At 41.9% G+C, this 72,089-nt stretch overlaps 2 protein-coding genes across 2 annotated transcripts; both read left to right on the top strand.

The window, feature by feature from the left end:
* Window positions 1-32,798: 32,798 nt before the first annotated feature.
* On the top strand, window positions 32,799-35,141 carry LOC142652660 (transcription factor Sox-17-alpha-like). The gene is made up of 2 exons (XM_075828323.1): window positions 32,799-33,159; window positions 33,971-35,141. The coding sequence occupies exons 1-2, from the start codon at window positions 32,874-32,876 to the stop codon at window positions 34,825-34,827; spliced, it is 1,143 nt and encodes a 380-aa protein (XP_075684438.1). The 5' UTR covers window positions 32,799-32,873; the 3' UTR covers window positions 34,828-35,141.
* Window positions 35,142-59,449: 24,308 nt separating this feature from the next.
* On the top strand, window positions 59,450-61,478 carry SOX17 (SRY-box transcription factor 17). The gene is made up of 2 exons (XM_075828322.1): window positions 59,450-59,729; window positions 60,670-61,478. Exons 1-2 carry the CDS (start codon window positions 59,450-59,452, stop codon window positions 61,476-61,478), a joined length of 1,089 nt encoding a protein of 362 aa, XP_075684437.1.
* Window positions 61,479-72,089: the final 10,611 nt, after the last annotated feature.

The raw sequence follows: 72,089 nt of genomic DNA, 5'->3' as shown, positions 1-72,089 counted from the left end.
ACAGCACACAGTGTTCTTACTAGATCACCTTGTGCAGCCACATACACACACATTAACGTTACTGAAGTGTCCTGAGAGTTAATAGACATCGCTTCCAGCCAGGACGTGATGTCTATTCAGCATCCTCACACTTCGCTAACATTTGTGTGTGACTTACAGCACAACACATCGAGATCATGCGGGCTGTCATTTACAGCGTAATCTCGTGAGATTACGCTTGCCTTGCTGTAAATCTCACGCAAACGTTACCGAAGAGTCATTAAGAAACTCATTAGCATAAAGCTAAAATAGGTCATAACTCCATCAAAAATGATAGTTTTTATAAATAATAAACACTGCTGTTATCTACATTACAGCGCCGATCATATTATGTAGAAGATAGGGCACTTATAATCTGGTGACAGAACCTCTTTAAATAAAAGGGGTAGGCAGAAGGCGGGAAGGGGTGTGGGAAGTGCAAGTGTGAGAGAGACTGCAGTTGACTGTTTAGCTATTCGCGGTTTGGCCTTGATTCTGAAGATAGCTATGGACACATATCTGTCAATTGCACCTCAGGTCATTTAAGAGTTGTAGTGAGGAAAGGTGGAGCATTCCAGTTACTCGGTACTGCCTGCCTACCAAACTAGAGATAAGGTGTTGTATCGTATAATTTGTATACCATATATCGCTCACCGGTTGTTTTTTACAATGCTGCTGTATTCAAGGATGCTGCAGGGAAAAGAGTGGTCCAAAAGGGTTGGGTGCTAATTATAAAGACTTGTGTTGGAATTACTATACAATTTCCCACCCCAATTTAATTGGTGCATGATAGGCAGACCACTGTTGGGACCATCGCTCGTAGTAGTGACTAGCAACCCTCGTGACCAGCTGTCCTAATGTCACAGCCAAATGTTGTGGGGCATAGCTTCCACCTTTGAGGATTCTGTGAAAGGTAATGGGTAGCTCATAACTTGACCCGCTAAGGTGACCATTAGTGATCCCGGTTTGTATATAAATCAGGCGCAACTACCTATGGCAGGTACTACATAAAGTCTAGTACAGGGAGAGGCAGGACTGGTGAGAACAAGCGGGCCATTGCTAAGGTGTTATCGGTGTTACCGGTGGCAGAGCAGTTGCATTGCTGGCATGGTAGCTCTGGGAAGTCTGCTGGGGCTTTGGGAATATTCAGCCCGGGAGTGGGGAACAGGAGGATATGAGTGGTACTGTAGTCAAATCTGGGGGAAGTCTGTAGTAGCCAAGTAGGGGATTGCAGGAGTTCCTTAAACAGGTGGACCTGGAAGGAAGCTACAGTAATTCTTGTTCAGGGAGGCCTGGAACGTGTCCTAATATTTGTAGTCCTAAGAAAGGCCAGACTACTGGGAAGTCATTGGAGTAGCAAGCGGTAGGTGACCGTTGAGGGCAGGGTCCTGGAGGATAGGCTACCTGGATCCGTTAGTGACTAGAAGTATGTGGAAGGAAACCTAGGTGCGGTCTGGAGACCGATGAGTAGAAGTGCCAAATGCCACAGAAGGGTGGGATGAAGCTACTAGGTAGCATAGGCCTGTACGAAAAGGGCTAGGAGGTGCAGAGAGATGCTTAGAAAGCACATATAGAAAGAGACTGGCACCTAACAAAAAGGTTGGGAAGATAGTTGAAGTAACACTGCTGGCGTGTGGTCTCAAAAAGACAGATTGAGACCTGTGCAAGGAGTTAAATGGGTTTTCCCATGAAGGACATTTATGACATATCAACAGGATATGTCATAAATGTCAGATAGATACCGGTCCCACCTCTGGGACCCGCACCTATCTGTAGAACGGGGGCCCCCTAAACCCCGTTCTACCTTTTGGTGCTAATGCTGCCTCCTGGCCACTTACTGACTTTATGGTCGGGAGTTTCGCAAACAGCGTAACTCGATGAGCTACGCAGTTTCCGTAAGTCCCATAAAACTGAATGGTAATTACGGAAACAGCGTAGCTCGCATGCTAAGCTGCTTCTTTAACTGCCATTAAATAGTATAAGAGTTATAAAAAGGCGTAGCTCAGCGAGCTATGCTGTTTCTGTGACTCCCGACCATGTCCCAACCATAAAGTCTGGAAGTGGCCGGGAACCAGCGTTAGCACCAAAAGCAAGAACAGGGTTTAGGGAGCCCCGTTCTAGAGATAGGTGCGGGTCCTAGAGGTGGGACCCGCATCTACCTGACATTTATGACATATCCTGTGGATATGCCACTTTTACACAAGCCAATGATCGAGCGAATGACCACTCGGAAAATGTGTAAACAGTATTCTATTAACGATCGTTCGTCCCCATACATCTGAACGTTGCTCCATTTCAATGGAGCAAACAAGCACCGATCGACATGCTATATTGTTAATCAGTGCTCCTTTATTGGACAGAATTGTTGCCAGTGTAAAAGGGCCCTTAGATTGTGGAAAAGTCTTATCTGTTTGACTGTTTAGTAATGTTTGAGCTACTGTACCACTTGGAGTGTTATAACCATAAAGCTTGCATAAACTGTTTGTTTTTTTAAAGTAAAAAAATTAACTGTACGCTTTTGTATTTAGTAACATTATTGTTTAGCTTTCATTTGGCCAATGATTGTGTTTCTTTTACATATATAGAATGGCCGGATCCCGGCCGCAGGCCATGAGGGGAGGCCACATGACCTGGGGGGATAGGGGGATAGGAGGGGGACGGAGCCTGTAGGGGCATTAGTTGGCGCGCATGCAGTTCTGGCACCATTAGGGCGAGATCACGCTCATTGGAAGCTTATTCTCCTGGCTCTGGGTGCGCACATAAAAATCTCCCCCTTTTTTGTTTCTTCTCGGCTATGGCAGAGGTGAGAGCGGTCTTTGAAAGACTCCGGTCTTTCGCTGGGGAACGGGATACTGACTGACTGCTGGAGCAGCTTGTGGGCTTAGCTAGTGGCCTTGTCGGCTTGCAGATGCAGTTCCCCCCGTAGCCGAGGAGGGAGTGTCGGACCACCCTTTAGTTGGGCTGCGGCGATCGCATAGGGCCGCCTGTCTTAGTCCTGAGGCTATGCCTCGAGTTCGGCGCGGGGTAGGGAGCCCCTCAATGGGCTCTGTGGGTCCTGTGTTCTCCGCTGTGGGCCGCTGGTCTCGGGCCGGCAGGAATCCTGCCTCCCGGCCGGACCCTACAGAGTCGGGGGGCCGTTCCTCAGCCGCCAAGATCCAGGATTTGCGGCGGGTCGGCCTGGCGATGCTCAGGTCAGGAGGCCTGCTGAGTCATGCGAGAAGGGGTCAACCAGGCCACGAGGTTCGCACTCGGTGGTAGCGCACATAGTCGGCGGTGGGCTGTGCCCCACTGGCTCGACAAGTACAGGGCAACAGGTGTAGTTGCCCCAGGTGGCAGGTGAAAATCGAAGATCCGTAGGACGAGGTGTGACGTGTCCCTCCTGTTGTTTCGGCTCCGACTCTGGTTCTTCCGGCTGGCGGGGTCGTGCGTAGCCCAGTTAATCTTTGCCTTTTTCTTGTTCTATTCCTGAGATTTTTAGGTCCCAGGGGGTTGGGGTAGCCCTGGGTTTGAGGGGGTGCAGGAATCAGGTGTTGTGTGGGTTGGGTCACCGGTGGAGGGGGAGGTGCGTGAGTTGTTGGGGAGGGTGCACGAGTTATTAGCCCGTTATGTTATGATGGGAGAGGGGCATTGGGAGGTGCGTCTCCAGTTCCGGTGTGGTTTAGCCCGCCTGGGTTGGTCTTCCCTTCGGTGGGTGGCGAGATACAGGAAGATGGGTCATCATCGTGTGATACGGGAGTGTCAGTGTCGGTGCAGACGGACAAGGATGGGGAAGCGGTTGGAGTGCAAGAAAGAGGAGGAGGAGGAAAAGCGTCGATACAGATTGATTACGCAGACTTTCCAGAACTGGCTTCAAGCATTTGCCATTCTGGCAAGTGTCATTGGTGAGAAGGCGCCAGATAATTGTTTGGCCCTTTTCTGCTATATGGATGCAATTGGGGAAGCGCAAAGGGTGTATGGGGGTTTGACTTGGCTCAGGTATGACGAGCAATTCAGACAGAGGAAGGCAGTTCGGCCCGGCATCCGGTGGGACCAAAAGGATATTGGGCTTTGGCTGTGAGTTATGGTGCTGGTAGGTTTCGGCCAGTCCCTCCCTGAGGGGGCTGGGGTAGCCGGCTAATCCGGTTAATCGAGTCAAGGGGGCTTGCAGGCCGGTGGAAAGCCGGGATTGTGTTGGCAATTTAATGAAGGTCAATGCAAATTTGGGGCGGGCTGCAAGTTTAAGCACGTCTGTTCCACCTGTAGTGGAACTTCCCATGGTGTGGCCAAATGTTTCAGGAAGGGAAAGGGAAAAGTTGGTAATGCAGGTGGCCAAGGGGGAGACTCCGGTGAGACTGGCAGAGATGTTGCTGTACCTAAGTAGATTTCCTGACCGGGATACAGCTGTGTTGTTGAGGAGGATGGTTTTCGTATTCCTTCCCCCCTCATGAAGTCCCCTTTTCCCTTTGTAATTTAAAATCTGCTTACCAGTTCCCGTTAGTGGTGTCAGACAAGCTGCGGAAGGAGGCTTCCCTGGGTAGGATGGCTGGTTCCTTAGTTTCCCTCCCGTTTGCTGATTTGGTAGTTTCCCCTTTGGGTGTGATCCCCAAGAAGGAGCCGAATACGTTTCAGCTCATTCACTACCAATCTCATCCTAAGGGTTTGTTGGTTAATGATGGTATTGACCCTGAACTGTGTTTGGTGGTTTATACTTCGTTCGATGCGGCGGTTGAATGTGTTAGTTACGATGGCCAGGTTCCTCTAATGACCAAGACTGATAGCGAGTCGGCTATTCGTCTCCTCCCTGTACATCTGGACAGCGTTCGTCTGTTAGGCTGTTTCTGGGACGGGGCTCACTTTGCTCACAGGTGTCTCCTGATTTGCTGCTCGATTTCGTGCGCCTATTTTGAGGCTTTCAGTTCATTCCTTGAGTGGGTGGTACGTGACATGGTTGGGGTTGCGTCTCTTATCCACTACTTAGACGATTTTCTCTGTGTCGTCCCTGCGAGTTCCTCGGTATGTTCCTTTCTTCTGGCTACCGTAGAATGGATCTTGCAGCGTTTCGGTGTCCCTCTAGCCCCTGATAAAATGGAAGGTTAGACGTCTACATTGGTGTTTTTGGGAATCACGATTGATTCCGATCAGATGGAATGTCGGCTGCCGATGAATAAATTGTTGGATCTGTGAGATGTAGTATCACGGGTCAGGGGTGTGCGTAATATCAGTCTTAGGAAACTGCAGTCCCCGCTTGGGAAGCTTAACTTTGTTTGCCATATCATGCTTATGGGTAGAGTGTTTTGCCGGGTATAAGCTGGGGTCACGGTAAGCGTTTGGTCTCCCCATCATTTGGGTAGGTTGACAAAAGACCACAGGGACGATCTGGGGGTTTGGGTGGAATTCTTGGGGAAGTACAACGGTCACTCGCTCCTCATGGCCCCGGCAGTGGACCGTTTTGATTTGGAATTGTTTACTGATCAGTCCGGGAGTGTGGGTTTTGTCAGGGACAGAGGTATGCATCGCGCTGGCCACAGGATTCATTTCGGGAAGGCCTCATCAGGAATCTTGCTCTCCTGGAACTGTTCCCTATCCTGGTGGTGGTGACAATTTGGGGGTATTGGTTCCAAGACAGAAGTATTAGTTTTCACTGCGATAACATGGTTATGCCGATTAACAATGTGTCAGTGTCCTCTCCCCCTGTTGTTCGTCTGTTGCGATGGCTTGTGCTTCTTTACCTTTCTCTGAATGCATGGGTGGTTGCTGTCCACGTTCCTGGAGTGAGTATTTCGAAGGTTAATCGCTTTTTGGCGGCCCTGGCCTTTGGCTTTAAATCTAGTGGGGTCATGGACGTCACAAAGGATTTCCTGATCGGTCAGGCTCTGAGTGGTTCCCGCACGTGTAGGTCGGCACTGGACAGTCGGTGTCCAGTGTTGTTTGCATTGCTTGAACGATTGGGAGTGGTATTGGATGTGGTTTGCAGTTCGCCTTATTAGGTTATTTTGTTCCGGTTGGCTTTTTCATGCTTGTTTTTTGGTGCATTGCAGGTTGGGGAATTGGTGGCGCCCAGCAGTGCGAGGCCAGGTGATTTAGTTGCAGAGGACATTGTTTAGCTGGAGGACAGGGTTGAGATTTGGATATGGCGTATGAAAACTGATCAGTTGGCAAGGGGTAGATGGGTCGTGTTGGGTGTTGCTCCTGGTGCATTAATGTGTCCTGTTGAATGTGCTCGCCATTCATATGACAACTTTTGGCTCCCTGCCAATTGTTGTGCCATGCTGATGGTTCGTTTCTCTTCTGTTACCAGTTTACGTGGGTTTTTCGGAAATGTTTGCGGGAACTGGGGCCGGAAGATTCGGTCTTTTCACCATTCTTTCCACATTGGAGCTGCTACGGGGACAGCTGCATCGGGACTTGGCCCAGACACTGTACGGCGGATTGGTAAATGGGAATCTCAACGCCATCTGTCTTATGTCCGCCCTCACTTGAATATTTAGGGTGTTTGGTTTGTTTGCCTTAGTGGGGGTGTATTTGGAGGGGTGGGGATGCTTGTATGTGGGAGTAATGTATCTGACAAGTTGTTTCTTTTTGTTTAACCTCCTCCCCTCCCATCCCCCTCCCCTCTTTTTGCCCTCCTTTTTTATGTTCTGTCTTTTTTCAATTGTGTTCGTCTGTTTCTGTAGGTGGATCTTCCTGGCTGGTGTGGATACTGGGGCATTATTATGTGCACTGGGAAGCGCTTCGTGCTAATGTTCACCCGGGCGGCAGACAGCTTGGTTTCCGCAGGGATGTATTGGTGCTGCGCTGGATGGGGCAGAGGATAATGACATGGGTGATTTCCATCTTTATATTGGCTTTGATAGGGCCCCGAACGTGTTGGTTCTACATGTGGGGGGTAACGACCTGGGGGGGTCGTCCGTTTAGGGAGCTTATTAGAGAAATACGGTTTGACTTTCTCCGTCTGTGGGCTCAGAACCTGAACGTAGTGACGGTGTGTTTGGAGACTGTGCCCCGTAGAATGTGGTGCTTGGCTCACTCGGTGGTTAGTTTGAATAGAGCTAGGGTCAAGGTCAACAGGGCCGTTTCGACTTTTGTGGTGTGAAACGGCAGCGTTTTTGTGCGCCATTACGACTTTGAGGATGGTCAAGGACAATTCTGGTTGGCTGATGGCGTGCATCTGAAGGCAGTGGGCATTGACCTGTAGGCACTCAGAATACAGGAAGGTAATGAGCGTGCGTTGCTGGTGTTGGGTAGCTCGCATACTTGAAGGTGTTCAATGTACGCTCGTTGTGGCAGGTTGGAGGTCCCTGGAGTTCATGTTAAATTGGTGGGGGATGGACTCATCATGGGTATGATCCCTCCCAGATTGTGCAATATGGAGGGTGTGGCTATTTTGGGTTCCTGCTGGGTGGGGTCCCTGGGAGCTGGGGTGTATTATTGGCCATCTGCAATTAGATATGCTGCTCCTGAGCCTGTGGAAAATCGGCTGGGGGGAAAATTGCATTTATGGGCAAACTGACATGGCAGACCCCCTTTCTTAGCTCCAAGGACCTCTTTCCTTGAATGATTGTTAAAAATTACGTCTAATAAAGGTTGATTACTGTATATGTGGATGGTGTTTTTTTCTATTGTTGTTATTGAGTCTGTGTTTATTTAAGAGGTAAGGGTACACAAGGTTGGGATTGGTGGTTGGCCTCCTTAAAGAGGCTTTGTCACCAGATTTTCAAACCCCTATCTCCTATTGCAGCAGATCGGCGCTGCAATGTAGATAACAGTAACGTGTTTTTTTTTTTTCAAAAACGAGCATTTTTGGCCAAGTTATGACCATTTTTATATTTATGCAAATGAGCCTTTCTTAAGTACAACTGGGCGTGTTTAAAGTTATGTACAAGTGGGCGTGTATTGTGTGTGTACATCTGGGCGTTTTTACTTGTTTTACTAGCTGGGCGTTGTGAATGGAAGTGTATGATGCTAACGAATCAGCATCATCCACTTCTATTCACAACGCCCAGCTTCTGGCAGTGCACAGACACACAGCGTGTCCTCGCGAGATCACGCTGTGACGTCACTCACTTCCTCCCACAGGAACTTCATCGCGTCGGATGAGCGAGGACACGCTGTGTGTCTGAACTGCCAGAAGCTCGGTGTTAACGAAGAGAAGTGGATGATGCTGATTCGTCAGCATCATACACTTCTATTCACAACGCCCAGCTAGTAAAACAAGTAAAAACGCCCAGATGTAACGAACACAATACACGCCCACTTGTACATAACTTTAAACACGCCCAGTTGTCCATAAGAAAGGCTCATTTGCATAAATATAAAAATGGTCATAACTTGGCCAAAAATGCTCGTTTTTGAAAAAAAAAAACGTTACTGTTATCTACATTGCAGCGCCGATCTGCTGCAATAGGAGATAGGGGTTTGAAAATCTGGTGACAGAGCGTCTTTAAGGTAAGTGGAATGATCATGAGGACTGAACTCTCTCATCCCTCAGTCATGTATATTATTAGTTGTACCTCCATAATAGAATAGAATAATTAGTACTCACTGGGATAAGATTGTGATATGGCCGTCACCCAGTTACATGGTGCATCTCACACCTACTTATTTTATGCCATCTGAGTGAATGAAGGATACATGGTTTTATACCACTGAGTGCCACTTTTTCTATTCTACTATGGATGTTTGATTTGAAATCCTGGACTATATAGAGAGCACCATTGGGATTACGGATTTCACTCCCACTACTGTTGCGGACATAGACACCACTAGAGCTTTGTAAATATTAATAGTTGGTGTGCGTTTTATTACATGTTTTTTACATTTATTGTATATATTTGGAAATTTGATATGCCGCAATTCTCTATTGTACCTCAGGGAATTTGCTTTTCAAGTGGCTTCCTTATTCCTTCCTTATTGATTCACACATTCTATTATTGGGAAAAGTCTGATCGGCGAATCCCAATGTCCACGTTGATGGATTAGTCAGGAGAGATCATTGTCGTTTAACACCAATCTTATATGTATGCACCCAGTTGCATTTCTTTAGTCAGGCTGAAAAACGACGTTTCTGATCTTGTTTTTTGTTAGGTGGGCACATACCCTAATGCTACAAAATATATATATGACTAATCTGAACTGGTTTAACCCCTACCCACACGAGTAAGTAACTGTACATCGTTGCGGGAGGTTACTTCCCGCACGAGGACGTATAGCTACTGAGTTGTTTCTGGTGCACACTGTCGCCGACAGCTGACACTCCACTCTTGCCGGCCAGTGGTCCTTTGCCGCTGATTTCGGCGAATTAACCCCTTAAATTCGGCGATCGGTTGCAATCGCCGAATTTTAGGGGTTTCTAGCATATCAGCAGACACCGGTCCGAAATTGCAGGGTTTGCCGATAGTTAGCATGGCAAACGCAAGCCAAACAATGGCTTCCGTGTCTGCCATGGACTGAAGCCCATCAGGACCAACCTCCGGCTGGTCCTGATAGGCTTCCTGTCGGAGTGACAGGAAGTCACTGTGTCGTTCCCGATGCACACTGTCAGCGACAAAGTGTGCATCGGGAACTGGAAGATCAGTTGTCCCCGACAGGTGACACTCCAGTGTTGCGGATCAGTGGCTCATCGCCGCTGATTTCGGTAAATTAACCCGATAAATGTGGTGCTCGATTGCGATTGCCACATTTAGGAGGTTTGTAGCACATCAGCAGCCCCCATGCAATTGTGGGGGATGCTGATGCTTGTGATGGCATCCGGAGGCCAGGCAACGGCCTCCGGGTCTGCCATGTATGGAAGCTTATGAGGACCAGCCTCTGGCTGGTCCTCGTAAATTTACTGTCAAAGTGACTGTGACGTCACACTGACAGTTGGAATACATTACACTACCTAGGTAGTGTAATGTATTCTAGCAGCGATCAGAGCTGCAGGTAAAAAAAGAAAGTGTAAAAATGTAAAAAAAAAGTTAATAAACAAAAAAAATAAAGTGTAAAAAGTAAAAAAGTTAATAAAAATGTTTTATAAAAGGGTAAAAATAAAAGTTTTTGTTTTCCTATAATAAGTCATTTATTATAGGAAAAAAATGAAAACATTAAAAAAAAGTACACATATTTGGTGTCACCGTGTTCGTAACGACCCAAACTATGAAACTATAATGTTATTTTTTCCGCACGGTGAATGCCGCAAACAAAATAAACGGAAAACTATGTCAGCATCGCTATTTTTTGGTCAGCACCGCTCCCAAGATATAGAATAAAAAGTGATCAAAAAGTCGCATTTACTCCAAAATAGTAGCAATAAAAACTAAAAGCCATCCCGCAAAAAACAAGACCTCCCACAGCTTTTTTGACGAAAAAAATAAAAAAGTTATGGCTCAGAATAGGGTGTCTTAGAAAATAAATAATTTTATAGAAACTTAATTTTATTGTGCAAATGCGGCAAAACGTAAAAAAAAACTATACACATATGGTATCGCCGTAATTGTACCAACCCGCAGAATAAAGTAAAATGTAATTTATTGCGCACGGTGAAAGCTGTAAGAAATAAAGAATTGAAAGAGCCAAAATTGCTGTTTTTTGGTCACCTTAGCTCTAAAAAAGATCCTGTGGGGTCAAAATGCTCACTATACCCCTAGAAAAATTCCTTGAGGGGTGTAGTTTCCAAAATGGGGTCACTTTTGGGGGGAGGTTTCCATTGTTTTGGTCCCTCCGGGGCGTTGCAAACCCGACATGGCACAGAAAACCAATCCTGCAAAATCTGCACTCCAAAATCCAAAAGGCGCTCCTTCCCTCCTGAGCCCTGCTGTGGGTCCAAAGATCAGTTTATGACCACATATGGGGTATTGTTGTAATCGGGAGAAATTGCTTTACAAATGTTGGCGTGCTTTTTCTCCTTTATTCCTTGTAAAAATGAAAAAAATCTATGTTTCCACAGAAAAAAAAGGTGATTTTCATCTTCACAGACTAATTCCACTAAATTCTGCAAAAAAACTGTGGGGTCAAAATGCTAACTATACCCCTAGAAAAATGTCTTGTGGGGTGTAGTTTCCAAAATGGAGTCACTTTTGGGGGTTTCGACTGTTTAGGTACCACAAGACCTCTTCAAACCTGACATGGTGCCTAAAATATATTCCCAAGAAAAAGAGGCCCTAAAATCCACTAGGTGCTCCTTTGCTTCAGAGGCCGGTGCTTCAGTCCATTAGGACAATAGGGCCACATGTTGGATATTTCTAAAAACTGCAGAATCTGGGCAATAAATATTGAGTTGTGTTTCTCTGGTAAAATCTTCTGTGTTACAGAATTTTTTTTATTACAAATGAATTTCGGCCAAAAAAAATTACATTTGTAAATTTCACCTCTACTTTGCCTTAATTCCTGTGAAATGCCTAAAGGGTTAAAATACTTTCTGAATGTGGTTTTGAATACTTTGAGGGGTGCAGTTTTCAAAATGGGGTGACTTCTGGGGATTTTCTAATATATAAGGCCCTCAAAGCCACTTCAGAACTGAACTGGTCCCTAAAAAAATAGCCTTTTGAAACTTTCTTGAAAATATGAGAAATTGCTGCTAAAATTCTAAGCCTTGTAACGTCCTAGAACAATAAAAGGATGTGAAAAAAAACTATGCAAACATAAAGTAGACATAAGGGGGATGTTAACTAGTAACTATTTTGTGTAGTATTACTATCTGTTTTACAAGCAAATACATTTAAATTTCGAAAAATGCACATTTTTGCACATTTTTTATAAAATTTGAAGTTTTTCACAAATAAATATTGAATTTATCGACCAAATTTTTTCACTAACATAAAGTACAATATGTCATGAGAAAACAATCTCAGAATTGCTTGGATAGGTAAAAGCATTCTGGAGTTATTACCACATAAAGTGACACATGTAAAATTTGAAAAAATCATCTGTGTCCACAAGGCCAAAACAGGCTGTGTCCTAAAGTAATCTTGTAGCTAATTGTTATTATTACAAATGTTGTCAAACAGGGCAAGAGCTCATTCATTGGCTGAACTGCTCATTCCTCAGACAACCATAAATAACCCCATTGGTAGCATGCCAAGGCGTGTAAGTGCATGTATTTCTGTGCTCACACTCGATACTGAATAAAACAAGTTGTTTGGAATATTTTGTTTCCATTTTTTTATCATTTGCATATCATTAACATGTCTATAGATCCTGTGATTTCCACAATTCCAAAGCTATTTATATTGACACCTTTCAGAATAAACAATAGAGAAGGTGTAAAGATGGCATTCTGGATTTGAGTGTGAGCAAAACCATATGTGTCAAAGACAAGGAGAAGTAGATGTGAGTTCTTTTACTGATGTTTTGATGAGAATATAAGTGTGAAAACTAAGTGGAGACCAGACAGGTCTAAATATAACACTTAGGGTCAGTTCACACTGAAAACGCGCCAAAAAACTGCCGAAAATGCTTCCCATTGATTTCAATGGGAGGCGGAGGCGTTTTTTTCCCCGCGAGCGGAAAAACTGTCTCACGGGAGAAATAAGCGACTTGCCCTATCTTCGGGCATTTACGTCTCTGACCTCCCATTTACATGGGAGGCAGAGAAAGTGTATTTTGCTGAGTTTTGGCCCGCAGCGTTAAATGGCCGCGGGTGAAAAACGCGGCAAACGGCGTGCAGGCAGATCAAAATCTGCCTCAAAATTCCAAACTTTGAGGCAGAATTTTCTGCCTGCAAAAAAACTCAGTGTGAACATACCCTTATCATTCAGTTTTCAAATTCAATGTATTTATGGAAAATCAATTACTCTAGACCTCTTTCTCTGCAGCGTCCAGGATTACATACAGCAAGCGACAAACCAAAAGAAAAGTGTGCGCCCCCATAATGTTCAATTGTCAAAAAGAATTTGACTTTATTTCAGTACAAGAAGTATATCCAACAACCAATTAAAAACATCTAAAAAATAATATATACATAAGAGTCAACTGTCACGATCTAGGGGTATGTGGACCCACTAGGCCGCTTCGCTGTAGCGGAGAGGCAGCTGACCAAGTCACAGTCTATGCAAAAGACCGAGTTCGTAGCACCAGGGTACCTGAAAAACTCCAGATGGTGGCAGGGGCTCTGGTACGGATGGTAGTAGGTGCAACAGGTTGTGCCTGATGTGGCGGTTGACAGCAGATGCAGTAGGTTGCGCCAGACGTGGTGGATGACAATGGGTGTAGTAGGTAGCGCCAGACATGGCGGATGACAACAGGTGCAGCAGGACACGACTCCAAACACTAACAGGCTCAGGAACAAGAACACAGCACGGGATACAGGATACAGTTAGCAGGGCACGGGTAACAATGGGAACAGGATAACACTAAGGGACCATTTGCAAGACTGACATGGGAATACTAACAACGCTCAGGCACTGAGCAAAGGGGCAGGGCCCTTCTTATAGTCCAGGGTGATCATGGGCTAATTAATGATGATTCCCATGTGCGTGCGCTGGCCCTTTAAGGCTTTGCACGAGCGTGTGCGCGCGCACCCTACGGGACACAGCGGACCTGAGCGGACCAGAGCGGAAGTGAGTGCTGGTGTCTCCCGGGGAGGACATGCGGGCCAGCACTCACAGAACCATGGCTGCGGTCGCCGGGGGGTGAGTAATGAACGGCCGTGGACGCTACACCAACAATAATGTGATCATATTGCAGCGACAACCACAAATATGGGAATAACAAAAATTCCTAGGTATGAATGGTTAATAAACCACCCTCGCTATTCGACTAAACATGCATCCTTAAAATATATGCGTGGCATGAAACAACCACTTTTAGAGTGCTAAGGAATACAAAAAGAAAATATATACAATGTGGTATTTATATGGATAGTTAACATGTGCTATACAACCATGGATCTGACCCTAAATGGTTTTAGAAAAAAAGGATCAGCCTTAGGCCGGATTCACATGAGCGTGTGCACTTGCAGCTCCGTGTGTCCTCACCATATGATGCGCGGCTGCGTGGTTTTCGCGCAGTCGCCATCATTATGACACTCCGTTTGGATGTTTGTAAACAGAAAAGCACAGGGTGCTTTTCTGTTTACATTCATACTTTTCACTGCTGTTGCGCGAATCACGTGCGTCCCACGGAAGTGCTTCCGTGTGGTGCGCGTGATTGTCACGCACCCATTGACTTCAAATGGTGCGTGATGCGCGAAATACGCACAAAGAATGGACATGTCGTGAGTTTTACGCAGCGGACTCACGCTGCGTAAAAATCACGGAACTGTCTTCATGGCCCCATAGACTAATATAGGTCCGTGCAACGCGCGTGAAAATCACGCGTGTTGCACGGACGTATATCACGTTCGTCTGAATAAGCCCTAACATGATGCAAGGAGTGGTGAAAAAAACTGTTTGTCTGGAAAGGAGTGAAGCTACAGCTGAAGCCCCACACATATCGCTAAACAACGGTTCAGCTTCCTGAGGGGTAACTAATTAACGAATATAACACTACTTATATATATCTTGCACATGTGTTATCAATATTACACATCAATGTTACCAAATGTGGCAGGGAAACTGCTCTCGGCATCCAGAAAGACAGATTGCACATACTAAGATACATAAAGCCACAATAGACATGTCAGGCTGACAATAAAGCAGGCTGACAAAAAAATATAAAAGGGGTTTTCCCAACTTACACATTTATGGCATATCCACAGGATATGTCATAAACGTGTGATAGATGCGGGACCCGCACATTTATCGAGAACGTGGGTAACCGGGGACGTAGCTATAGCGTCCATGGCCACAGGCCGTCTGGTTTACTTACCTCCCGACTCCCGCAGCCATGGAGCGCTTTTCCCCATCTCCTTCCTAGGAGATGCCAGCGCTCACTTCCGCTCCGGTCTGCTGTGTCCCGTAGGGTGCGCGCGCACGGTCGTGCCCGCTCTTAAAGGGCCAGCGCCCACACATGAAAACAATCATTATCATCAACTCACATGATTTCCTGGACTATAAGAAGGCCTCTGCCCTTCTGACCCTTGCCTGAGCAATGTTAGTCATATCCTAGTTTGTCTTAGCAAATGGTCTCCTAGTGTTTTCCAGTTCCAGTGTTCCCTGTTCCTGTATCCTGTATCCCGTGCTATCTTGGTCAAGTACCATGCTGAGCTGTAGTCATGCTGTGCTGTATCTATGCCTGTCCTGCTGCTCCACGCTTGACGTCTACCCGCTGCTTAGTCCCAGCCAAGCCTGCCTTGCTACTGTCCGAGCTGCCACAGGTACCTTATACGAACTGTGGACTGTGACCTGCGCCCTGTTGACCAGCTGCCATACTGCCAAGGCGGTACGGCCCAGTGGGTCCACAAACCCCACGTGATAGTAGCAAAAGGCTCATGGGCACCGGTGCAAGAATTCAGCTTGGGCCCCCCTACCTCTCCCCACCATCAGACCTTTGCACACGCCAATGCCCAGCTGCCTTGCCCGACAGACCACATGAATGCCACCAAAGTATAATGCCCCCCATAGCTGCCCCCCACAGTATAATGCCCCCCATAGCTGCCCCCACACAGTATAATGCTTCCATAGCTGCCCCCTACAGTATAATGCCCCCCATAGCTGCCCCCACACAGTATAATGCCCCCATAGCTGCCCCCACCGTATAATGCCCCCATAGCTGCCCCCCACAATATAATGCCCCCATAGCTGCCCCCCACAATATAATGCCCCCCATAGCTGCCCCCACACAGTATAATGCCCCCATAGCTGCCCCCAAAGTATAATGCCCCGATAGATGCCCCCCACAGTATAATGCCCCTATAGCTGTCCCCACAGTATATTGCCACCCATAGCTGCCACATACAATATAATGCCCCCATACAGTATAATGCCCCCATAGCTGCTCCATACAGTATAATGCCCAATACAGTATAATGCCCCCACAGCTGCCCCATACAGTATAGTGCCCGCCATAGCTGCCACATACAGTATAATGCCCCATACATTATAATGCCCCTCATAGCTGCCCCATACAGTATAATGCCCCGTATACAGTATAATGCCCTCCATAGCTGCCACATTCAGTATAATGCCCCATGCAGTATAATGCCCCCATACAGTATAATGCCCCCATAACTGTTCCATACAGTATAATGCCCCCATACAGTATAATGCCCCCTTAGCTGTCCCATACAGTATAATGACCCCATACAGTATAATGCCCCCTCAGCAGCTACCATATGAGCCCACAGTATAAAGTCTCCATAGGTATGTACCTAATAGAAAAATAATAACGTAATTACTTACCTATCCCCGTTCCCACGGTTGGTGGAGGAGATCCTTTTCCTCCTCTGTACTGTGCTGTGAGAGAGACGGTGCAGACAGGCACAATGACGTCACTACATTGCGCCTGCCTGCGTCGAGCTGCTCGTGGCACAGGGAATGCTGGACCAATCAGCGTCACACACTTCTCTCCATTCATTTATTCAGCACATCGTGACCTTGCTAGATCATGATGTGCAGTCACTTACTCACACATTAACGTTACTGAAGTGTCTTGAGAGTTAAAAGACATCGCTTCCAGCCAGGACGCGATGTCTATTCACAATCCCGACACTTCGGTAACGTTTGTGTGGGATTTACAGCACAGCAAGCGTAATCTCGCGAGATCACACTGTAAATGACATGGAGAGAAGTGTATGATTGGTCAGCGTCATACACTTCTCTCCACAACGCCCACTTGGTCAAAAAGTACAAATACGCCCGGTTGTCTATTAAGAAAGTCATTAGCATAAATCTCAAATAGGTCATAACTCCGTCAAAATTGATTGTTTTTAGAAATAAATCCACTACAGCAGCTGATGTACATTACAGTGCATATCACATTATATAAGAGATAGGAAACTTATAATGTGGTGACAATAGCCTCTTTAATGACATTAGTTTAGAGGCAATTTGAGGGAAAGGTTGCCGTGCCATGGCGCTTTTTTAGGGTGATCACATGATTCTTATTAGAGACAAAAACAAGGACCAGAGAAAGGGAGACTCAAGAAGCTAGAGTTTCCCACTTCCGGCTACAACCAATGCACATTGCTTGCCTAGATGCTTACTTAGCTGATATTTTAACAGAAATTAATAAAAGTTACGTTTTAACGTCATCTTTCCCATCAGTAAAAATATTTTGATCCGATGGAGCTTGAGTTCATTTTTCATTACCAACAGAAATAATTGTTTCTTTCCTCTATCAGTGATAGCATGAAAAGATAATAGTCATAAAGTCATTGCCATAATATGAATTTCTTGTCAGTTTCATTTTGTGAGGCGCCATCTTGAAAATGATCTACGTAGCGATCAAGAGAACGTTAACTGACTATTTAATTAATAAGTAAATACAGACTTTAATCTGATATCTATGGTCAGCTCAAGACTGGGGCTTCATCTTTTTTATTTATTCTATTCCTGGAGCCAGACAATGTGTCAGACGGTATGTGATGCACAAGAAGATAAGAATAGATGTGAAAAGAAGGTGTGATAGTGAAGTGGCACAGAAGTCCATCCTTAGACATAAGATATTTGTTGTTGGATCCTGACAATTTTGACAGGTTACAAGGACAACTTCCTGTCTATGAGTATAATCCAAATGTACCCTGATGTCTCCATGAATAATAACCAGTTTGATCTTTTGTTTCTACCAAGATAATCGGCATCATAGATCTCTGGCAGCCAATTATCCCTATCCCTCCATAGAAATAACATGCCCATTAGGCAGAACAGAATGGGGACAGAGTTGGGTAAAGTCCCTTTTTCACTGGGCGATTATAGTGCAGACAAGCGTTCATATAACACTCGTTGCCGATAATTGCCCTGTGTAAACAGGGCAGCAATCAGAAGAAGAACGAGCAAACGCTCGATCATCTACTGGTCGTATCGTTTTAAAAAACGAAAAGATTATCGTTGTCGGCAGCGCGTCTCCCAGACGCGCTTCCGACATGTTAATAATGGATGGGTACGAGCGATCGGAGTAACGACCGCTCGTCCCCATCCATAGCTCCATTTGACAGGAACAAACGAGTGATGATCAACGATGTCTCGTTGATCGGCGCTCGCTGCACCGGCCCATCGTCGGCCGGTGTAAAAGGCCCTTTAAATCGCTTTCAGCCAAAAAAAATCTAACAGATTTCTTATGTCTGTAGCCAGCACTATGCAATCCAAACATGCCTACATCTGTCTTCAAGTTTTGTCCTTTTCTATAGGTCCCTTTACATGTAGCTATTAGTGGTACAACTAAATTATAGTAACTTCTAATAACAAAAATTACTTTGTGTACTTAGGGTGAATGTCAAAAATATAAATGAGAAAGTAATTTTTTCTTGTTTGTGACATAGATCATACATAAAAATAATTGTTCGCGTTGGAGTGATACTGTGCAATTATAGCCCCTATAGGGTTGTCTCCAACTTGTTACTACTGTATCACTACTACAATTGAATATGTGAAAGAAATAATTAATGTCAAAGTCAATGAGAAATCTCGCCATCTATGACATCTATATAGCACTATCCAAGCCTAAATTCACACCACATTTGGTGTTTACGTTCGGCGGGACCATTTCATACAGTTCTGCCGAATGTATGGCCAGATGTATCAACAGTTTACCTGTGCAGTGCATACATCTGCCTTAGATATATATATACTGTGTGGTATATATTTTTTGTATAAAGCACAGTCAACTGGTTGTTTTTTTTAACATACATTTGGGGCTGCGGGATGCCGATGTATTTCGGCCAAATGCATGTCAAAAGGACAGCCTTTTGTCATACAATTGGCCTCTAAAGTCTATGGGTGCGTCTGTGTATGCATTAGGAGGTATTTCCAGCATATACGCAAACAGAACATCACAACGTAGTGTGAATCCAGCCTAAGATATGTAACCAACACCATTGGTCGGTCAGCCATCAACACTATAAGGGCACGCCCGGACGTGTCGGATTTTGCATCGGACTTGCTGTCGATTTCAGCTTTTGCATTGCAAAGTCTGATATCCGCAGTGAAATTCTGCTGTTTCGCTGCAACATACTGTGCGTGCTGCGGAATGTAAATTCTGCACCGCAAGTTATTTTTCGTACAGTTGTTTTCCGCAATTTCTGCACTAACTTAACTATAAGGCTATGTTCGGACGTGGCGGAATTGCTGTTGAATTCCGCTGCGGACAGTCCGCGGGAGAATTCTGCAGCAGACGTTTTTTACATTTGTTTCTATACATTTTTAGGAAAGTTAGTTGAGACGTTGCAGAAAATAACTGTGCGTTAATCAGGCTGCGATGCAGAATTTTCCCTCCGCAGCATGCTCATGACGTTGCAGAGAAGCGGAATTTCACTGCAAAAACTGACATCTGTGACAAGTCCGCTCTGATATCTGATATCTGCAACGTATGAATTACCTGTCAAATATGCAAATGTTGGTGCAAATTCGTTGTGTAATTGCCCCAAATCTGCACCAACATTTGCAGCGGAAAAATCTATAGAAACCAAAGGAAAAAATGTCTTCCACAGATTTACACTATGGCTATGGCCTGTCCACAGTGGAATTCCGCAGCAAACCCCCAATGTTCCGAACGTGCTCTTACTATATATAAGGGCATGTTCACACGTGGCAGAATTCTGCAGACACTGTCCGCATCAATGCCGCACATAATCTGCGTTGCAGATTCCTTTGCGCCTTTGCCTAAAATGTGAATTAAAATGCTGCGGATTAGTCGTTGCAGATTCAGGTGAAGAGTACATCCTGCTCTCCTTTGAAACATTCCATCTCAGTCTGATGAAATATCCTGTTCGCGAAAGCAATCCGCAACGCAATACACATTACATCTGCGGATTTCATTGCGTAATTTTTCAACTCCACTGAAGTCAATGGAGAAATTCCGCCACAAGTACGCATCAAGTCCGCAACAGACAGTGTATGCTGCGGACACCAAATTCCGCACCGCAGCCTATGGTCCGCAGCGGAGTTGTACGCAACGTCTGCACGAAGTTAACTAAAAAGGTGTGGAAACAAATGGATAAACTGTCTTCTGCGGATTTCCACTGCGGACTGTCCACAGCGGAATTCCACAGCAATTCCGGCACATGTGAACATGCCCTAAGTGTCGATGGCTGTCTAATAGACAGAGGCAGTCATCCTTTCTTAAAGGAGAATTTCCATCCATAGGCCAAAAGTAAACTACATGGTCTCCTCTGGTCTAATTTGAAAAGCTCTTTTGAACATGTCTAGATAGAACCATTGGATACAATTTACTTACCGATCTCAGATACTGTGAAGATCACACTTGAGACTCAATTGTTAGGGTATGTTCACACGGCAGCGTCCGTAACGGCTGAAATTACGGGGCTGTTTTCAGGAGAAAACAACTCCGGAATTTCAGCCGTAATGGCATGTTGAGGAGCTTTTTGCTGCGTCCATTACGGACGTTAAATGGAGCTGGTTTTCCATGGAGTCTATGGAAAACGGCTCCATTTACGTCTGAAGAAGTGACAGGCACTTCTTTGACGCGGGCGTCTTTTTTACGCCCCGCCTTTTGACAGCGGGGCGTAAAAAAAAAAAGACTGTCTGCACAGCACATCGTAAGACCCATTCTAATGAATGGGCAGATGTTTGCCGACGCTATTGAGCCGCTATTTCGGACGTAATTCGGGGCAAAAACGCCCGAATTATGTCCGTAAATAAGGCGTGTGAACATACCCTTATGGTGATTGTGTACAATGGTACAAAGAGGATTTTACAGGGCTTTTTTTGGGATAGGATGAGGTTAATTAATTTATAACATTGATCAGAGTTTGACCTTTTGAGACCATTCATTTCTATGATGATAATCATTAATTTTCTGATCCTCTGCAAAGATCTATATATATATATATATATATATATATATATATATATATATATATATAGCAAAAGAAAATTTGCAGCACTCCAATGTGAAGAAAATGGTGGTTTATTCAATCCCAATACAAAAGCAACGTTTCAATCCTACAATAGGATCTTTATCAAGCATAGTGACACAACTAGTATTGCAAACATATATAGGGCTGAGACCACTTTGCATAATTGATCTCATTAATATACTAATAAAGTGCTAAGTGCAAGAAATCATTGTTAAAGAGGCTCTGTCACCAGATTTTGCAACCACTATCTCCTATTGCAGCAGATCGGCGCTGCAATGTAGATTACAGTAACGTTTTTGTTTTTTAAAAACGAGCATTTTTGGCCAAGTTATGACCATTTTTATATTTATGTAAATGAGGCTTGCAAAAGTACAACTGGGCGTGTTTAAAGTAAAAGTACAACTGGGCGTGTATTATGTGTGTACATCGGGGCGTTTTTACTTCTTTTACTAGCTGGGCATTGTTTACAGAAGTATCAGCCACTTCTCTTCACAACGCCCAGCTTCTGGCAGTGCAGACACAGCGTGTTCTCGAGAGATCACGCTGTGACGTCACTCACAGGTCCTGCATCGTGTCGGAACAGGGAGGACACATCGGCACCAGAGGCTACAGTTGATTCTGCAGCAGCATCGGCGTTTGCAGGTAAGTCGATGTAGCTACTTACCTGCAAACGCTGATGCTCCTGCAGAATCAACTGTAGCCTCTGGTGTCGTTGTGTCCTCGCTGGTCCGACACGATGCAGGACCTGGGGCAGGAAGTGAGTGACGTCACAGCGTGATCTCTCGAGAACACGCTGTGTGTCTGCACTGCCAGAAGCTGGGCGTTGTGGAGAGAAGTGCATGATACTTCTATACACAACGCCCAGCTAGTAAAAGAAGTAAAAACGCCCAGATGTAACGAACACAATACACGCCCAGTTGTACTTTTACTTTAAACACGCCCAGTTGTACTTTAGAAAGACTCATTTACATAAATATAAAAATGGTCATAACTTGGCCAAAAATGCTTGTTTTTTTAAAATAAAAACGTTACTCTTATCTCCATTGCAGCGCCGATCTGCTGCAATAGGAGATAGGGGTTGCAAAATCTGGTGACAGAGCCTCTTTAAAGGTAATGTGTTGCCAGAAAAACATGTTTGTTTTTTTTTAATTAAACATTTAGTGTGTAGGTGATTAAACATTGTTCAAATTTTTTTTATTTTTTTCACGAGTCAGGAAATATTATAAATTAATTCTAATTTATAATATTTCCCATTGCTGGTCACTAGATGGAGCTATTCCCAAAATTGCAGCATTGCAAAATTGGGTAAAAAGCCCTCGCTCTAGTGAGCTCTCAGCACCCCCCCCTCCTTTATCCTGGCTAGTGCCGGGATAAACGAGGGGTTTGAACGGTCTAACCTCCTACACTGTGTGTCGCCATTTTTTGAGCTAACACACAGTGTAGTAGGTTTACATACAGTAGTAAACACACACAAACACGAATATACATTGAAATCTCTTACCTGCTCCTGCCGCCGCGGCTCCCTCCGGCCCGTCCGCTCCGTCTGCTGCTGCTGGTCCAAGTGCACAAGTCCGGAAGCCGCGACCGGAAGTAGTAATATTACTGTCCGGCCGCGACTTCCGGTCCACAGGAAAATGGCGCCGGACGGCGCCAATTTCAAGTTGGACTGTGTGGGAGCGGCGCATGCGCAGTTCCCACACAGACGGCGTACACAGAAGTGGATGGGACGGGACCCGTTCGCAGTCTCTATGGGACTGTGGCTGCCGTATTCCATGTCTGTATGTGTCGTTAATCGACACATACAGAAATGGAACAAAAAATGGCAGCCCCCATAGAGAAGAAAAAGTGTAAAAATAAGAAAAAGTAAAACACAAACACACAAATAAATATAAACGTTTTTAATAAAGCACTAACATCTTTAACATATTAAAAAAAAAATTGTGATGACACTGTTCCTTTAACAAATAATTTAAGGTATCAATACAAAATATGGATATGATACATAAAGTGCTAATGTGCATATACAATATTGTGAACAACAATACATAATACAGCAATCGTTAAAAACAAGTGATTAGGACATAATCATTTATGCCTCAGCAGTGTTGAAATAAAGCATCACAGATCCGCTCACCAATCAGAACTTCAGGTCTTCCTTAGCATGTAAAACCTTTAGAATCCATAGCGATGTTCAGCTGTACACCGCTTTGTAATCAAGATGTAATGCGTCTGTGTAAAGAGTAGAAGCGGAAGTATATCGTTGCAAGGCAACAGGGCGCACGAAGCGCATGTTGATGACACACTGCGTTCCACTGGCTAGATCATGTGCATGGCGGCGTCCTCGGTTGCTAAGCAACTTATACAAATCCGCCACATCTCGTTGGTTAGAGTATCGGATGGCATTATCATGTATAATTACCCTATATTAACATAGCTATAACGAGTCAAGAGGTCCAACATGGAAAAAACCATATATGCTATTAAATGCTCCTGCTGGTAAGTAATAGAGATATCTTAGGGAAAGCAAAAGTAGCGGTTTTTCGTCATTATTATGGGAAATTACTATTATTAATCCACACGTGGGTATATAGATCTCTGCTCACAGTTATGTGTTCAGAACGATCTTACTCCCAGGGTTTTCAGAATTCACTGGCAACGTCTTCACGTGCACAGGATATCCCGTCAACCTCTCACGTGTAACGGACCAATAGTACCTCATTAGGGACATAATGTAGCAATAAAATAAAAAAGAATGTAAATAAGACCGCAATATCTCTACGTTACTTATACCCAGAACAAGGAGACTAGAAAAAAACACCAGTTAAAAAAAATACATACTTTATTAATATGTTATAGGACCAAAAACTCGTAATATAGCAATGTACAATGTCTGTTTTGCAACTTCTTTACTGTTAGATATAAATATAAGGGATCCCGAAGTTCTGTTGGGAGTAGTGTTTGGATCTAAAAGAAATACAAAAATATGGAGTTCAAAGAAATTAAATATACACATAAAAATAAACATAAAAATGTGTCATAAATTGTTACAGAAAAGAGAACATTAGAGAACCTCAAAGATAAAGCAGAGACATGAGCACATCACATGGCAATCCTATCTACACTGAACTCTACATTGAGGTCAAATGGTCTCAATGTGTTCAATAAGAATATCCATCTCAGTTCTTTTTTATGTAAAGCCATGTGTCTATCACAGCCGTATTGTAATTGCGGGATATAATCAAGGATCATGAATGTTAGATCCCTTTCATTATGTCCATGCTCTGAGAAGTGTTTTGCTACAGGCAAATCAAGTTTCTTTTTTCGAATCGAGAAGCGGTGGTTATTTAAACGATTTTTAAAGGCACAGGTGGTCTCACCCACATATAAGAGGCCGCAGGGACACCATAGGACATATATGACCCAGTCAGAATCACAAGTAAATGTATGTCTGATTTTAAACTGTTGACCAGTTAGTGGATGTTTGAAAGTGTTGCCCCTACACATTAATGAGCAGCTAACGCATCTATGGCACGGGACATTCCCAGATTTTAGAGGCTTAAGTATGGATTGTGACCCTTTTCTGCGTTCTTACACCCTAGTCTTAACCAATCTGTCACAGAGGTTTTGCGAACGTCTATAAGACATTAGAGGATTATTTTTTAATTCCTCAATATGCCCAAAACTATTGCCAATGATCGACCAGTGTCTATTCACAATCCTAGAATGTTCTCCACTAACTTCATTGTAAGTCGAGATAAAAGGAATAAGTTTTTTCTTTGTGTTGAGGATTTTGCAGGCTGAAACAGACTGTCCCTTGTAGTATTATAAATCCTATTCTTATGAGATAACAGTAGTGATTTAGGATATCCCCTTTGTAGAAAATTATTAGTCATGATGTCTAAAGATATGTCCAAGTCTTCCTGTTTATCAGTATTCCGTTTGGCCCTAATCATTTGACTATACGGTAAAGATTTAACCATATTTTTTGGATGACAACTGTCAAATCTTAATAAAGTGTTACGGTCTGTTTCTTTGGTGTTCATTTTCGATTTTAGTGTATTCTTGTCAATCAGTACTGTAACATCCAAAAATTGGATGCTATCCATTGAATATGTCATAGAAAATTGGATATCCTCATCCATGGAATTAATAAATTGGTGAAAGTCATTTAATGTAGTAACAGTGTCTGTCCAAATAAGGAAGATGTCGTCTATGTATCGCCACCACCTCAAGACATGTGAGAAGTGTTATGTCCTAATCACTTGTTTTTAACGATTGCTGTATTATGTATTGTTTTTCACAATATTGTATATGCACATTAGCACTTTATGTATCATATCCATATTTTGTATTGATACCTTAAATTATTTGTTAACAATGATTTTTTGCACTTAGCCCTTTATTAGTATTTTAATGAGATCAATTATGCAAAGTGGTCTCAGCCCTATATATGTTTGCAATACTAGTTGTGTCACTATGCTTGATAAAGATCCTATTGTAGGATTGAAACGTTGCTTTTGTATTGGGATTGAATAAACCACCATTTTCTTCACATTGGAGTGCTGCAAATTTTCTTTTGCTATATCTGACATTCCGTCCGAGGATCAGGATGTTTTGCTGGGCACCCGTTCAATGGTTTCTTTGTGAGTGCTTCTGCCTTCTCCTTTCTATATAAATATATATAGATTATCTGATGACTAAAATCTTTAAAATATCGGATTAGTTTGAAGTACAATTCCAGCTATTATGTATTGAACACAGTCGCTACAGGTCATTGATATACTGTAATTATCACTAGATGTGAAATGAGCGTGATAAATCGTAGCATGTAAACCCAGCCTGTTATATGAAATTCGATGGAATATTCTGCAATGAAAACGGAAGCGTACGCAGTTTCAGTATGGCCCTATAGACTTCTATGGGTGCTGTATTAAAACAATGTACAACATTTTATTCAGCCATGAGCCCTTACTCACATTCTAGTATTTGTAGCTGGTAATTTACTAATATTTTTGAGTGAATTTTCTAGTGGAGAAGGCTCCATTTACATGTATTTTTAGCTTCCTGTATGAGCAAATATTCAGTTTTAAAGCGGCTTCCACATCACAAACAGTTATGACATATGGCTAGAATAAAAATGAACCCCGATTAATATCCCATAAACAAAGGTCCATAAACGCATGCTTAAAAAATAAGCCAATATGAAAAAATCATGCAGGACAATCACAAAAGATCCAATAAAAACATCAATGTTTTATTAAATGAATCATAAAAAACATATATCAAAGAACAAGAGAACACGCACAGACCCTGAGAACACAGAAGATGGCGGATCACCCAGGTATAGTATAGTAAATGCATAAATGCAAAAGAGATATTCAAAAGTAAAGTAAGAAAACGTATCAAAAAGTCATGCATACTTTTTTAAACCGATACAAGGCATCAGATGATCGAGCTTTGCTCGTTCATCTGCTGATCGTTCCCCTGTTTACACAGGGAAATTATCTGCAATGAGCGTTCTATGAACGCACGTCTGCCCGATAATCGTCCTGTGTAAAACCCCCTTCAGATTCCTGGCAATCAGAAAGTGATGGAATTTCCTAGAGATATGTCATCACTTTCTGCAATGGGAAATCCCCTTTAAAGGGAATGTGTCGCTAGAAATGATTTTTTTTTTTTCCGTTAAACAATTAGTATTTGAGTGATTACACATTGTTTTAATTTTTTTAATTTTTTCACAAGTCAGGAAATATTATAAATTAGATTCTAATTTATAACATTTCCATGTGCTGGGCACTAGAGGGAGCAGTTCCAAAAATTGCAGGATGGTCACTGTGGTAAAGCAACCCCATTGATTTATGCTGCAAATTTGTGGTGGACACACTCTCCTCTAGTGTCCTCACACAATCCCCCCTCCCTTATTCTGGCCAGGATAAGGAAGGGTTTGAATCTTCAAACCTCCTACACTGTGTGCTGCCATTTTCTGAGCGACTGCGCAGTGTAAGAGGATTAGATACAGGGCTCAGCAGACAGTATCACATGAACATAATACACACATCACATACACGAACATAAATTACCTGCCGCCTCCACTGGTCTACGCTCCTATTCCTTGTGCCTGAACATATGGCCGGAAGCCGCGGCCAGAAGTCGTCATCTTACTGTCCGGCAGCGGCTTCCGGTCCACATGAAAATGGCGCCGGATTTTGCTCTGCAAACGAGCTTCGTTTTGATCTGTATGGGAGCGGCGCATGCACCGTTCCCACACAGACGGCGCACACTTCTGAGAATGGAACGGCTCCCGTTCGCATTCTCTATGGGGATGTATGTGCCGTATTCCATCTCTGTATGTGTCGTTAATCGACACATACAGAGATGAAAAATAAAATGGCAGCCCCCTTAGAGAAGTAAAAGTTTGAACACAGTAAAAATTAGAACGTGACAACACTAATAAATACAATTTTTGTTTATATTTTATTAAAAGCAATATAAAAAAAATAAAAAATCATGCCACCTTCCCTTTAAATCTAGGTGTGTGCTGTATTACGAGAAATAATCTATTCTTTTTTAGTTCTTAATTAATTATAATCACAATGTAAGGGTCTAGTCATATGGGAGAAATTATTATCAAGAATGGGGGAATGGGAAAAATAATTATCAAATAGAGAGAGAAGGGAACAGACTGTGTCATAGAGGAAGGATATCAATTATAACAAAATATAGCTAGAAGGGGACAGATTATTATGTCATAATGTGAGACAAGGAGAGACTATTAGGGCACATTCAGACGTGGCGGAATTGCTGTGGAATTCCGCTGTGGACAGTCCGCAGTGGAATTCTCCAGCGGCCGTTTTTTACATTAGTTTCTATATATTTTTGGAAAGTTAGTTCAGACGTTGCGGAAAACTCTGCTGCGGACCACAGGCTGTGGTGCGGAATTTTTCTTCCGCAGCATGCACTGTCTGTTGCGGAGAAGAAGCGGAATTTCACTGCGGATTTCAGTCTTTGCAATGCAAAAACTGAAATCTGTGCAAGTCCGCTGTCTTTTCTGCAACGTCTGAATTACCTGTCAAATATGCAAATGTTGGTGCAGATTCGTTGCGTAATTGCCCCCAATCTGCACCAACATTTGCAGCGGAAAAACTCAGCTACGTCTGAACGTGCCCTTAGGGCACGTTCAGACGTGACGGAATTGCTGTTGAATTCCGCTGTGGACAGTCCGCAGTGGAATTCTGCAGCAGCCGTTTTTGACATTTGTTTCTATACGTTTTTAGGAAACTTAGTTGAGACGTTGCGGAAAATAACTGTGCGGAATTTAGGCTGCGGTGCAGAATTTTCCCTCCGCAACATGCTCATTACATTGCAGAGAAGCAGCGGAATTTCACTTCGGATTTCAGCCTTTGCATTGCAAAAACTGACATCTGTGCCAAGTCCGCTGTGATATCTACAACGTCTGAATTACCTGTCAAATATGCAAATGTTGCTGCAAATTTGCAAAGAATCTGCAGCAACATTGTCAGCACAAAAATTCTGCCACGTCTGAATATGGCCTTATAACATAAACGGCAAAAAGAAGAGAGAGATTATGTCATAGTGGGAGAAAGGGTGGGATTATTATGCCATGAAGACGAGCTGAAGGCCACTATCAAAGCAACCTGGGCTTCCATAACACCTCAGCAGTGCCACAGGCTGATCGCCTCCATGCCACGCCGCATTGATACAGTAATTCATGCAAAAGGAGCCCCGACCAAGTATTGAGTGCATATACTGTGCATACTTTTATGTAGGCCAACATTTCGGTATTAAAAAACATTTTTGAAATTGGACTTATTTCTTATTCTAATTTTCTGAGACACTAAATTTTGGGTTTTCATTGACTATATATATATATATATATATATATACAGTCCAAGGTGGATGAACACAGCACTCCAAATGCAACAAATCAGGCCATGTGCTCGTTACCTGGGGGTGAATCAATTCCCCAATATCCAACGTCTGAATTACCTGTCAAATATGCAAATGTTTGTGCAGATTCGTTGCGTAATTGCCCCGAATCTGCACCAACATATGCAACGGAAAAATTTTGCCACGTCTGAAGGTGCACTTATGATGGCACACGTTTATAATATATTGGTGCAGATAACATAATCCCTCTATAGTTGCTGCAGTCCGGATACTTTATCTCAGCTCAGCAGCAGAAAGCAGCTAGAAAGGGAAAGGGTATTGTGATTTAGAGGGAGAAAGGTAAAGATTATTATGTTCACACCTCAGCAGAAAGATTGCTGCTGACACCTTTGCCTGAAATCCACATATAGCCCCGGACCAGGCAGGTAGATGTGCGTCTGCTTTCGGTCACTATTGAGCTGTTCACACTCCAGTAACGTCCACTGCCCCTGCAGTGTCACCAATAACCCCATGTTTCACTGCCCGCGGGTGTAATACACATCCCTGCAATATCGGGTCACCTTGTGGTGTGAAACAGGCACAAAACTGTCGCAGATCATACAACTGTCTCTGCTACAACCAAGTCACTGTTCAAAACGCGCCCCCTTAAGGCTGAACTCTGCATTGCGGGCTGTGTTGCTGGTTTTTCGGCATCCTGTACATTGACTGCAAAAATACCTTATCCATGCGACTTGTGATGCGATCTGCACTATAATGTAGCGATGTAATGATATGTCTCAAAAAATCCAGAACAAACAGGTGAAGAAATGCTCACTGTATGAAAAAACTGTCATAGTAATAATAACAATAAATTATCAAAGAAATACAAGATTTGCTTTGTGATGTGAGTTACTCAGCAATCACAACAACAAAAAATAAATAAAATATTTTAGTCAAATATTAATATATAATAATTAATAAAATAATGTAATACAGTAATTACAACTATTAATGATCATATGTTCTATACTTTATAATAAATTCATCAATTACCATATAAAGATAATACAAATGAATATATATATATATATATATATATATATATATATATATATATATATATATATATATACACAACACAGGTAATGTGTATGTGTAACTAGAAAATGTGTCATAGATGTCACTTACATTACACGCTCAGGCCATGTTCACACTGGCATTTTTTTTTTTTTAGATGTTTTTGTCCTTACTTTATTATACATTGTATTTAATGCAGTGTGAGTTAAACAACAACTAATAAAAATGTATCAATTGTTCAATCCTTTCAGCACATAAAACATAAAACATACAGGTTCACAGTCCAAAATAAAGAGCTATTTACTGTATGTGCTCTCTTTTAGTACAGGTGGGAACCTATGAACTTTTATTTTCATGTATTTTAGAATGATTACTTTAACAGATAACATTCATTTCTCTGGACCACAAGTTGATAAAGCATGAATCTATTTGTATCAGTTTTGTATTGCTAGGTCCAAAAACAGTAGACACTAGTGTAAAGGTGTCCGATAGAAGTAACTATAACTATAGATTGTGGGCAAACAATATGCCCATAAAACATATCTGAGTCCTGAAAATTCGATTAGATCCAATAAACTGATTGAAAAACGAATAATAAATTTTAATGTATCAGTTGTAGAATGCAAAGGGAAGAAAAATCCCAAACCTGCCACAACTGTTTGCAGTGGTAACTCTGTGTCAGAGCTCTGCATACGTGCAGAGAAGGGGTTAAAGCTTGTCCTAATATTAGGACGGTCACCCTATGAAGGTCCCTAAATCACTGAGCGGTGCCCTTTCAGGAAGCAGAGCGGATGCTGGCAGCCTCTGGTGTGGCATATGTGGCTGACCCTGATAACAGAAGGGGGTTACTATTCAGGTCATTTAGCACCAAATTTACTGTGGAACGTAATGAATTGTCCGGCGATGCAGGTGGCATTGTGGTGCCAGTGGGCATAGTGATACTACCTCCCAGCATATACAGGCGGAGCATTTATATATATATATATATATATATATACTAATGTAACATTGTTCATAGAGAACTGGTCATTTATGAGTCTACTACAGAAATCTCATTATTTGCTAAAGAAAATAGCACCTGAAACAAAGACACCAGACTAACTTTATGTTCTGTACTGACCACCATGGCACTAATCCTAATCCAGCACCCGAGACAGCTGGGGGCCCTGGCATTGTATTTAAATGCTATGCTATTAGCCGGGCCGTCAGACTCTGATATAGAATCAGCATATGAAAATAAGATAAAGGTTTTAACCCCTGTGAGTGCAGCCTGGTAATGTCTCATCCTACATAATGTTCCCTATGAGAACAGAGTACAAGAGGACTGCGGCAAGACTTCACATTATACAAGACATTATACAATACATTATACATATAATAATAATCAAAGTCATTTTTATAATAATATTAATAATAATAATAATAATAATAATAATAATAATAATAATAATAATAATAATAATAGTCGTAGTAGTAATGATAATAATGTTATTATTGTTACTATTATCATTATTATTTCTAGGACTAGAAATATTACTGATATTAGGCAGCACCATTTTCCTGTACTGAATGTAAGAAAGGAATAACAAATGGAAACAATTTAAAAGATATAAATATTGAAAAAATATAAATATAATAACTAAATATAAAGAAAGAAAATCCTGTATTTTAATGCATGTTTAGGTAGGACATGTTCTACTATATGAGTGATAAGATAACGGAGGTGTCGTAAGATCAAACCAGAACTGAACCTCCTGGGTGTTCATTTCTATATTTCGTTTAGTTGTGGCCGAAGTAAGAAGAATGTGAGATATTAGTATATATACACATATGAGAAAAGATTTGTAACACAGCTAGAAAATAAGACATGACTGACAATGATAAATATGTACTGAGGATTCGTTGTTAGAATTAGGATATAATAATAATACTAATAATAATAATAATATAATAATAATAATAATAATAATAAGAAGAAGAAGAAGAAAGTTACCATTCCTAACAAAATATTAGTATTTCTTTAAACTCTATAAGGGAAGGCTGCTTTTACATGTTATGTACAGGTAACCCCCTCCCCCCCACCCCATTGTCACATGTTACATGTCTATCTAATTCCTTGCTATCACATGTTACATGTCTATCTAATTCCTTGCTATCACATGTTACAGTATCTAATATCTCACTACCTCATCATCATTACATGTTACAAGATCCCTCACTATCCAATTACAGGTGTATCTAATCCCCAACTAAAACATATGCCTACATCTACCCACCCCTATCTGTCATCGCGCTCCATGCCCTTCATTATAACATATGTCTATGTGAACCCCATATATTACAACTCTATCTAATGCCTTCCTATCTCATGAAACATGTGTTTGTGTGTGTGTATATATATATATATATGATCCCTATATCCCCATCACTATCTAACCCCTCACTGTGAAATATATATATCTAATCCATGTATTTGATCTTTCACTATCTTGCAAGTTTACAATAAGATGAAAGCACCAGTATAATATTAGATGGTGATAAATTACCACCCACACTGCAGAATATATCTAAACCACCTCACTATTTACTAAGAGGAGGGGGCAGTGCAGCCTCCATATTAGCGCATTGTATTCAGTGATTCTGAATACAATGCACTTAGATGAAGGCTGCACTGAGGGGATGGATTCTATACTGCAGACAGGTGAGGAATAGCAGAGCTGTGTCTAGTAGGATTACTGCAGAACTATTCTTCTACACTACTCGGCACAGGTGTTGGGCGGAGCATACAGTGGGCGGGGTTATATCACTTGTAGTAGAAGCAGAAAGCGCTCAAGTCCCGCCCTTAACACCTTTCGGCAGTATAACCCCGCCCCTGTGTGCTGATTGGCCGGCGCTATGGTTATAGACGCCCGGTTATGTCCTCAGGGCAGACACAAGTCACCACTAGCCCGTGTGACCCCTCAGTGACCAGAGCGCCCTGGACCTCACCGCGGACGCTGAGCTCTATTTCTCTTCTCCAGACATGAGCAGCCCTGATGGTGGATACGCCAGTGACGACCAGCTCCAGGGAAAGTGCTCAGTGCCAACCATGATGCCCGGCCTGGGCCAGTGCCAGTGGGCACCTGACACCCTGACTTCTTCCATGGGGGAGAGCAAGGGCAAGTGCGAAGCTTCCAACTCCAGGAGTAAAGCCGAATCCCGGATCCGCCGTCCCATGAACGCGTTTATGGTGTGGGCTAAAGATGAGCGCAAGAGACTGGCCCAGCAGAACCCGGACCTGCACAACGCCGAGCTCAGCAAGATGCTAGGTAAGAGGGGCACCGGGGGCATTGCCAGGGGGCATCTATGATGAGGTGCTGCACCTTATACTATGCCCATTCTACATGTGTTGTCCTTCTGTCTGTCTTCTATGGACTATTTTTTTTTGCTTTTACGTTTTTATTATATATTTTTATGTTCTATTTTTGGATTAAAGATTCCCATTTTCAATGACAAACTTATAAATTAATTAATATCAACCATAGAAATTAATTGATGTTATTTTAAAACAAATGACATTCACTAATGTATAAATTTCCGGTGGTATAATTTATAATATTGTGCCCACAATTGCTATATGCAGCTGGCATTTTCTATCATTTTTATATGTATTTATTTTCTGTATTTCTTCATTATTGCAACCCATACAGCAAACAGTTAAATAATGATGTAAATTAAAAATAAAATACAGCAAACAGTTAAATAATAATGACACCTACAAAATACATAAATATAAAATAATTAGTATATTAGCTTTTTGTTTTTTTTTTTCATTGTATTACATTAGTTTTGATTATTCCATTGTTGTGCAGTCACTGATCATCCGGTATATTACTTATTATACTATTGGTTTTTGTTTTTCTAGTGCTTATTGTATTCAGATTTACAGTATTAATACACTGGTTACTGTGTGTTGATCAGACTATTTCAGGGAGGATTTTATATATATATATATATATATATATATATATATATATATATATAATATTATTACCCCATTATCCCTACTTTTGTGTACATTTTCTGTGATGTCTTTGGAAATTGTTCTGATCACAATGTTGTTGCTCTTGTAAATCACAGGGAAGTCCTGGAAATCTCTCACACTGCCTGAGAAACGACCATTTGTGGAGGAAGCTGAGAGATTGAGAGTACAACACATGCAGGATCATCCCAATTATAAGTACAGACCCAGGAGGAGGAAGCAGGTGAAGAGGATGAAGAGGGCAGACAGTGGCTTCATGCACATGGCAGAGCCGGCTGACTCCACCATACTGGGCAATGATGGAAGGATGTGTGTAGACAACTTCAGCCTTGGGTATCCAGAGCAGTCTTATCACCACAGCCAGTTGCCCCAGAGTGGTCATCATTATAGAGAGTCTCAGGTCATGGGTGCCCACTATGACAGCTACAGTTTGCCTACACCTGAAACATCACCTCTGGATATACCCGAGTCTGATCATGCCTTCTTCACATCTCCTGTTCAAGAAGATTGTCCTATAATGCCCTATGGTTACAACACACCATATACTTCCCACCAGCAGAATGCTGCCACTACCATGCTTGGTAGGCATGTTCCACAGACTGAACAAATGGGGCAAGGGAGCCCTGTCCAGAGCATGATGGGATGCCAGACCCCTCCACAGATGTACTACAGCCAGATGTACATGCCCAGCGCTGGTAGACATCACCCACAAGTTAGTCAACCCTCTCCTCCACCTGAGTCTCAACAGGTCCATAGAGTAGAACAAATGCAGCAGAATGAAATGTTGGGTGAGGTGGACAGGACTGAATTTGAACAATATCTTAGTTATGTGGCTAAGTCTGATGTAGCGATGCATTACCATGGACAGGAGCAGGCTGCAGAAAACGGCCTGATCTCCTCAGTATTGTCCGATGCCAGCACTGCTGTCTACTACTGTAGTTACTCCAATGTATGAAGACTGCTCCCTGCTACCCTACAGCTTCTATAGTGTTCTCAACAAGGATTTCCAGCTCTTGGCAATCAAGTTTATTACTTCAAGTCGTTTCAGACTTACATAATATATGGGAAGAAGCTTAAATAATGAATGTACCGATTAATTTATGTAAATTATTACATATGAACTGATATGACTTCCCTTAGACTATGCGACTTGCAAGATAAAGTCACATTTGATCTCTAGTCTTCATTGAATGCAATGCAACTCCTTATGTGTACATGTACACGGCCTCTTTGTATACGAATGAATTTTTAGAAACCAAAAACTTTTTATAGTGATTTTATTTTGCACTTTTTTTTTCAAATAAAGAGTCAATATGAACATGAATGTGATGTCGTCCTTCATTGCTCACGTATCGATACATTATAAAACACAATCTTTATATTGGGAGGTTTGAAATGTTATGTTTTATAAGTATTATGTTCTAGAATAGAATAAGGTATTTTTGACTTTTATTACAATAACCCTTTATAGTAAATGTTCACATCAAATATACCATATACTAATTCACGAAGCAACGGTGATAGGACAACCGAGTGGAAAATTGTATTAACCCCTTAATGACCAGGCCATTTTTTTTTCTTTTTTTTCCCTCTTCATCTCCCAAGAGCCATAACTTTTTTTTCTTTTTCCATTGATATATCCGTATTAAGACTTTTTTTTTTTTTTTTTTTTTTTTGCGGGATGAGCTGTAGTCTTTATTGGCACCATTTAATGTACTGGAAACTAGGAAAAATAATTTTGTGGGGTGGAATGTAAAACAAAACCGGGGGGGGGGGTAGTGTTATTTTTATGGCATTCATCCTGCAGTAAAAATGTTAACCCTATTCTGTGCGTCAATACAATTACTTGGCTGCCACACTTTTATATGGTTTTTATTTTTTACTGCTTTTACAAAATGAAAAGATTTTGTTAAAAATAAAAAAAAACGTTTTTTGTTGCCATATTCTGATACCCAGAACTTTTTTTATTTTTCTGTAAATAGAGCGGTATGAGGGCTTATTTTTTTGCGGGGCAAGTGTCGTTTTTATTGATACGATTTTGGAGTACATAAGACTTTTGATTACTTTTTATTCCATTTTTCTAGTTGACCAAAAAACTGAAATTTTTGCGCTTTTTATTTTTTATGGCATTTACCATGTGGGTTAAATAATGTTATGTTGTAATAGTTTAGACTTTTATGAATACGGCGATACAAATTTTTTATTTTTTTTTTACATTACTTTTGGGGAAAATGGGATTTTTTGAACACTTAATACTTTTTATTTTTTTGTCCATATAATAATATTTGTAATTTTTTTTTATTAGTTCCCCCAGTACTTGAACCAGCGATAGTTGGATCGCTTGCACAATATACTGCAATACTTATGTGTTGCAGTATATTGTGTATTTTTACCGGCTCCTCTAGCTTAAGTGTATGGTATGTTCACACGCTTAGCAAAAAACGTCTGAAAATACGGACCTGTTGTCAAGGGGATTTTCAGAAGTTGTTTTAAGCAACTCACGTTTTTTTACACACGTTTTTGGAGCTGTTTTTCTATAGTCAATGAAAAACGTTTCAAGAAGTGACATGCACGTCTTTTTCAAAAGGGCCGTGTAAGAAAACACCCCGTCGGAACAGAACACCGTTTTTCCCAATGAAATCAATGGGCAGATGTTTGGAGGCGTTCTGCTTCCGGGTTTACGGCCCAAAAAACGGCCAAAAATAAGCCGTGTAAACATACCCCTAGGGCACATTCAGACGTGGCGGAATTGCTGTTGAATTCCGCTGTGGACAGTCCTCAGTGGAATTCTGCAGCAGACGTTTTTTACATTTGTTTCTAAAAATTTTTAGGAAAGTTAGTTCAGACGTTGCAGAAAATAACTGAGGAAATTAGGCTGCGGTGCAGAATTTTCCCTCCGCAGCATGATCATGACGTTGCAGAGAAGAAGCGGAATTTCACTGCGCATTTCAACCTTTGCAATGCAAAAAACTGAAATCTGTGGCGAGTCCGCTGTGATGTCCACAACATCTGAATTACCTGTCAAATATGCAAATGTTGGTGCAGATTCGTTGCGTAATTGCCCCAAATCTACACCAACATTTGCAGCGGAAAAATTTTGCCACGTCTGAATGTGCCCTAAGGGCATGACCACACATGGCGGAATTCCTCCGCAACTGTCCGCATCGATGCCGCACAGAATCTGCGTTGCAGATTCTGCAGCGGATCTGCACAAAATGTGCAGTACATTGATGCGGACTAGCTGCTGCAGACTGCGGGAAAAGTGCTTCCCTTCTCCCTATCAGTGCAGGATAGAGAGAAGGGACAGCACTTTCCCTAGTGAAAGGAAACGATTTTCATACTTACCGGCCGTTGTCTTGGTGACGCGTCCCTCTTTCGGCATCCAGCCCGACCTCCCTGGATGACGCGCCAGTCCATGTGACCGCTGCAGCCTGTGCTTTGCCTGTGATTGGCTGCAGCCGTCACTTACACTGAAACGTCATCCTGGGAGGCCGGACTGGAGACAGACGCAGGGAGTTCTCGGTAAGTATGAACTTATATGTTTTTTTACAGATACATGTATATTGGGATCGGTAGTCACTGTCCCGGGTGCAGAAACAGTTACTGCCGATCGCTTAACTCTTTCAGCACCCTGGACAGTGACTATTTACAGACGTCTCCTAGCAACGCTCCCGTCATTACGGGAGCCCCATTGACTTCCTCAGTCTGGCTGTAGACCTAGAAATACATAGGTCCAGCCAGAATGAAGAAATGTCAAGTTAAAAAAGCAAGACGTATCCGCAGCACACATGACATGTGCATGACAGCTGCGGACTTCATTGCGGAACTTTGAATCTCCATTGAAGTCAATGGAGAAATTCCGCCATGAGTCCGCCACTGCTCCGCAACAGACAGAGCATGCTGCGGACACCAAATTCCGCTCCGCAGCCTATGCTCCGCAGCGGAATTGTACGCATCGTGTAAACGAACACTGCTAATTTAAAGTGAAAGTCAATGGAGAAACGGCTCCGCTGCGGATTAACGCTGCGGAGTGTCCGCAGCGGAATTTAAGTGGAATTCCGCCATGTGTGAACCCGCCCTTATAGGAGCACAAAGCTTGCAGACCTGGGGGACTTCTTTAGGCCCCAGGCTGCCATGAGAATTATCAGCGCTTCGCAATCGCATCTGTCTTAACAGCTAAGATGACATGGTTGCTAGTTCTCTCCAATCCTAGCAGTTAGAGCAGGGTGCCTGCTATAATATACAGCTAGCACCCGCAGTGTATGGAATGGGCTCAGTCCGTGGGCCGCTCCATACGACCCACGTCCACCCTATGATGTACAAACACTATGGGTGGGCGTAAGGGGGTAAACATGTTATGTGGGGGATGTGTTATTTTAGTGATTTACTTTTGCTATAGTGACTTAGTGTAATTATGACATTTATATTATGGGGCCACAAATAAATTAAATCTTCAGTATATACTGCACAATGTTCTATAAAAAGCATTATGCATGCACACATTTTTTTTTTGTTTTAGCAGTTAATAAGAATATGATTTGAAGATATTCCCTGTATCAAAATGACTGATCTTGATCTGTGTGTCAGAGATATAATAAATGTAATGATTTTCATAAAAACAGTATAAAATAAAAAATATATATATTTAATGACGTCAAGGTGGGATAATACATAAACAGCTGCCAGGCTGCAGGTATCTGAAGCACCACGATGCTTATCGTAAAATATGCAAAGATATTGAAATATACTGTAGCGGTAAAAAAAATACACACTCTATCCATATATCCATATACTATCACTGGCTACGTATGCAGAACCTATTCTTTATGGAAAGACTGGATGCAAGAGTGCATTAGATCTAAGGTTGGGTTTACACACGCAGCATTTAGGTGTGTTTTTTATTATGTTTTTATCAAAAACACTGGCGTCAGATGTTTGCATTAGTTCATAGGACTTTATATGAATATCCGTACGCACATAGCATTTTGGTCAGTGGAATTTTTCTTTAAAAACAGCAAGCTTTTGTGATGCAGCTTTATGCTGGAGTTGCACACAGTTTCTGCGCTTTTTGTGACATTTTTAATGGCTTTTTTTGTGCGGCCAGATATGATAAAAAAGTCTATAATCAATTCTAAAATGCACTACACACACTGCAATTTTGCTTGTGGCGTTTTTGCGATCGGTGTCATTTTTTTCAAAAAGCATCATGCCCTGGGTTTTGCGTTTTTTTTTAATAGATTTCTCTATATTAAAAAAATGCCTGAAAAAAAGCATGTACAAAATGACACTTAATGAAAGACTTTATAAAAAAAAGGCTGTTACATTTAAAAAAACTTTAGCCTTTTAAAATGCCTAAGTGCAAAAAAAAATACTGTACTTTGTAACCTCGGCCTTAGGGCATGCCCAGACGTGGCAGAGTTCTTCCGCCACTGCCCGCATCAATGCCGCACAGAATCTGCGTTGCAGATTCTGTCGCGGCTTTGCCAAAAATGGGCATTAAATTGATGCGGACTAGCCGTTGCATATTGAGGGGAAGAGTGCTTCCCTTCTCTCTATCAGTGCAGGATAGAGAGAAGGGACAGCCCTTTCCCTAGTAAAAGTAAAAAGAAATTCATACTTACCCGGCCGTTGCCTTGGTGTCGCGTCCCTCTTTCGCCATCCAGCCCGACCTCCCTGGATGACGCAGCAGTCCATGTGACCGCTGCAGCCTGTGATTGGCTGCAGCCGTCACTTGGACTGAAATGTCATCCTGGGAGGCCGGACTGGAGGAAGAAGCAGGGAGTTCTCGGTAAGTAGGAACTTCTATGTTTTTTACAGGTTGATGTATATTGTGATTGGAAGTCACTGTCCAGGGTGCTAAAACAGTTACTGCCGATCGCTTAAAGGGAATGTGTCGCTAGAATTTTTTTTTTTTTTTTAGTTAAACAATTAGTGTATAGGTGATTAAACATTGTTCTAATTTTTTTAATTTTTTTCACGAGTCAGGAAATATTATAAATTAGATTCTAATTTATAACATTTCCCAGTGCTGGTCACTAGATGGAGCAATTCCCAAAATTGCAGCATTGCATGTGGTAAAGCAACCACATTGCTTTATGCTGCAAAATTTGAGAAAACTCACTCGCTCTAGTGAGCTCTCAGAATCCCCTCTCCTTTATCCTGGCTAGTGCCGGGAGAAACGAGGGGATTGAACGGTCAAACCTCCTACACTGTGTGTCGCCATTTTCTGAGCTAGCACACAGTGTAGTAGGTTAACATACAGTAGTAAACACACAGTAAAACACGTACATACACAGACCTAACTTACCTGCTCCTGCCGCCGGTCCGTCCGCTCCGTCTGCTACCTCCGCTCCAAGTGCACAAGTCCGGAAGCCGTGACCGGAAGTAATAATCTTACTGTCCGGCTGCGACTTCCGGTCCAAACGAAAATGGCGCTGGACGTCACACAGTTCAATTTGGACTGTGTGGGAGCGGCGCATGCGCCGTTCCCACACAGACGGCGTACAGCATAGTGGATGGAATGGGCCCCGTTTGCATTTACTATGGGACTGTATGTGCCGTATTCCATGTCTGTATGTGTCGTTAATCGACACATACAGAGATGGAAAAAAAATGGCAGCACCCATAGGGAAGAAAAAGTGAAAAAATAAAAACAATGAAAACACAAACACACAAATAAATATTTTTTTTTTTAAATAAAACACTAAAAGCAAATTGATCTAAAAAAATTATTTTTCGTGACACTGGTCCTTTAACTCTTGCAGCACCATGGACAGTGACTATTTACTGACGTCGCCAAGCAATGCTCCCATAATTACGGGAGCCCCATTAACTTCCTCGGTCTGGCTGTAGACCTAGAAATACATAGGTCCAGCCAGAATGAAAAATGTCATGGTAGTAAAACCAATACGCTCCGCAGCACACATAACATGTACATGACATCTGCGGACTTAATTGCGGAATTTTGACTCTCCATTGAAGTCAATGGAGAAATTCCGCAATGAGTCCGCAACAACCAGTGTATGCTGCGGACACCAAATTCCGCACCGCAGCCTATGCTCCGCAGCGGAATTGTCCGCAACGTGTAAACAAACCCAACTAAAAAGCTGTGGAAGGCTATGGAGAAACGTGTACGCTGCGGAATTCCAGAGCAATTCCGCCACGTGTGGTCATGCCCTTAAAATAAAATTCAGTAATATGATCTGGTTGGAAAGCTTATCAGACCGGCAGCAGTTCCGCAGAAAGTAGCAGTAAGGGTACGTTCAGACGTGGCAGAATTTTTCGGCTTTAAATATTGGTGCAGATTCAGGGCAATTACGCAACAAATCTGCAGCAACATTTGCATGTTTGACAGGTAATTCAGACGTTGCAGATATCACAACGGACTTGCCGCAGTTTTCAGTTTTTGTATTGCAAAGGCTGAAATCCGCAGTGAAATTCTGCTGCTTCTCCGCAACAAAATGCATGCTGCGGAGGGAATATTCTGCACCGCAGCCTAATTTCCGCGGTTATTTTTCGCAACGTCAACTCAATTACCTAAAAATGTATAGAAACCAGTGTAAAAAAACGCTGCTGCAGATTCCCACTGTGGACTGTTTTTGCTCAGTTTTTTTAGCCAAAGCCAGAAATGGATCCAAAATGTAGGAAACGTATAAAGAAAAGACTGATGCATCTTCTTTCTTTTGTGTCCACTCCTGTGTTTGGCAAAAAATAAATCAAAAAAGCCAAAAATAGCACCAAAAACTGCATGTGTGACAATGGCCTAAAATGTTTGTACATATATCAGCATATAGAAAATGCTTAATCCCAAAAGAAAAATATTCAGTAATATGTTGATAACCAAGTCAAACAAACTGTCTACCATAATTTAGTATTGCAAATTAATTTTCTAATTTACCCTAAATAAAAACCCTAAATGTTAAACCCTTTTTGGCAAGAAAACTTGGTATCTATTTGCTTGGCCAAGAAATCTTAGGGCACGGCCAGACGTGGCAGAGTTTTTCCACTGCAAATGTTGGTGCAGATTTGGGGCAATTACGCAACGAATCTGCACCAACATTTTCATATTTGAAAGGTAATTCAGACGTTGCAGAAAAGACAGCGGACTTACCACAGATTTCAGTTTTTGCATTGCAAAGGCTGAAATCTGCAGTGAAATTCCGCTTCTTCTCCGCAACAGACAGTGCATGCTGCGGAGGGAAAATTCCGCACCGCAGCCTATGGACCGCAGAGGAGTTTTCCGCAATGTCTGAACTAACTTGCCTAAAATTGTATTGGCACAAATGTAAAAAACGGCTGCTGGAGAATTCCACTGCGGACTTTCCGCAGCGGAATTCCACAGCAATTCCGCCACGTCTGGCCGTGCCCTTAGGGTATGTGCACACGCTAACTGCATTTACGTCTGAAATTACGGAGCTGTTTTCAGACGTATTTGCTCGTAATCGCATTTTGCGAGGAGTCTTTGACGGACGTAATTGTGAGCTGTTCTTCATTGGAATCAATGAAAAACGGCTCAAATTACGTCCAAAGAAGTGTCCTGCACTTCTTTGACGAGGCTGATATTTTACGCGTCGTCATTTGACAGCTGTCAAACGACGACGCGTAAATGACAGGTCGTCGGCACAGTACGTCGGCAAACCCATTCAAATGAATGGGCAGATGTTTGCCGACGTATTGGAGCCGTATTTTCAGGCGTAAATCGAGGAATAATACGCCTCGTTTACGCCTGAAAATAGGTCGTGCGAACCAAGCCTTAGAGTCCTCTTACATGGCCTGACGTGGGCCTTGTATATGAGCACTGCTCAACAAAACAACTTGTTGATCGGCGCTCGTTTGCTCCTTTGACAATAGCTATTTATGGGGACGAGAGCTCGTTACTACGATCGCTTGTCCTACATTTCTATCTTGTCAGCAGCACGTATCCCTGTTTAAATATGGAGATGTGCTGACGACAAGGAAAATATTTTCTGCTTCATAAATAATATGATCAGCTGATGATCGAGCGTTTGCTCATACACCGGCTGATCGTTGTCGTTGTCCTGTTTACACAGGGCAATGATCGGAAACAAGCGCTCTGTGAACGCTCATTTGCCTGATAATTGGCCGGTGTAATTGGCCATTGACTCCATAGAAAAACAGCTCCAATTACGTCCGTAATGGACGCTGCGAAAAACGCCTGCACTTGCCATTACGTCTGAAATTTAGGAGCTGTTTTCTCCTGAAATCAGCTCCGTAATTTCAGCCGTAACGGACGTGTACGTGTGACCATACCCTAAAAGCTTTTAGAGTCCGGAATGTGGCTTCACAAAGAATAAACCAGTTATGTGGAAGAATTTTGAAATCACTAAGGAAGATTGTTGTTAAACATAGAAGATAGCCACATTATATGTCTAGGAACCGGCAGGCCTGGTTTTGTTTCAGATATTGGCATACTCATTGCCTAGTAACATACAACTTACCTGTTTGTAAATCTAGGCCTTTTCTGACCAGTTAAACAGGTCCACAGCAGAGTTATATACAAAGTAGGTGGCATCTCTCTCTCTTATCAGTATGATATATTTCTAAATGTTTAAAATATAAAAATAGTATAAAAAAAACATGCAGCCCCTGGACTCTGTACACACTAATGTTTTTGTATCAGTTGATTTTCTAAAAATATAACATAATCCTACTGCAGCGCCATAGGAGTTGTTCAGACAGAGTTTTTTTTACGGGTTTTTTTTTCTTAAAAAAACTGCCTCCCATTGATTTCAGTGGGAGGTGGAGGCGTTTTTTTCCCCGCGAGCGGAAAAAAACGCTTGCGGGAAAAAGAAGCGACATGCACTATCTTGAGGCGTTTTCTGCCTCAAAAACCCCATTGAAATCAATGGTAGACGGAAAAAAGTGGGCGCAAAGTTTTTTGACGCGTTTTATGGCAAAAAAACGCTCACGTTTTTTTCCATTGCCTGTAATGCTAGTTCACACTGAGTTGATTGCATTAGGAAAATTCCTCCTGCAAAATCTGCTCCAGCCATTTTTTGCACAGTGGTTTGACAAAAACGTGTCAAAACACTCGTCGAGGCATTTTTTTCCCGTCTCCCACTGATTGAAATGGGGTTTTGGAGGTGCCTCAAGATAGGTCATGTGGGGGAGCGTGGCTTAGGCATGGCGATGTGAGGACGTGTCCATATGCAGCTCCGGACTCACCCAGTTGAAAATCGCCCGACAGGGCTCACTCACCGGTCCCCGACTCAGGATGACCAGGGGGAAACACCGCAGGAACCTCCCGGACACCTCGGGCACTCCATCAATCAGCCGGTTTCTCCGGTCCACCCTGGACGGCACTCTGCAGCGGTCCTCTTCTTCTCCTCCTGCATGCCGCACCCAGACTCTGTCACCTCGTGGGCTCACTCCGCCTTCTTCCCCTTCTGGTCGGATGCAGACCGGCTGCTGCTCCCGAGCCCCTGGTGGGGAGATGTCGCATGTGGAGAGAGGTCAGTGTGGGACAGAACCCCCAGGGCCGACCCAACCGACCCCGGCAGAGGCCTTTCCCCCTATTCAACCCCAGCCAGCACCCGGACATGGGGTGACTAACATGGCGCCACCAGGCAGGGTGCATGAGGCGCCATTTTTACTGCCCGTGCAGCGGCAGGCGACAACGCAGGACTGTCAGCAAAGTCAGGGAATGCCGGCCATTTTCAGGGGGACCCCCACCCCAACGGTACACATGGGGGAACATCACACAAGCCCGTCCCCGGGCCTCCCGCTCTCAATGGAACGGACCCTGGTGGAACTCTGGGAGATGGTCAAGGTACTACCCAACAAAACCGACTTGGATCTCTGCCTCACCCGGTTGGAGGAGAAACACGACAGGGCCATTGGCGCGGTCACACAAGACGTGCGTGCTCTGGCCACGAGGGTGGAAACCTTGGAGCGCCAGCATTCCATATCTTCCCTGGACATTTCGGTCCTCTCTCAGTCCTTAGCTACTCAAGCTACGCAACTAAGGGACCTCTCCCTGCATTTGGATGATGTCGAGAACAGGGGGAGGCGTAACAACTTGAAACTGAGGGGTTTGTCAGAGTCTGTACCCCCAGATGGACTTTATGATGCTGTGACACACATTTTTAACAAACTCCTGGATCGTCTGCGGAATATGCCCATAGAGATGGACAGAGTTCACAGACTGGCGGGCTCCCGGAATAGAGATGGCAACCGACCCAGAGATGTTATATGTAGAGTGCATATCTACAAACAGAAAGAGGAGATTGCCCGGAGAGCTTGGGAAAAGGGGGCTGTCCCTTTCAACGGTACCGAGATTACAGTCCTGCCAGATGTCTCAAGACTGACACTCTCCATGCGCAGAATTGTCCGCCCCTTACTTGAAGCGACAAAGGTGGCAGGCGCAACCTACAGGTGGGGGCACCCCTTCCATATCATCCTTCGCAGACATGGGATGTCATTTGCGGTCCGTTCCCCGGATGACCTAGAGGAGGCATTCCGGTTCTTGGAGATCCCACCGGGGTGGTTACCGGACTGGACTGAACCCCCTGCACCGTTTGCTCTCAGAGGAGGACCGTGTCCAGATTCTGTGTCTCATCTTCCGACTCGTCCAGGAGCTGAGCTGATCGAACCTCGACCCTCAGAGCGACGATCCCCACACCGAGACGTGGGATCGGGCCCTCTGAACCTCCGCCTCCAGGGCGGCGTTCTCCGCGGAGGGACTGAATGATCTTCGGCGCTCTTATATGGCGTTGTTGGTGTTGCTCTAAGGTCATTTGTATTGCTGTGGGTCTGTGGGCAGGGGTGGGTTTTTACCGGTTGTGGATGTTTCAATTGTTTCACCTGTTTCACCAAGTGGGGGAAGGCGGGCTCCGGTAATAGTTGATTTGGTGAGTCCGGGGCTTAGATGCAATTTATTTGAGGTATCTAGTTGACTGCTGAATTTCTGAAACACGGTTTTTGCATTGCTGTCTTTCCTCGTTCCCTATTAGGTTTCCGTGTAACTGTGTCGTGTTCGGAGGCCCTCTGTGGGCGACATAGCTCACGTTGAGTAGTGGAGAGATTTTGTACTCCGACTTTAGAGTACTCGTGTTTTCTGGCACCTTCTGTATTGCTGCTCCTGTGTAGGAGCTTTTCTTCTTCTTTTTCTCCTTCTCTTTCTTTTTCCCTCTCCCCTTTACCCTCTGTCCACCCCTCAGTCTGCTACCATGTCTGACATTACTGTTGTTTCCCTGAATACGCAGGGTCTGAATATTCCTGAAAAGAGGTTCTCCATTCTCCATCTTCTGTGGAAAAGAAAAGCACACGTGGCCTTCCTGCAGGAAACCCACTTTTGGGCGGACTGTATACCGAAGCTCACGGACTCCAACTATCCTGATGGGTATCATAGTGTATCCCCCGACTCCAAGACTAAGGGGGTCTCCATCCTGATCTCACGTTCTCTTCATTGGGAACATGTGGAAACTTGCACGGATGGAGCGGGCCGGTACCTTTTTGTGAAGGGTAAGTTGGCTAACACCCTGTACACACTGGCCTCATACTATCTCCCTAACACTGGTCAAGTGGCCTTCTTGGACAGAGTTTTAGGGACACTGGATGGCTTTCTGGAAGGCACCCTAATACTGGGGGGGGATTTAAATGTCACATTGGATCCAGTATTAGATACCTCGGGAGGGCACTCCTCTCTACCCAGGGCAGTTCACCGTCGTATACGACAGTTGTTGCATGAGCACCAACTGGTGGACGCGTGGCGGGTTCTGCATCCCTCAACCAAAGACTACACGTTTTATTCGGCACCCCATAACTCCTACTCCAGATTAGATTACTTTTTCCTGCGTCACACACATCTCTCCAGCCTGATTTCTGGTCCGAGGTGTGGCGCATTTCCTCGAAATTTACAGATTTCCCCCTCCCGCGATCTCCGGGCCTTTTCCTGCTCCATCTGTGTGAGGTGCCCTTGTCTACGTATAGACGCTCGGTGGTTCGCCATTTGGTGAACGCTGCTAGGGCGTGTGTTCCTGCACTGTGGAGACAATCTTGTCCCCCGTCGGTGGGCATGTGGTTCGGTAAGATTCAGGAGCTTATGAGAATGGAGGACCTCACGGCATCAATGAAAGGGTCCCATGCCTCCTTCCTCAGAACCTGGCGTGAATGGATCCGATTTCAATCCACTGAGGAATATAAGGCCATCATGGCCTCTTGACTTATCACCTAGGTCCAGTGTGTCAGGTTAGTTCCTTCCCCTTCCTCTCTTCCCTTAGTGTCTCTGCTTTTCTTCCTTTCTCTTACTGTCTTCCTGTTCGCCCACGGAGTACTATGCACGGCTGCGGGTTCAGGGTGCATATCGGAGATTCTTTCACTCTTGATTTGAGTGATGTGCTATTTTTCTTGTGATCCTATGCACTTATGTAATGCAGGTAGCTGACCAGTGGCCTGTTGACTGTATTGCACTGGCTTATTCCAATTGAGTTGTGTATACTTTGTGTTTTGAAAATGAAAATAAAAGAATTTATAAAAAAAAATAAAGAAAAAAAGATAGGTAATGTCGCTTCTTTTTACCGCGAGGCGGTTTTTCTGCTCGCGGTAAAAAAACGCCTCAGCCTCCCATTGAAATCAATGGGAGGCATTTTCGGCCGTTTTTTGACGAGTTTTGCGGGGGGCGGTTTTCGCGCCAAAAAAAAACTCAGTGTGAACAGGGCCTTAAAGACATAGGTAAAAATAACTTTCCAACATACATGTCAAAAAACGCCTGTGGTGCAAAAGCCACATTCAGACGTTGCAGAAAATAACTGTGCGGAAATCAGGCTGCGGTGCAGAATTTTCCCTCCACAGCATGCTCATGACGTTGCGGAGAAGAAGCGGAATTTCACTGCGGATTTCAGCCTTTGCAATGCAAAAACTGAAATCTGTGGCAAGTCCGCTGTGATATCTGCAACGTCTGCATTACCTGTCAAATATGCAAATGTTGCTGCAGATTTGTTGCGTAATTGCCCCAAATCTGCACCAACATTTGCAGCTTAAAATTTCTGCCACGTGTGAACGTGGCCTAAGGCTGGATTCACACGAGCATGTTCGGTCCGTAAAGGATGGAACGTATTTCGGCCGCAAGTCCCGGACCGAACACACTGCAGGGAGCCGGGCTCCTAGCATCATAGTTATGTACGACGCTAGGAGTCCCTGCCTCTCTGCAGGACAACTGTCCCGTACTGTAATCATGTTTTCAGTACGGGAAAGTAGTTCCACGGAGAGGCAGGGACTCCTAGCATCGTACATAACTATGATGCTAGGAGCCCGGCTCCCTGCACTGTGTTCGGTCCGGGACTTGCGGACTAAATACTTTCCGTCATTTACGGACCGAACATGCTCGTGTGAATCCAGCCATACAGGCCGAATTTTCTGCTTGCAAAAAACTCTGTGTAAATATTTTGCAGTCAGACAATTCTGCCTGAAAAAATCAGCTCCGTTTTTTTAAGTGGTGTTGCACCTCACGCGATTTTTTCTGCGTTTTTGTCGCGTTTTTTAAGGCGGTTCTTTTACCTATTTCTTCAAAAGACAGAGGAAAAATCGCAAGCGTTTTTTGCCGAAAAACTAGTCAAAAAAAATGCATCGAAAATCGCGGCAAAATGTGTTTATTTCTGGCTCCTATTGATTTCAATGGGGTTTTTGAGGAGGAAAATGCCTCAAGATAGGGCATGTCGCATATTTTTCCCGTGAGTGTTTTTTTTGCTCGCGGGAAAAAAACGCCTGCACCTTCCATTGAAATCAATGGGAGTCCATTTCGGCCATTTGTTTGCCGCGATTTTTGCCGCAGTTTCTGCGGAAAAAACCACGGCAAAAAGCTCTGTGTGAAAAGGGCCTTATTGTTCAGGTGGAGTCTGAGCTCTTTGCATGGTGGGCTCTCTTATTGACTATGGAGTCTATCCCGAAAAGTGTTAAGACTCAATCGATCCCTTCTTGTTATTCAATACTATTGTGGAGGGCTGTGAGATTTAAGTTTAAATTACAGTCCGCTGTTTCACCACTTCACCCCCTTTTTTTTATAATAAGTCTTTTCCACCTGGGATAGATGTCTCCTCCTTTACTTAGTGGAGGACTCATAATCTCACATGCCTTCATAATTTCTTACCTGATAATAATCTCATGGAGATCTCTTATTTTAAAACCCAATTTAGTCCACCTCCCAGTGAAGGGCTCAGACTCCTCCAAGTTTTCTCCTATTCTGGCTCCATACAACCTCCGGGGGTACGGAGCTGTAATACGGCACCCACACATTTCTATTAGGCTCTACTGTACTTCCATATGCCTCCGATTTCAGAGTAGGCATACAGAGGATTTTTTCTATCAGATTGAGGCATGCTTCAATGAGAGCTGTATTATGGAGGTATTCTCTCCAAGAAGCAATTCTTCTAGGGAAAAAGAACCCCATAATGCTTTGCCATAAAGAGCACCATATGGCGATACGGACTCCGTGCGCCGTCATACAGGGCTCTGTTGGGTACATGAGGCCGTAAACTCATAACAATGGGGGAATTTATTTACTTTCCTTTCGTAGAAAGATTGCACATGCATCAAAGTCGCAATTTTCACAAAAAAGCTACAACTTTTGAGACATTTACATTGTCCATGGCACTTTGTGGAAAAGTGGGTGTGGCTTAGCTAAATTGGGTGTGGTCTGCTGCCGGCCAAATTTATTATAGCTTATATAAATTATAGCAGAAATCTATGTCAGCTTGTAGCTGGCATACATTGCCTTTACAGACCCCAGACAGCCAGAGATGCGCCTAGTTTCATAAGAAGCGTGTCGCCTCTTAATAAATGAGGCGCGTCTTACTCCAGCTATGTTTATATGGGAAATACCAGTCTTAATAAATCGACGCCAATGTGCATCAGTCACAAAAAACTGGAACAAATGTGCTAGTGTAGACAGAGCCATGATAAAAAATTTTCGTTTTGGAAATCGAATTTGATAGAAACTACTGATTTAAAAAGGGTGCAAGAAAAATGGCCATAAATGCAACACTATGCAGCACAACAATCCTGTACATTTGTTCCATAGACTTGTTTGATAAGCACCTACATACTAGACATGCTTGAAAAAGGTCCTATAGCAGGACGGAAACGTTGCAGCTGTTGACTGAATAAATCACATTCTTTTTTGGAACCATCGGAGTCTTGTGGAATTTCTTTCATTTATGCCTTAGGGCAGGTTCAGACGTGGCGAAACTAAAAAGGTGTGGAAACCAATGGAGAAAATGTCCACTGCGGATTTCCGCAGTGGACTGGCCGCAGCGGAATTCCAGAGCAATTCCGCCACGTCTGGCCATGCCCTTAATCTCATATATTTTTTGGGGGAAGTTTCATCTGTCCACAAGTGGGTCTAGAACAGTATTGAAATCACCCACTGTTAATAGCGGACAGTTGTTTTTTTCTCATCCAGAACTGTTGCAGCTTATTCATCACCTCCGAATTATGGATGGGGTGTATAAATATTAGCTAATACCATAATCAACAAATTTTTTCCCCAATGTATAAATCTGTATCGATAATTGTTGATCTTTTTTTGGGTGATAAAATCTCAAGCTTGACACTGTTGTGAAACAAGATACATACCGCGCTTAGTTGATGTAAATATTGTATACACACTGTGTCCAACCCACTTTTTTTAAATGTAAAGTGTTTTGTCTGCATCCAAAAGTGATTCTGTATACATACAATTTCAGGTAAATAAGCCGAGACTAAATTAAAAAGCACCAAACGTTTCAGCCTACCACCCAGCCCCCTCATATTCCGAGATAATACTCTGACATTCCAGAAAAAAATTCTGTATCTACTCGATCCTTTTTTCAGGAAAACCTACTGGCCTTAAAATACTTCTTAATAACCTGTTTTCTAGGTCTGTCACTTTGACAAGTAGATATGTCTTTGTTCAAGTTCTGAGTTCAAGCTCAGTCATTCTCTTATATTACATATCAGTTGGTATCAGAGATGCCCAAAACTGCATCTACAGGCCCCCTGCATGCGTGGCGGAAAAATACACCACAAATCCACGATGCATCAGTAGAAAATTCTGCATGCTTACACATGTGGATTTTGCTGCAGAATTAGCTGTCAATTTCACCTCTCATTGAACGGTGTGAAATTCTGCAACAGAAATTGACATGCTGCAGATTTTTAAATCCACACCATAAGGGCATGACCAGACATGGAGTATTTCTTCCGCCACTGTCCGCATCAATGCCGCACATAATCTGCGTTGCAGATTCTGTTGCGGCTCTGCCTTAAATGGGCATTAAATTGATGCGGACTAGCTGTTGCGTATTGATGTGAAAGTACTTCCCTTCTCTCTATCAGTGCAGGATTGAGAGAAGGGACAGCCCTTTCCCTAGTAAAAGTAAAAGAAATTCATACTTACCCGGCCGTTGTCTTGGTGACGCGTCCCTCTTTCAACATCCAGCCCGACCTCCCTGGATGACGCGCAGTCCATGTGATTGGCCTGTGATTGGCTGCAGCCGTCACTTGGACTGAAACGTCATCCCGGGAGGCCGGACTGGAGGAAGAAGCAGGGAGTTCTCGGTAAGTAGGAACTTCTATTTTTTTACAGATTGATGTATATTTTGATCGGAAGTCACTGTCCAGGGTGCTGAAACAGTTACTGCCGATCGCTTAACTCTTTCAGCACCCTGGAGAGTGACTATCTCCTGACGTCGCCTAGCAACACTCCCACAATTACGGGTGCACACACATAGTCACCCATAATTACGGAAGCCCCATTGACTTCTATGGGCCTGCCCGTGCCGTAATAACGGCCCGTGACTACGGGCGTTTTTACGTTAGTGTACATGGGACCTCAGTCTGGCTGTAGACCTAGAAATACATAGGTCAAGCCAGAATGAAGAAATGTCATGTTCGTAAAACAAATACGCTACGCAACACACATAACATCTGCGGACTTCATTGCGGAATTTTGACTCTCCATTGAAGTCAATGGAGAAATTCCGCAATGAGTCCTCAACAAGTCTGCTACACGTCCGCAACAACCAGTGTATGCTGCGGACACCAAATTCCGCACCGCAACCTATGGTCCGCAGTCCAAAGCTGTGGAAAGCAATGGAGAAACATGTACGCTGCGGATTTCCGCAGCAGACTGTCCACAGCGGAATTCCAGAGCAATTCCGCCACGTCTGGCCATGCCCTTTGGCCGTATTCAGATGACCGTAGTATACGTCTGTGCGACGGCCGTAAAAACAACGGATACATGGATTTCAATGGGGCCGTTAACACAGCCGTTGTTTCAATGGACCATGCGTAGGGTCCGTTGAAAAATAGAATATGTCCTATTTTTTCAGTTTTCAGGGATTCCTAGATAGACTCAAGTCTATGAGGATCCATGAAAACAGGACCCTTATGGGTGCAACTCGGACGTTAAAAACACATTAGTTTGTGTGTATCTTATCTAAGTCAATCTCCGTGCTTAAAAATTCTGTGCTAAAAAAAATTACGAATTTCACATCAGAAAAAGCATGGATTAATATATTGAATATTGTGATACTCCAGGAAAGATTTATATTAGAGGAAACTTTTTTGACAGCTGAAGTCCATGGATGGCATCACTCATGATGGTTGTAAGGAGAGCTATTTATTACAAGGTATGAACTAGGATTTACACCAGGAATTGGCATAAATTATGGCGCAAATCGTAGATTTGACTTTCTGGTGCACAAACAGCCAGAGATACGCCTAATTTATTTAGAGGCATACGCCTCCTTGTAAATCATGTGCATCTTATTCCAGCGTGTTTCAGATTAAGACTAGTGTATGAAACACCAGTTTTGAAAAAAATTCTCCCGTGGGCATCATTGGTGTTAGTAATGCGATGGATCCAACACTTTTGTTGTTTTTTTTTCCTGTTCCTATGACGAAACAGAAAAATTAGCGCAGATATGAACATGGCCTCAAACTTTGTCGCAGATTCTGCAATTTTGGAAGGCATCACAAAATCTATATTTAATTGACAATCAACTATTCTGTATTAAAATAGTTATGGGCACCATTATGAATCTGTACCACATATGGCCATTTGCGGCTTTTTTTCTGTAAAAAAAAAAACACACAACAAAAAAATATTTTCCTGTCATTTTTACAAAAATGGCAGGTGTGAAAAAATAAATTGCCATATATTGAAACATAGCTTGGATGTTTAAAATATTTGCATGTTGTGTCATTTGGGACAGTTCTAGTTTGAACAATCTATATGTACATTATACATTTTTATTTAATCCCACAATGCAGTATAATCCCAGCTATGCCATAGAGATGCATTAATCTAGAAATTCGGTCATCTATGAAGAGTACCATAATCCAGAAGAAAAGGGGTAACCTAGGAAAGATGTGGCAATTTAGAGGCACTCTAATCTATGAAAAAGAGGAAATGTACGGGAGACAAGGTAATATATGAGGTGTAATAATAAAGTAATGTAATGACATGGGATAATAGCGGAAATGCAGAAGAAAGGCAATCCTGAAGATATGCGGCATTTCAAGAGACATTTAATAAAAGGGCAAAACAGAGAGAAATAAAACGACACAGAAGTAATTTAGTAATCTAGTTGGGGAAATTGTCATCTAGGAGTGATCTTGTTGGAGTGTTGGTATAATGTAGAAATATATTGTGCTGGAATGTCGCAGCAGTGCGGAGATTGAGTGCAGATCGGTATCAATGCGGTCATTTCAAATAAATGGTTGATATCAGGTAAGTACAGCGTTCCATACATGGGCGCACAGCTCGGGTATTGTCGCTTCTCGTGCCGGGTAATTGATCAATTAGTGATCATTAGCGATCATTTCCATTAAGTGGATTTGGAGAGAAGTGCAGACAATAGATACAGCAGCGGCTGCCTGGTGTAATAATTCACTTATCGTATTCATTGTGGATATAGGAGCCGGCGAGGAGTTCATATATGGCTACATTATAAACAATACAAGGACATCACCGTATATAACTGACATATTGCAAATCTATTACTGCTAGAGAACTCCTTAACTATATTTCTGCCGTAGTACTCTACCACCCTACTTTTGCATTAGTACTCTATTAATTTATTAGCCAGAGTCCTGTAGAACTATATTACCACTAGAGTACTCTAATACTTTTTTTTTATTATTACTATTATTGTTATTATTATTAGTAGTAGTAGTAGTAGAATAATATACTCTGCTGCATTATTACAACTATAGTACTTTACCTCTATTCTACAACTAGAATAGTGTACACTTAGAGTATTACATTACCACTATATTACTAGCTATATAATCATATAGTACTTCACTACTAAAATGCTGCTAGATTACTCTACTGACATATTACTATATATATATATATATATATATATATATATATATATATATATATATATATATATATATATATCCTACAACACAATATATATTGTGTTATAAAATAATAGTAGTAGTAGTAATAATAATAATAATAATAATAATAATAATAATAATAATAAGTTACAGTCATACCACCATTTCTTCTTCATGTCGTTTTTTATTTATTTAGAATTGTTTGAATAAATCCATTCATGTAATTCCTGAAACCACTGAATGTGCCGTTTTATAATATACATAATATATTGAATATACCGCTCGGCTCTTTGATGCAGACAAATCCCATTTCTAGCCCTTGGCTTGTTGAGGTGTTAGTGCAGCAGACAGTGATGACACCAATGTATGTTTGTAATAAAATGATAGACATATCAGATGCCTGTGTGACAACCAGTCGCCTTTAATCCCTTTAACAAACACGAGCCGAAAGGCATATAAAGATATGAGAGTAAATCTAATTCCTGAAGATGTCTGCCTGGCTAATAATCTACTTCTCCCTGCTTATTGTATGGAACAGAGGGGTCTGGATAATAACATTGCACTATCTGTAACACTAGATTACTAATCTGGGTACGTGACCCATGTGTCTACATTAAAGGCGACCAGTCGTCCAAAGTAATGTCCTACAGTGCAGCACATACAGCATATAACGAACATTGTATAGAGAGATAGATAGATATGAGATAGATAGATATGAGATAGATAGATATGAGAGAGATAGATATGAGAGAGATAGATATGAGAGAGATAGATATGAGAGAGATAGATATGAGAGAGATATGAGAGAGATATGAGATAGATATGAGATAGATATGAGATAGATATGAGATAGATAGATATGAGATAGATAGATATGAGATAGATAGATATGAGATAGATAGATATGAGATAGATATGAGATAGATAGATATGAGATAGATATGAGATAGATATGAGATAGATATGAGATAGATATGAGATAGATAGATAGATAGATAGATAGATAGATAGATAGATAGATAGATAGATAGATAGATAGATAGATAGATAGATAGATAGATAGATAGATAGATACACAGGGATACATAGTGAAACAGTAGACAAATTAACATAGTGACAGTAAGACTAGAATACATAGTGGCATAGTAGAAAAGGATACAGAGTGACATAGATTAGGATGCATAGTGGCATTGTAGAAATGGATATTGTGGCATAGTAGACTGGGTTACAAAGGGACTTTAGAAGCGGAAAAAGCAAAATAGACTGGGATACATAGGGATGTAATGTACTAGAGAGGGATACATAGTGGCATAGTAGAAAGGGATACAGTGTGGCATAGTAGAATGAGATATATAGTGGCATAGTAAAATGAGATACACAGTCGCATAGTAGAATGGGATACATAGTGGCATAGTAGAATGGGATACATAGTGGCATAGTAGAATTGGATACATAGTGGCATAGTAGAATTGGATACATAGTGGCATAGTAGAATGGGATACATAGTGGCATAGTAGAATGGGATACATAGTGGCATAGTAGAATGGGATACACAGTGGCATAGTAGAATGGGATACATAGTGGCATAGTAGAATGGGATACATAGTGGCATAGTAGACAGGAACACAAAGATGCATGAAATAATTACAGGACTAGTGACATAGTGGACTAGGATACATATAGCGACATAGCAGATTCAGTTAAAATATGACAGAGAACTGAAAACATAGTAAAAAAAAAAACACTAGATACAATAGTGAAGTAACAGTGAACTTTATAATAATATCATAAACTACTCAGATACAAGGTGGCATAATGGGCTAAGATACAGTAACTGTGATAGTAGCATAGTGAACTGAGATACATACAGTTACATAAGAGAGTGAGAAATATAGTGGCACAGGGAACTGATATACACAATATAAATATATAGGCTGATAGATATTTGGATGATAGATGATAGATAGATAGATAGATATTTGGATGATAGATGATAGATAGATAGATAGATATTTGGATGATAGATGATAGATAGATGGATAGATAGATATTTGGATGATAGATAGATAGATATTTGGATGATAGATAGATAGATAGATATTTGGATGATAGATAGATAGATATTTGGATGATAGATAGATAGATATTTGGATGATAGATAGATAGATATTTGGATGATAGATAGATAGATATTTGGATGATAGATAGATAGATATTTGGATGATAGATAGATATTTGGATGATAGATAGATAGATATTTGGAAGATAGATAGATAGATATTTGGAAGATAGATAGATAGATAGATAGATAGATAGATAGATAGATAGATAGATAGATAGATAGATAGATAGATAGATAGATAGATAGATAGATAGCGTCTTAGTGCGAGTTTTGGCACAGTTAGGGCGGGTTCACACATGGCGGATTTTCACTTAAATTCCGCTGCGGACACTCCGCAGCGTTAATCCGCAGCGGAGCCGTTTCTCCATTGACTTTCACTTTAATTTAGCAGTGTTCGTTTACACGATGCGTACAATTCCGCTGCGGAGCATAGGCTGCGGAGCGGAATTTGGTGTCCGCAGCATGCAAGGGATGTTGCGGAGCAGTGGCGGACTGGTTGCGGACTCATGGCGGAATTTCTCCATTGACTTCAATGGAGATTCTAAGTTCCGCAATGAAGTCCGCAGCTGTCATGCACATGTTATGTGTGGTGCGGAGCGTATTGGTTTTTTAACATGACATTTCTTCATTCTGGCTGGACCTATGTATTTCTAGGTCTACAGCCAGACTGAGGAAGTCAATGGGGCTCCCGTAATGACGGGAGCGTTGCTAGGAGACGTCAGTAAATAGTCACTGTCCAGGGTGCTGAAAGAGTTAAGCGATCGGCAGTAACTGTTTCTGCACCCGGGACAGTGACTACCGATCTCAATATACATGTATCTGTAAAAAAACATATAAGTTCATACTTACCGAGAACTCCCTGTTTCTGTCTCCAGTCCGGCCTCCCAGGATGACGTTTCAGTGTAAGTGACGGCTGCAGCCAATCACAGGCCAAGCACAGGCTGCAGCGGTCACATGGACTGGCGCGTCATCCAGGGAGGTCGGGCTGGATGCCGAAGGAGGGACGCGTCATCAAGACAACGGGCGGTAAGTATGAATTTCTTTTACTTTCACTAGGGAAAGTGCTGTCCCTTCTCTCTATCCTGCACTGATAGGGAGAAGGGAAGCACTTTTCCCGCAGTCCGCAGCAGCTAGTCCGCATCAATTTTCTGCACATTTTGTGCAGATCCGCAGCCGTAATCCGCAACCCGGATTAGGTGCGGCATTGATGCGGACAGTTGCGGAGGAATTCCGCCATGTGTGGTCATGCCCTTATACCAAAATATGCATAGCGAGTTGTTACTGGTACATCGTGTATTCAGAGTGTATCAGGTCATATTCTCAATTCCAGTCACTAAAAAGGATACAGGGAATATATGTATGCAGAAGTTGAAATGTCAGGAAAAATCTACATGGAGTTATGTATGGAGTGAATTTAGCTCTGCGGCATAGTCATGGAATATATAGACTTCAAACACACACACACACACACACACATATATATATTTATTTATTCAGCACCCAGTCTATACACCCTGAAGGATGCAGGCAGGTATAGGGAGGTGCCAGTGTCTAGTCACCAGTATATAGGGTTGTATGTCAGAAGTGTATTCCGATGCCTCTGTGCATCCCTGACATGAAGGGTTTCAGCACCCAGGAGAGTGTCTTGGCTTTGCACATGGCAGTTTCGGTTGACACTTGGCAGCTTGTGGATTGGAGCAGCGCCTCTCACAGGTAAAGCACATACAGGTGATGTGGAGCTGCCAGAGAAAAGCTATGTAAGTGGGATTAGAGCTGTTAATGGGAAGAACTATGCTGAGCGCCCCAGGTTTGGAGTGGATGACAAGAAACAATACCTCCTCTATTATTTTTACCCGCCTCACACGTTGTCATCCTGGTGGAGGTCTCCATACATCCGCTGAAGTGTTAAGTCTGCGCCTAGGACTGGTTTCAGGTAAGCCGAGAGCAGACAGGGCCCGGTTTCGGTCTGGTCATTTACATGTCCTCTCAGCATTGTCTTATAAAGTGGAATGAAAGGTGTCAAAGCACAGATGTACTGTCTGAACTGCAGCCAACACCATGACACATACAGGCACATTATAATGATCATCTGCATGGTAGCAGACTGTAATAAAATAATAATAATAATAATAAATAAATAATAATAATAATAATGAAATATTGACCTAAGCCAATAGTATCACCAGCCACTCTCCCAACATTTTATTACTGATGATCTACAGGAGCACATGACATGTCTGCTCTTTATAATGTTCACACACCATGATACAATAATAAAAATAATAATAATAATAAGAATAAGAATAAGAAGTAGAATGCTACAATAAGCACTACTATTATTATTATTATTATTATTATTATTATTATTATTACTACTACCCATTCTGCCCGTATTAATTTTTATACTTTATATTATATATCTAGGTATAAAATATTCCCTCTCTCTCTATATCTATCTATCTATCATAATATACATCATAATACATGCTATATATCTATGTATATATAATAATATATACAGAAACCCCAGGTCTAACTTATTGGACTGAATTATGAAGGGATTCCCTGGACATCCAGCTTTCCCAGCCATTGGACTTTATGATTTTATAATGATGTGGTTCCTATAGACAGACATGCTGATGTATTCAGGGTCTGATCATCAGAATTGAGAGATAATTAGGATAGGAGGGAAGGTGACACCAAGGTGAATATTTAACAAGGGGAAATTGAATCTGCATGGGAACAATGATCATTATGTATTATCACAAGCTGCATCTCATATCTGCTGCCTGTAACCTGTGAAGTTATTTACACACAGCGCTGATTACATGTTATTACAGTACAGGACCGTCCACTCTACCTGGCCGAGTCACATGACCCCCGATACAGCCACATTTTACAGTAGAGACCTCTACCTGCTGCATGGCCACACCCATCACACCTTTCCGCAGGATGACCCCGCCCCTGTACGATGATTGGGCGGCGCTATGGTTATAGACGCCCGGTTATGTCCTCAGGGCAGACCACTAGCCCCATTGTGACCCTCAGTGACCAGAGCGCCCTGGACCTCACCACGGACGCTGAGCTCTACTTCTCTTCTCCAGACATGAGCAGCCCTGATGGTGGATACGCCAGTGACGACCAGCTCCAGGGAAAGTGCTCAGTGCCAACCATGATGCCCGGCCAGTACCAGTGGGTACCTGATACCCTGACTTCTTCCATGGGGGAGACCAAGGGCAAGTGCGAAGCTTCCAACTCCAGGAGTAAAGCCGAATCCCGGATCCGCCGTCCCATGAACGCGTTTATGGTGTGGGCTAAAGATGAGCGCAAGAGACTGGCCCAGCAGAACCCGGACCTGCACAACGCCGAGCTCAGCAAGATGCTAGGTAAGAGGGGCACCGGGGGCATTGCCAGGGGGCATCTATGATGAGGTGCTGCACCTTATACTATGCCCATTCTAGATGTGTTGTTAGAGGGGCACCGGGGGCATTGTGGTGGTGGAGGCAGAGACCTGGGATGGGTGAAATGAAGGCTGTAATAGTAGTATTGTGCTAAAAATGCTAACATAAGTAATATATCAACAGAGGGTTACCGTAATAGTTTAATCCCAGTCTAGTAAGATTAGCAGTAAATTAAAAACAGAAGATCTAAAAGCATTAATGATGTAAAAACAGTAATTGTACAACGTCATGAGTAGAAATAGTATAGTAGAAGCATATAATATTGTAGTAGTATGTTATAGTAGTATTGTAACACTTTAGGCATAGCAATGATAAAATATGATAGTAACAGCTTGATATAGCAGTAAACTAGTGCAATAGATGAGTAGTATAGCGATATTATTAGTAATACTTTATTTTGGCAGCAACTACAATGTGAAATGGGACAAGGTTACACGGATTTACTATGTGTGTGTGTCTATTTTTTGCATTATTCGTGTCTAGAGATTTCTTTATATTTAAGGCAGTTATTCCTTGGAGCATTAAGTTATCACTGATGTAGAACTATTTGCTAATATCCTAACTCTTTAGTCATATGGTCTATACATTTTTATGGATAGCAGAATTGACAATGATGGTTTAATCATATTTACATTTTTTTATTAACTTTCTGAACAAATAATCACATTAATAGGCAGCACATTGTAATAATATAGTGAGTATATTATGTATTTTGTCATGCCTAAATATTCTTGTTATAACTGAATAGCGTCCATTGTAACCTGCACACCATTTCTCTATTATTATTATTATTATTATTATTATTTGTTGTTATTATTATTATTATTATTTTACATTTAAGTTAATTTTCTCTTGTTATCTACAGGACAATCGTGGAAGTCCCTGATACTGGCTGAGAAGCGACCATTTGTAGAGGAAGCTGAGAGGCTGCGAGTACAACACATGAAGGAGCACCCTGAATACAAGTACAGACCCAGGAGGAGGAAGCAGGGGAAGAGGATGAAGAGGGCAGATGAAAGTCTTCACCCAGACACAGATCTACCCACCTCTGCAGTGCTCAACACTAATGGACTCATGGCAATGGATGACTTCAGCAGAGGTTATACTGAGCAACACCACAGCCAAGTCCCACAGAACAGCCATTACAAGGAGCACCAAACCATGGGACACTATTATAAACCCTACAGTCTGCCAACATCCCAGATGACCCCATTGCACTACTCATCATCACCTACCCAGGAAGAAACCCACATGATGCCTTATCCATATAACACTTCCTATTCCATCCACTTCCAGCAGAACAACCCATGCTACATGTATGGAAGACAAATCCCTGAGGCTGAGCAAAATCCACCGGAGAATCATGAACAGGTCTCCCCACATATGCTCTATTCCCAATCCTATGTACCTTCCAGCAGAGCTCACCAGGTGGCACAACCAGAACACCCATCCGTTCCACAAGAGCCTGAACCCATGAGCAGAGCAGATCACATCCACATTGTGGGCGATATTGATAAAAATGAGTTTGATCAATATCTCCTGCTTGATGCCAAGCTTGATACAGAGATGAGCTCTCCAACAGATGGATGCTCTGGAGTTGATACTACAAATTTACTGCCATCTTTAATCTCAGAATCAAGTAATATTTGTTACTACAATTATTGTAGTGTATGAAGCACTTTTAATTTCTTGATATACTGTGAAGGATAATGGGACATTTAATGCAATTTTGCTTACTGTGCAATTCTAGGTATTTTATAAGAGAAATTGGATTTCTATGAAATGTTTTGATTATAGTGTAAATGAATTTGTACTTATTATGTATTTTTTTTTTTACTGTTGTAATACTGAAATAAACAAACAATTCTTCTTTTTACTCCTGTGTCAGACCATTCCTTTCCTCTAATCTATGGTTTTGTGGGAACTATTTCCTAGTATATGTTTGCCTTATTGAGCTTTAGGATGTTTATCCTACATTTCCTATATCATTTAGGGAAAGAGATTGCATATAAAATATTGTTTACTACTTTTTGACTTAAATATTATTGAGGATTTTTACTATTTTTTTAATGGGAGAAATTTATGAAATCTAATGCAAAGGAAAATTTGAGAACATGACTTTAGCAACAAGATTCTATGGCCGGGTTGGGTGACTTCTCCACTCCTTTTATCCAATTTCCACCAGTATGTTTTCTATTTTGGTGATTAAAATCCTTTGTTTAAATTGCCCTTTGCTAAGGTATAAATTGAGTCCATCCCAAGAAGTTATATATAACTATTCTAGTAAGATAAATTCTATCCTCACATATAAACAATAAACAAGCATATCAATGAACAGTACCACCAAGTGGCCATATCTGAAAATGAACTTGATGGTTTATCAACATGCTCCTGGAGCAAAGTTATGTCCTTAATAATTGTTTCACCACCTCTAGTTTGGGTGATAGTTATTACAGAAAAATTGCTGATGGTGCCCAGGGGGTAACCATGGAAAGTGGAATTCACTGAGGGTGCTCTGCACTATTACAAATTATATTCCAGCTTGTAAAGAGATTAATTTTATGTAATAGAGCTATATTATTTTCCCTCAATTGTCCCGGGATGTTGCACTATAGACATTCTCCTGCCCAGAAACCAAGACTCAAAGAAGATTGTATAAAGAGATACTATTTTTGTCTGTTTTTGTTTTTTTTTTGTGTTATTTTAATTATAGAAGTATGAATGTTAGGTAAAACGTTTGGCAGCAAGTGTTAAAAATGGTCATTTGTGACTATGCTGCTAGCCTATGTTTTAGCAGGGTGGCTAGGTTAATTGCTTTTCGGGTTATATAGTACCTTTCATCTGTATTCTCTTGTGGCCTGTCTTTTTGGCCTAGCAGTTACTAGTTGACAAACTTGAGGGCATGCTCTGTCACTTTGCGGAGGATCTTGGCATGTTTGGTAATCTGCTAAGACTCTGGAGAGCTTTGGACTATTGATAAAAAAGTCCACATTTATTAGTCTAAAATATATTATTATAATTTTTTTTACTACAAATACTATATATTGTTAGGACACGTTCAGACATGGCAGAGTTTTGGTGCAGATTTGGGGCAATTACGCAATGAATCTGCACCAACATTTGCATATTTGACAGGTAAGGGTATGTTCACACGAGGGCGTCCGTTACGGCTGAAATTACGGGGATGTTTCAGCCTGAAAACATCCCCGTAATTTCAGCCGTACCGGCATGTGCAGGCGCTTGAACGCCGCGTCAATTACGGCCGTAATTGGCGCTGCTATTCATTGGAGTGAATGAAGAACGGCTCCAATTACGGCCAAAGAAGTGACAGGTCACTTCTTTGACGCGGGCGTCTATTTACGCGCCGTCATTTGACAGCGGCGCGTAAATATACGCCTCGTGTGAACAGACAAACGTCTGCCCATTGCTTTCAATGGGCAGATGTTTGTCAGCGCTATTGAGGCGCTATTTTCGGGCGTAATTCGGGGCAAGAACGCCAGAATTACGTCCGTAAATAGGCCGTGTGAACATACCCTAATACAGACGTTGCAGAAAACACAGCAGATTTCAGTTTTTGCATTGCAAAGGCTGAAATACGAAGTGAAATTCCGCTTCTTCTCCGCAACAGACAGTGCATGCTGCGGACTGAAAATTCTGCATCGCAGCCTATGGTCCGCAGCGGAGTTTTCCGCAACGTCTGAACTAACTTTCCCAAAAATGTAAAGAAACAAATGTAAAAAACGGCCGCTGGAGAATTCCACTGCGGACTGTCCGCAGCGGAATATCACAGCAATTCCGCCACATGTGAATGTGCTCTTATACATTATCTGTATCTATGGTTCAATAACTCATGTCCCCCCCATTCTTTACCCCTAAAAACACATAATATTGCTTCATTGGAGGGTATATTCTATGATAAAAAAAAAGAAATGCAATTTTGGATTTACTTCCGGTAACCTAATTTACTTCTAAAGCCACGTTCAGACGTGGCAGAATTCCTGTTGAATTTCGCTGCGGACAGTCCGCAGTGGAATTCTGCAGCAGACGTTTTTTACATTTGTTTCTATACATTTTTAGGAAAATTAGATCAGACGTTGCAGAAAATAACTGCCGAAATTAGGCTGCAGAATTTTCCCTCCGCAGCAGGCACATTATGTTGCGGAGAAGAAGCGGAATTTCACTGTGTATTTCAGCCTTTGCAATGCAAAAACTGAAATCTGTGGCAAGTCCGCTGTGATATCTGCAACGTCTGCATTACCTGTCAAATACCTGTTGGTGCAGATTCGTTGCGTAATTGTCCCAAATCTGCACCAACATTTGCAGCGGAAAAATTCTGCCACGTCTGAACTTGGCCTAAAACATCTTTTACTGCAGTTAAAAACAAATCTGAGTCAGCACACTTTCTGTTTGAAGTGAATGCCATTAGCTGCTACACAAAAATAACAAGAAATTATTTGGACTTGGAATAGAAGCCGAGCATAAATATTATCTACTTTGGGAACAGTACTTACTTATACTCTGCCTGCAATATGATTCAGCCACAAACAAGTACTAGGGAGGGATGTATCAATAGGGTCATGTGGATACATGGGTGGGCTTAGTGGTGAGTGACCGCAGAGGGCGCATCAGCCACCCTTGCTAAAGAGAGCGCAGGGGTTCCTCAAGGGAATTTATGACTACCAGAAATCTTATTATTAATTTTCTAGCACTATTATTAAATGACTCAAGGAGCTGTTAGTATTTATTTAGGTATTTTATTTAGGCACTTCTTCTTAGGCCACATAATACTTTGTATTTCAGATCTTTTTCTATTCCATCTACTTGCCACATACCAATGTCCTGTCTATAAAGAAGGAGAAATTCTTGTTTATGCTCTTAGCAGCGGGACTATTGCTGTTATGCTGGGTACCTACTCAGTGATCTTGGCACAAGTCAGAGTAAATCCAGAAAATGTGATCACCATGATTATCAATGACCAATGAAATGCACAAGTTCTTTTTATATCTGACTTTTAGAAAATTAAGTTTACTTTCAGCTAGAGAGAAAAAAAAATCATTGTTACAGCCTGAAGTGACTTAAAGAGGCTCTGTCACCAGATTTTGCAACCCCTATCTGCTATTGCAGCAGATAGGCGCTGCAATGTAGATTACAGTAACGGTTTTATTTTTAAAAAACGAGCATTTTTGGCCAAGTTATGACCATTTTTGTAGTTATGCAAATGAGGCTTGCAAAAGTCCAAGTGGGTGTGTTTAAAAGTAAAAGTCCAACTGGGCGTGTATTATGTGCGTACATCGGGGCGTTTTTAATACTTTTACTAGCTGGGCGTTCTGATGAGAAGTATCATCCACTTCTCTTCAGAACGCCCAGCTTCTGCCTGATCACGCTGTGACGTCACTCACAGGTCCTGCATCGTGTCAGACGAGCGAGGACACATCGGCACCAGAGGCTACAGTTGATTCTGCAGCAGCATCAGCGTTTGCAGGTAAGGAGCTACATCGACTTACCTGCTAACGCCGATGCTGCTGCAGAATCAACTGAAGCCTCTGTTGCCCATGTGTCCGACACGATGCAGGACCTGTGAGTGACGTCACAGATCTGCACTGTCAGAAGCTGGGCGTTCTGAAGAGAAGAGGATGTTACTTCTCTTCAGAGCGCCCAGCTAGTAAAAGTATTAAAAACGCCCCGATGTATGCACATAATACACGCCCACTTGGACTTTTACTTTTAAACACACCCACTTGGACTTTTGCACGCCTCATTTGCATAACTACAAAAATGGTCATAACTTGGCCAAAAATGCTCGTTTTTTAAAAATAAAAACGTTACTGTAATCTACATTGCAGCGCTGATCTGCTGCAATAGCAGATAGGGGTTGCAAAATCTGGTGACAGAGCCTCTTTAAAGAGGCTCTGTCACACATTATAAGTGCCCTATATTGTACATGATGTGATCGGCGCTGTAATGTAGAATACAGCAGGGTTTCAACGATGTCTCGTTGATCGGCGCTCGCTGCATCGGCTTATAGTCGGCCAGTGTAAAAGGCCCTTTACTTGTAAAATAAATAAATTACAATTTAGATTCCCATTTCCTGGCAGTGTTACTGATAGATAAGGCTAGATTTAGGTAGCCAGATTAGGCTAGATTAGGTTTCATTACATTAATTAGTTAATTGACTTATACATTTAGTTTAGGGTTAATTAGGGTTGCTTGAGTTAATTTACATTAGAGTTTTCTTTATTTTGTTTATTTGTATGCTGTTATCTCATGTAGAAAAAAAACATACATTAGAAATCTAGGTTGTCTGCAAAGGCCGATTTCCACCATTTTCTGGCAACCATCAGCGCCTTTTCGTGACACGAATGAGTGTGACAGATGCCGATTAAAGGCAGATATCTGTGGAAAAATTATCTGCCGTTTTGGATTTTTCAATTGTTGTGAGGTTCAGTCCCAGTGGATCTGTGGTTACTCGTTTTATCTTATCGCGTTGTCATTCATTCAGAAATGTTCAGGTAGTGGACACCTGGAATCCCTAATGTATGGCCAGTTTTAAAAATTGCACAACCATTGACAAATATATATATTACCAAGAGAGATGCACAAGGTGTCACCAACATATGTAGCCAAATGAGAAAAAGATAAGAACTGTCTTTTGTTCTGGCCATTGTAAGGCTTCGTTCACATCTGCGTCAGGGCTATGGTTTCCGTTTGTTTAAGTCAGGGTTCTGTTCATGGGTTCCCCTGACGGAAACCTCAGATGGAACCCATGAACGGAGCCCTGACGCAGATGTGAACGAAGCCTAAAGCCATGTTCACACATTCAAGATTTAATGAGGATTTAGGCACAGATTCCACACCTAAATCCTCATTAAGGCCACATGCACACGACCGTAGTGTTTTTTACTGTTCGCAAAAATAGATCCGTAGTCATCCGCAAGTCATTTGCAAGTCATCCACATATCTGGCACACTGTCCGCAAACACGGTCCGTAGTGCATCCGTAATTACAGATCCGCAAAAAAACAGAGAGGATACAAATGATGTCACTAACATGTCATAACCCCTTGAAAAGGTCACATGATCGATCAGGCGCCATTTTCATGGGGAATCCCCTGACGTCGCATAGCAATGCTTCCGCAATTACGGATGGCTACGTATGCACATCCATAGCCGTCCGCAATTTTGCTCTTGTTCAAAAACCTCTATGGGCGAGTCCGTGCCGCAATTGCGGACAGGAATAGGACATGTTCTACATTTTGTGGATCATTTCTGCGGTCCGGATACACATCCGTAAATATGCAGAAAGGTGTCCGTGGCCAATAGAAATGAATGGGTCTGCAGATTATCCGTAATTACGGATCCGTATTTATGGATAATAACTACGGTTGTGTGCATGGGGCCTACCTCAGCTCAAATTCTGCATCCAATGCAAGTGAATAAGAGAAATTTTAAATCTACACAAAATATTGACTGCGTTGCAGATTTTAGTATTTGCAGCATGATAATTTGAACGGATTCCACACAGAAAAGCCACGGATTATCCCCATTCAATTACAATGGGGATAATCTGCATGCGTATCCGGTGTGACATTATTGTAGTGGATTCTTTTAAAAATCTATGTCAGATTTGCTTATGGCAAATCCTGAACATGTGAACATGCCCTTAAACAAACCAGAAAACCTTCTTACTAGAAAATACCCCCATTATCTTTTTTTTTTAACATTTCAGTGACAACACTGACTACACTACCAGCCGCCTCCAACTATTGCAGATGAGAAAGGTTCCAGATTAGGAACCAAAACGTCGTGCATGGAATAAACCGACTATATTTATTAAAAAAAAATTTGATTGCTGCCTCTTTTTTGAAAATATTGAAATAGGACTCTGGCCTGACTCCTGTGGCGTTCACCCTAAAGATTGTTACTTTTACATATAGTTTCCCACTGTGCTGCTTTGGATTTTTCTTATCTATCTATCTATCTATCTATCTATCTATCTATCTATCTATCTATCTATCTATCTATCTATCTATCTATCTATCTATCTATCTATCTATCTATCTATCTATCTACCTGTCTGTCTGTCTGTCTGTCTATCTATCTATCTATCTATCTATCTATCTATCTATCTACCTGTCTATCTATCTATCTATCTATCTATCTATCTATCTATCTATCTATCTATCTATCTATCTATCTATCTATCTATCTATCTATCTATCTATCTATCTATCTATCTATCTATCTACCTATCTATCTATCTATCTATCTACCTACCACTCTCTCTCTCTTTCTATCTATCTATCTATCTATCTATCTATCTATCTATCTATCTATCTATCTATCTATCTATCTATCTATCTATCTATCTATCTATCTATCTATCTATCTATCTATCTATCATCCATCCATCCATCCATCCATCCATCCATCTATCATCTATCTATCTATCTATCTATCTATCTATCTATCTATCTATCTATCTATCTATCTATCTATCTATCTATCTATCTATCATCCATCCATCCATCCATCCATCCATCCATCCATCCATCCATCCATCCATCCATCCATCCATCTATCTATCTATCAATCTATCTATCTATCTATCTATCTATCTATCTATCTATCTATCTATCTATCTATCTATCTATCTATCTATCTATCATCTATCTATCTATCTATCTATCTATCTATCTATCTATCTATCTATCTATCTATCTATCTATCTATCTATCTATCATCTATCTATCTATCTATCTATCTATCTATCTATCTATCTATCTATCTATCTATCTATCTATCTATCTATCTATCTATCTATCTACTTACCTATCTATCTATCTATCTATCTATCTATCTATCTATCTATCTATCTATCTATCTATCTATCTATCTATCTATCTATCTATCTATCTATCTATCTATCTATCATCTATCTATCTATCTATCTATCTATCTATCTATCTATCTATCTATCTATCTATCTATCTATCTATCTATCTATCTACTTATCTATCTATCTATCTATCTATCTATCTATCTATCTATCTATCTATCTATCTATCTATCTATCTATCTATCTATCTATCTATCTATCATCTATCTATCTATCTATCTATCTATCTATCTATCTATCTATCTATCTATCTATCTATCTATCTATCTATCTATCTATCATCCATCCATCCATCCATCCATCCATCCATCCATCTATCATCTATCTATCTATCTATCTATCTATCTATCTATCTATCTATCTATCTATCTATCTATCTATCTATCTATCTATCTATCTATCTATCTATCATCCATCCATCCATCCATCCATCCATCTATCATCTATCTATCTATCTATCTATCTATCTATCTATCTATCTATCTATCTATCTATCTATCTATCTATCTATCTATCTATCCATCCATCCATCCATCCATCCATCTATCATCTATCTATCTATCTATCTATCTATCTATCTATCTATCTATCTATCTATCTATCTATCTATCATCTATCTATCTATCTATCTATCTATCTATCTATCTATCTATCTATCTATCTATCTATCTATCTATCTATCTATCTATCTATCTATCATCTATCTATCTATCTATCTATCTATCTATCTATCTATCTATCTATCTATCTATCTATCTATCTATCTATCTATCTATCTATCTATCTATCTATCTATCTATCTACTTACCTATCTATCTATCTATCTATCTATCTATCTATCTATCTATCTATCTATCTATCTATCTATCTATCTATCTATCTATCTATCTATCTATCTATCTATCTATCATCCATCCATCCATCCATCCATCCATCCATCCATCCATCCATCCATCCATCTATCATCTATCTATCTATCTATCTATCTATCTATCTATCTATCTATCTATCTATCTATCTATCTATCTATCTATCTATCTATCTATCTATCATCCATCCATCCATCCATCCATCTATCATCTATCTATCTATCTATCTATCTATCTATCTATCTATCTATCTATCTATCTATCTATCTATCTATCTATCTATCTATCTATCTATCTATCTATCTATCTATCTATCTATCATCTATCCTCTTGTCCAGGCATGTTTATGGACACACTTAGGGTATTTTGTTACTCACCTTGTCTCATGGACGGTGCCGCCATCTATCTACCTGTCTGTCTGTCTGTCTGTCTGTCCATTTTAACTCTGGGCTTTATGGCATGTCAAGGCATGTTCATGCACACACTTAGGGTACTCCGAATTTGCTGAATACATTTTCCAGCTTGTTTCACTGGTTGTACAAGTTGAAAATGAACATCATACCAACTAAAAGATCATAAACAGATATATCCTTCTTCTACTCTTTATTTTGAATCAAGGGTTAGATTTGGATTTGGAAATTGGAAGTGTAAAAAAATCTAAGCAAGATATTGGGGAAAGAATTATTACATCTATTACATTTTTATATTGAATGTGCATTCTTCCCAATGGCTCCTAAACTGTAGACCATAATATTCCTGGACACCCATTGTTCAGCACTATCTTTCATCTGTGCTTCACTATAAAAAAACACCCCTCTATAGGGCAGACACTGAATACGTTTCTTTTGTTTTATAATTCCAGATAAAGTAACTTTTTCCAAAATAGTTCTAAGTTTAGGAGACATGGACTTCTTTTTATAGACTTGGACTATTAATTACAGACTTGTATTTATACCCACTCCTGCCACCCGGCTGTGACAGCTTCACCCTTTATTGAGTTCCAACGATTTGGAGGAACTCTCAGTAAATAATTAAAGAATTGCTTTATTAGCAATTGCCTAATATATAGTCGATGGAATGGGACCCATCTAAAAGTATAGCAACTGCTGTCGGCAGTCTACTCATTGACATGGTATCACAGTATCTACACATATTACCTTTTATAAATGAAGTCCAAGCTTCATGACCAAAGTTGCCTTCTAAGGGCCAGTTCACACAGTTTTTTGGTGCTGATTTAAATTTGGAAACCGCGTAGGAATCAGCGCCAAAAAACATCCGAAACCGCCTCACATTAATTTTAATGGGAGGCAGAGGAGTTTTATTTCCGCGGCGGCTTTTAGCCGCTTGCTGGAAAAAAAAGCAGCATGTTCTTTCTTGCAGCGATTCCGCCTGTGATCTTCCATTGAAATCAATGGGAGGCAGAGAAAGCCTTTTTCACTGCGTTTTTTTGCCTGCAGGCAAAGAATGGCCGCAGGTGAAGAACACTGCGAAAACCCCAGCAAGAAAATGCAGGCAGATCAAAATCTGGCTCAAATTTCCTGAAGGAATTTTGAGGCAGATATTTTCTGCCTGCAAATTCCTCACTGTGAATTAGGCCTAAGACCTCCTTCACACACACTATTTTTCACCATTTTTAATTTGTAGCATTTTGAATATGCATTTTTTTTTTGCATAGGTTGAAGTCCTACAGAGAAGCCAATGAAATGAACACCATACCCATAGCATGCTGCGTTTTAAAAAAACAACAAAACACTACTGAATCAAAAAAATTGCATCAAAATGGCACAAACCAAAATGTTTTGTATGTAGGCCTTTCAATATTTCAGTATAGACTTTAAAGAGGCTCTGTCACCAGATTTTGCAGCCCCTATCTGCTATTGCAGCAGATAGGCGCTGCAATGTAGATTACAGTAACGTTTTTATTTTAAAAAAACGAGCATTTTTGGCCAAGTTATGACCATTTTTGTAGTTATGCAAATGAGGCTTGCAAAAGTCCAAGTGGGTGTGTTTAAAAGTAAAAGTCCAAGTGGGCGTGTATTATGTGCGTACATCGGGGCGTTTTTAATACTTTTACTAGCTGGGCGCTCTGATGAGAAGTATCATCCTCTTCTCTTCAGAACGCCCAGCTTCTGGCAGTGCAGACACAGCGTCTTCTCGAGAGATCACGCTGTGTCGTCACTCACAGGTCCTGCATCTTGTCAGACGAGCGAGGACACCGGCACCAGAGGCTACAGTTGATTCTGCAGCAGCATCAGCGTTTGCAGGTAAGTAGCTACATCGACTTACCTGCAAACGCTGATGCTGCTGCAGAATCAACTGAAGCCTCTGGTGCCGATGTGTCCTCGCTCGTCCGACACGATGCAGGACCTGTGAGTGACGTCACAGATCTGCACTGCCAGAAGCTGGGCGTTCTGAAGAGAAGTGGATGATACTTCTCATCAGAGCGCCCAGCTAGTAAAAGTATTAAAAACGCCCCGATGTAGCACATAATACACGCCCACTTGGACTTTTACTTTTAAAC

The sequence above is a fragment of the Rhinoderma darwinii genome, chromosome 5 (genome assembly GCF_050947455.1).
Source record: "Rhinoderma darwinii isolate aRhiDar2 chromosome 5, aRhiDar2.hap1, whole genome shotgun sequence".
Taxonomy (NCBI): Eukaryota; Metazoa; Chordata; class Amphibia; order Anura; family Rhinodermatidae; genus Rhinoderma; species Rhinoderma darwinii.
This window is presented reverse-complemented; position numbering and strand designations above follow the sequence as displayed.

Bases quoted from the DNA above. Each gene is read 5' to 3' on its own strand.
- LOC142652660 (XM_075828323.1), top strand. From the start codon at position 32,874: ATGAGCAGCCCTGATGGTGGATACGCCAGTGACGACCAGCTCCAGGGA. The intron at 33,160-33,970 runs GTAAGAGGGGCA...TGTAAATCACAG, and splicing joins CGAGCTCAGCAAGATGCTAG to GGAAGTCCTGGAAATCTCTC.
- SOX17 (XM_075828322.1), top strand. From the start codon at position 59,450: ATGAGCAGCCCTGATGGTGGATACGCCAGTGACGACCAGCTCCAGGGA. The intron at 59,730-60,669 runs GTAAGAGGGGCA...TGTTATCTACAG, and splicing joins CGAGCTCAGCAAGATGCTAG to GACAATCGTGGAAGTCCCTG.